The 72,089-nt window shown below is 40.5% G+C and overlaps 4 protein-coding genes across 11 annotated transcripts; 3 read left to right on the plus strand and 1 right to left on the minus strand.

The window, feature by feature from the left end:
* The first annotated feature begins 4,583 nt into the window (after positions 1-4,583).
* Positions 4,584-21,002, plus strand: LOC144716519 (calcium-dependent protein kinase 2-like). 2 transcript variants are annotated; one of them, XM_078591650.1, is made up of 9 exons: positions 4,584-4,713; positions 4,799-5,497; positions 7,682-7,825; positions 7,903-8,055; positions 8,150-8,265; positions 18,824-18,991; positions 19,235-19,362; positions 20,509-20,608; positions 20,734-21,002. In XM_078591650.1, the coding sequence occupies exons 2-9, from the start codon at positions 4,825-4,827 to the stop codon at positions 20,803-20,805; spliced, it is 1,554 nt and encodes a 517-aa protein (XP_078447776.1). In that variant the 5' UTR covers positions 4,584-4,713; positions 4,799-4,824; the 3' UTR covers positions 20,806-21,002. The 2 variants fall into 2 exon arrangements, 1 of the variants encoding a protein (XP_078447776.1); XR_013584909.1 differs by lacking the exons at positions 20,509-20,608; positions 20,734-21,002 and having other exon boundaries at positions 18,824-19,084.
* A 5,508-nt stretch (positions 21,003-26,510) lies between these two features.
* LOC144716520 (3-hydroxyacyl-CoA dehydrogenase family protein) lies at positions 26,511-32,059 on the minus strand. Its single transcript, XM_078591652.1, has 5 exons — positions 31,848-32,059; positions 30,064-30,285; positions 29,166-29,278; positions 27,783-28,120; positions 26,511-26,714 (listed from the first exon to the last, which is right to left on the minus strand). The coding sequence occupies exons 1-5, from the start codon at positions 32,031-32,033 to the stop codon at positions 26,668-26,670; spliced, it is 906 nt and encodes a 301-aa protein (XP_078447778.1). The 5' UTR covers positions 32,034-32,059; the 3' UTR covers positions 26,511-26,667.
* A 4,381-nt stretch (positions 32,060-36,440) lies between these two features.
* STN1 (Nucleic acid-binding, OB-fold-like protein) lies at positions 36,441-44,679 on the plus strand. Of its 7 annotated transcripts, none has more exons than XR_013584912.1 (6): positions 36,441-37,876; positions 38,517-38,565; positions 40,112-40,656; positions 41,761-43,607; positions 43,757-44,186; positions 44,243-44,679. XR_013584912.1 is itself a non-coding variant. In XM_078591653.1 (3 exons), exon 3 carries the CDS (start codon positions 40,125-40,127, stop codon positions 40,620-40,622), a length of 498 nt encoding a protein of 165 aa, XP_078447779.1. In that variant the 5' UTR covers positions 36,441-37,876; positions 38,517-38,565; positions 40,112-40,124; the 3' UTR covers positions 40,623-43,749. The 7 variants fall into 7 exon arrangements, 1 of the variants encoding a protein (XP_078447779.1); XR_013584913.1 differs by having other exon boundaries at positions 43,480-43,607; XR_013584910.1 differs by having other exon boundaries at positions 40,112-43,607.
* Positions 44,680-56,734: 12,055 nt separating this feature from the next.
* EMB3113 (Ribosomal protein S5 family protein) lies at positions 56,735-59,905 on the plus strand. The gene is made up of 2 exons (XM_078591654.1): positions 56,735-57,500; positions 59,535-59,905. The coding sequence occupies exons 1-2, from the start codon at positions 56,854-56,856 to the stop codon at positions 59,782-59,784; spliced, it is 897 nt and encodes a 298-aa protein (XP_078447780.1). The 5' UTR covers positions 56,735-56,853; the 3' UTR covers positions 59,785-59,905.
* The last annotated feature ends 12,184 nt before the right edge of the window (positions 59,906-72,089 follow it).

Genomic DNA, 72,089 nt, shown 5'->3' on the forward strand with positions numbered 1-72,089 from the left:
TATTTTTATGTATTTTTGGGAATTTTTATGACAACATCTTCAGAAAGAAAACAATTTGGAAAGATATGATTTTTCTAAGTCGAATATATATTTATTTGTATTTTTTGGGATTTTATTTTATATGAATTTTAGAATATATTTAGGGTTTTTTATTTTTCCTGGCGCAGGATGATGTGGACCAATCATAAAAAAGGAGATATTTTTTTGGCAATAAATGCGTTTTAAGGCCTGAGAAAGAGATGATTAAAGTATTATTATTTTTCTCTCCTTGAAATAGTCAATAGTGACAATCATGCGACATGGCAGCACCACAGTGTGCCACGCGGGGCACATGTGTACACGTGGCGTATACATGTCACATTTCGATTGGTTTAGAAGAGGAAATCGCTAAGGTGGTGCGCACTAACGTGGCGCCGCATCAACTGCGACAAAAGCTATTAAAATAATATATTTCAATAATGTAATATCATTATTCCTTTCTTGTCTTTTTCCAAGGGCGACACATGGCCTGATGAGAGCCGTCGATCGTGGATGATGAGGAATCTCAATCAATCATTGCATTTAATGCCCAAAAGAGACAAACCCTAACCGAATAACATGACGACGCTAACAAAGATGAGAAGAGAGAATTATTTGAAGTAAGTCGACAGCTAGAAATCATCCAATTTCAAGGCTTGATATCCGAAGATCCAAAACTCAGATAGAGCTGAATAAAGGCAGCTTCGTCCTTTTGTCCTCTATCCATCCATACGATTGGATCTATAAATTGAGCCCGCGATCTTTGTAAAAAAACATCTTTAAGCTCACTTCATCCTAGTGAGGTTGATTGAAAGAAAGTGAAGTTCTGAAGGTCCATCAAGTGTTCCTTGGTGTCTTCAGTGCTTGGGAAGGTTCAATAGAGAAGTGGGGAGGTTTATCTATAGCAGGAAGACATCGCATCTTGATGGAATATAGGTATCTAAGGTTAGCCTTTCGCCTTACATTGAATTATTTCTAACACACTTAGTTAGTTTATCTATCTTCACCGTCTATCACCCTCATCCATTACCATCCTCAATTCACTCTGTCATTGTCCCCTATCCATCCTCATCTTAACCTTCATTTCATGTGCTACCTACATCGTGACAATATAGTCACACATCTCTCTCCTTCCTATTTAAACAAACACATATCACAATGTCTCTCATTTCTACTGTCGTTCTACCTCATTCCAGCTATGGAGAAGAGAGTGGAGAAAGGGGGGGCTCTCAAATCTGGCTGGCCTGGGTGCTTGAAATGGATGGCCATTCCTTAGTTATATTTTACTTAAGTTTTTCTAAAAAAATCCTACAAAGTAAAGTATATCCACCAATGCCCTTATGACCATATGTGTGTGATCTTCTGGGCCATGTATTAATTTAGTCAATAAATTTAGTGGCCCAATAACAATTATTGGCTAACCTTATTATTTAACTATATCAACATATATATTAATTAAATAGGGATGGATTTTAACCCAATCGATTGGTTAAGTTTCCAGCCCGTGGGTGCCAAGCTACACCATGTGCTTTAGAAGATATGGAGTAGTATTTGAACTCTCTCATGGAACCTTACCGCCATCGATTACCGTATATATATAATTCATCATACACGCGAGACTCTCGAATGACTTAGGGTATGGTTTATCATAAAACCCTAATCCGTCATTCAATTATTACTGATTCCTAATGGAGATCATTGGAGAACTCCTCCAATATCCTCACTACCCTAGCCAGGGATTTGTTGGATCATCTTCTTTGAGTCAATCTGCTCTTATACCGAGGGCGGAGGATCCCATCTTGGCCACTTAATCATCTCCGTGAGCTTCTTAGTACATATGAGCTTTGACTTGTTTGAATCCCATAATTAGAGGCTCGTAAGTAGTAGTCAAAATGCATTCGTCCATTCACGTGATGTCCTTGATGCCTTAGTTAGTGGATCACTTATACAACCATGACATGAATCAACTTGATTGACGTAGTTACAATATCATTCAGGGATTCATACAGATCAATTCCATAAAACTCTTTCTCCAAAGAGCATCCACTATATGTCCTTAGTGGCACCACACTAATAGCCATATGATCAGCTATACTTATCATACAAGTAGGGTCAGTTAGTGCTATTATATCTGGATAATTTGATAATTTGATGTCCATCTCCTCTATCCATCGAATAGGAATATTTATAATACATGTTTAAAGACTAGTGATATCTATATTGTGATCTCATCATAATTCACTACGTCATTGCACGTATTCATGGACTTTATTATAAACATCACACTAGAATAATAATGAAAGTAATATTTTATTCAATGAACTTAAATAAACGTGGTGGTGTGATTGTCGTGAAGGCCACAAAATATCCATCATATACATCACTAGCAGACTTAAATTGCTACTTGGAGGCATCACATTTCTTACCCACACCCTCCTTCAATTTGGCTCTATAACCCCAATAGTCCTCCAATCCATCTACATGGGCATCAGTTACATGCAAATCCCTACCGTGGTGTTTCTGTAAGTTGGTTTAAGTCCCCAAAGTAGGTGACAGTCTTGTTCAGAAGCTTGCATGCTAATTGTGTAGGGTGTGTATGCATACATGGACTCGAGATAGGACGTCTAGTTTGTTGTGTGGACACAACATGCCTCATGGATGGTGATATGCTGCCCTTGATGTTTGAAGCCAATGCCCACATGGTGCTCATGATCGTCGATGCACATGCGTGGTGGAACAAGGCAGACCATGCGCACAGGTCATAGGTGTAATGCATTGGTTGTTGAGTACGCCTACATGTGGGTAGTGCCAGCTTGTTGATCCCTGTGTCACACTTCGCAGATACTCCGCGCGTGGGGGGGACCATATCCCACTAGGAGACTAAGACATGGAGCACAGTGCATCGAGATGCTTGTGCAGTGCAGGGTGCGCCCCTATGGGTATTGTTACAATGTGCATAGGACAAGGCTGGGGGCGCCATTGTGGACCAAAGGAGTAGAGGTGCCAACGTAAATGTTTTATGTGCATGGAGCACCAAGGCTGGGCACTGAGCACAAGGATACCGCGGGTGGACGTTGGGGCGTGTGGTACGACCGATTGATGGATGCATCAAGGGCCATATCACATGCGTGAGGCTTAGGGGTTAGTTTGTAGAGGCAGTGCATGTACGCGCATATGTGAGGCCAATAGCCTCAAGGCATTAGAGCACCACTACCCAACAGCGTGAGCTGCGTCTCATCTCTTTGTATTGGCCTTATGCCCCACGTAATGGCTATCGCCTCTGATGTAATTTTTCTCATGATAATAAAACTTCCTAATATTTTTCTGTTCTTAACATTCATGCAATCTTAAGCGCTCCGAAGAGACTTCTGCTGCACAAGTGAAGGCTGCTCAATGTTCCTACCCAAGCGTTGTTCCCGACACGCATTTAATTTGATAATTGTTTGACAATTGGGTTTAGTTCAAGTTTTGAGCCATTGTGTAAACCTTTTGTCAACCTCCAACATAACTTCAATCTTGAGTAGTGACATGAATTTCTTGAAAATACTCTTTCTTCTGATCAGTTAGGCTCCTTGGAATCCAATCTGGAATTTTTTTAGGGCATAAAATTTACCTTCATCTCATGTACAAATACCTCCCATACGTCCACTCATGAACTCCACATCCGATAAGAGTTAGCACCAGTACAGAGAGGCATCCCTGAAGAGGTACCATATGGCCACTTCAACCCTCTCCTATTTTGTTGTATGCAGTCAGGTGTAGTAATTATTGAAGTCATGGAGGAAGTTTCTGCCCACATGCACAATATTTGCCGTAAAAGACAGAGTTCCAACACATCTATTACAACTGCAAACTTGGTGAAAAGTCACTCTTACAAATAAAAATCATGATTAGCTATCTCATCAACAATAAATTGTGGGGTATCCATCCTGTTGCAAATCATAATCTTCTACTCTGCTCATGAAATGTTCAAACAAGATCTGAGTTGAATGCTATTAAAATCCATCTGACTGAATTAATGACTAAAAAAATATATCTATCATGTGTAGCTACCTCACCTAATGCTCAAACAAGAATCATGATTAGCTACCTCATCAACATGAATATGCATCTTGGTCACCATGAATATTCTGCTCATTTCATCTAATGTTCACACTATATCTCAATAGAATGCTATTAAAATACATCTATGATGGGTAGCTACCTCATCTAATGCTCAAATAAGAATCAGGATTAGCTACCTCATCAACAGTATCCATCTGGGTCACCATAAATATTCAGCTCATTTCATTTCATCTTGAAACTAGATCTCAGTAGAATGCAACTAACATACATTTGACTGAATGAATAAACATATCATGGGTAGCTGCCTCATCTAATGCTCAAATAAGAATCATTATTAGCTACCTCATCAACAATCTCCATCTGGGACACCATAAATATTTTGCTCATTTCATTTAGTCTTCAAGCTAGATCTCAGTAGAATGCAACTAACATACATCGGACTGAATCAATAAATAAATGAATAAATCTATCATGGGTGGGTCCAAGAACTGCTTTTTCTCCCACTCTCAACCCATAATATACACCAAATCCATAGCCATGGCCGCACTCCGAAGAAAGGGTCAAGAAGCTAAAGATTGGAACGAAGAATGGGGTCGCTGCCCAGCTGAGGAACCGAAGAATCAAGCCAGAGTAAGGAATTTTTCATGGGTTTTTCCGCCAATTTCTTTCTTCGAATCCTTGAATCTCGTTGAATCTCGACGACGATCGATGGCAGGAGGAAAAACCCAGATCGGAGCAGAGATGGGTCACTGCATGAGCAAGATCCAAGACCGAGAATTCGACGGGTTGCCCCCCCCGCCACCAAATCCGCCGCCCCCGGCTCAAAAACCCCAAGAACCGACCCAGAAACCGCAAGAACAGCACGAAATCAAGGATCAAAGGAAACCCCCCTCGGAACCCACCTCGGAAACGATCCTGGGGAAGCCGTTCGAGGACGTGAAGAGCAAATTCACCATGGGAAGAGTGCTGGGGAGGGGCCAATTCGGGGTGACTTTTCTCTGCACCTGCAATTCCAGCGGCGAAAAACTGGCCTGCAAGTCGATCTCGAAGAGGAAATTGAGCAGCAGGAGCGATCGAGAGGACGTGAAGAGGGAGATTCAGATCATGCAGCACTTGAGCGGGCAGGAGAACATCGTGGAATTCAGGGGGGCGTACGAGGATCGGAGCTGTGTTCATGTGGTGATGGAATTGTGCGCGGGGGGGGAGTTGTTCGACAGGATAATCGCCAAGGGGAGTTATTCGGAGAGGGCCGCGGCGGGGATTTGCAGGGCGATCGTGAAGGTGGTGAACATTTGCCATTTCATGGGGGTGATGCATCGAGATTTGAAGCCGGAGAATTTCTTGCTGTCCACCCGGGAGGAGAACGCCGTGCTCAAGGCCACGGATTTTGGATTGTCCGTATTCATCGAGGAAGGTCTCTCTCTCTCTCTCTCTCTCTCTCTCTCTCTCTCTCTCTCTCTCTCTTTATTACCATCTCTCTCTCTTGCTCTAGCTCTCTCTAACCCACTCTCTGTAGCTCTCTCTCTAACCCACTCTCTTTAGCCCTCTCTAACCCACTCTCTCTCTCTGGGTCTCTCTCTAACCCACTCTCTCTCTGGCTCTTTTCTAGCCTACTCTCTCTCTATCTCTCTCTCTAGCTCTCTCTCTAACCCTCTCTCTCTCTCTGGCTCTCCCTCTAACCCACTCTCTCTAGCTCTCTCTCTAACCCACTCTCTCTCTCTGGGTCTCTCTCTAACCCACTCTCTCTCTAGCTCTGTCTCTCTCTATTTACCGCAATGTCTGTTTACATGGATGAAAGACCGTCTTTTTCTCTATCTACCCACCTCTCAGGAGCTCTCTCTGTCTACCGCAATGTCCGTTTACATCGAAGAAAGACCATAATTTTCTCTCTCTATCTACCACAATGTTCGTTTACATCGAAGAAAGACCATAGTTTTCTCTCTCTCTATCTCCCACAATATCCGTTTACATTGAAGAAAGACCATAGTTTTCTCTCTTTCTCTATCTACTACAGTATCCGTTTACATCGAAGAAAGGCCATTTTTTTCTCTCTCTAACTCTCTCCCTCTATCTATCTCTTTCTTTCTCTCTTTATCTACCGCAATGTCCGTTTGTATCGAAGCACCAGCCTTTTTCTCTCTCTCTCCACCTATCTTTCTTTTTGTCTATCTCTATCAACCACAATATACATTTGCATCGAAGAAGATCCGTCCTTTCCTCTCTCTCTAACTCTCTCTGAATATCCATCTCTTTATTTCTCCCCCTTGCTCTCTCTGTACATCCTTCTGTTTATCTCTCTCTCTTTTCATCCATCTGTTTATCTCTCTCTACCCCTCTCTCTCTCTCTTTTCATCCATCTGTTTATCTCTCTCTACTACTCTCTCTCTCTCTTTACATCCATTAGTTTATCTCTCTCAACCCCTTTCTCCCTCTCTAGCGCTCTCTTTACATCCATCTGTTTATCTCCCTCAATCTCCTTCGCCCTCTCTAGCTCTCTCTTTACATCCATCTGTTTATCTCTCTCAACCCCCTTCTCCCTCTCTAGCTCTCTCTTTACATCCATCTCTGTCTCTCATTCTCTCTCTTGTTACACTTCAGTCTCTCTCTTCCTTTCTCTATCTATCTATATATGTATCTACTTGTCTATCTACCTCGTGGTCTGTCTTTCTGCGTTTCTCTATCTCATTCTTTCTCTCTGTCTTTCTGATTCTTTCATCCACCATCCTTTTTTCTCCATTCTATATCTTACCTCCTCTCCATCTCACTCATCCATCCTCTTTTCTCTCTCTCTTCCAATTTTTTCATCCTGCATCCTCGTTTTTTCCGTTCTACCTCTTTCCGCATCTCCACCTCTCTCATCCAGCCTTTTTTCCTCTTTCCTCTCTCTCTCTCTCTTTTTCTCTTTCTGTACTTTATCTCTCTCCTAATTGTTTTATCCACCTTTCTTTTTCTCCCATTCTCTCTCTACCATAATCTCCTCCTCTCCATGTTTCTCATCCACCCACCTTCCTCTCTCTCTTTAACTCTATGTAGCTCTCTCCCTAAATTGCTTCATCCACACATCCATCTCTCCCTCTGTATTTCTCTGTTTCTCATTTCCCTCATCTCCTACTCACTTCCCCCTCTCAATCTCTGTTTCCCTATCAGCTGATTATACTCATTTTCTCTCTTCCACTCTCTCTCTCACCCAATTTTCTGTTCCTCTCTCACTCTATATCTTTTCTGGTTATTTCTCTCTTTGTCTCCCTCACCATATAATTCTCTGTTTCTCTTTACCTCTCTATTTCGCTCAATATTTTTCACTGTATTTACTCTTTTTTCCTCTCCCACTCTCTCTCTCACCTCCATTTTATATTCCGCTCTCACTATATATCTGTTCTGCTTATTTCTCTCTTTGTCCCCCTCAACCTATTTTTCTCTGTTTCTCTCTCCCTCTTTCTGTTTCTCCCCCCTCCATCATTTCACCCCATTTTTACTGTTTCCTCTATCTCTCCCTGCTTCCTCTCTCTATCTCTCTCTCCTCCCTCTCCCCTTTCTTGATCCATCCATCCATCCATCTCTCTCTCTTCGGGAATTGACTTTCATTGATCCATTTCAGGAATGGTTTACAGGGATATAGTGGGCAGTGCCTACTATGTGGCACCTGAGGTTCTCATGCGCTCTTATGGCAAGGAAGTCGACATCTGGAGTGCTGGCATCATCCTCTACATACTTCTGTCCGGCGTGCCCCCCTTCTGGGGAGGTAAATTCCTACCGTTATCTCACAAACATGTCGTGCATCCATTGGCTACTCTTGACCCTTCATGGCTGCTTCAACAGAGACGGAGAAGAAGATTTTTGACTCAATCATGAGAGATGACATCAACTTTGATTCTGATCCCTGGCCGTCGATCTCGACTGGCGCCAAAGATCTGATCAGGAAGATGCTGGAGAGAGATCCTGTGAAGAGGCTCACGGCGGCCCAAGTTCTTGGTTGTGGCTCTTTTACTTACGTTTTTGGCTTTTTTCGAGGGATTTGAGAAAGAATTATTGATTCATTTATAATGTTTTTTTTTTGTCGGGTTAGAGCATCCATGGATCAGGGAGGATGGAGAGGCACCAGATAAGCCGATTGGTGTTGCTGTGTTGACGAGGATGAAGCAGTTCAGGGCCATGAACAAGCTCAAGAAGCTGGCTCTCAAGGTGAGCTCCCTCCTTAAATGTATGAAAAGGGTTCTGAGGTCATGGAGAACTGGGGTTATTTGATTTTTCTTTAGAAAATGATATGAATAGTTTGACTTTAGGGTAACAAATTTTCTTCAAGAATTAGAGATGTGTGTAAGAAGTTGAAAAAAGGGCTTGTTTTTTGGGTTCCAGATAAGGCCGATTTTGATAACAGATCAGTGCTTGTGTTTATGTTAAATCTTGCGCTTGCGTATTTTGTTAAATGTTACTCCTTTTGAACTGGTGTTGACTTGTGTCATTGAGAAGAACTTAGGTTTCATGCTTGAGTTAGCCCTTAATCTAATGCTTCCTTTTTTGCACTCAAGAGTGGGTTAGTTTGATGCTAGAGTTGACACTGAATCTTGTGCTTTCTGTTACAACACTAGTCGATCTAACAATAAAGAAATGTAATTCTCACAAAAACTCCGCAAGTAGAGGTAACGATCTTGTAGACCCAGTGGGACAAACAATATATGATCCCAATGTCTTGAGATAGGAAAGTGATACGACCCTACCTCGGACCTACCAGAGGAGCAAACGCTGTCGGTCAACCAACAGTTAGTTGGTCAACGGAGCTGGCTATAAATAAGCCCACAAAGGTAAAGAAAGGTCATTAGAAGTAACCGATTCTTGAAATCGTAGGGTTATAAATACCCCCTTGTAAGGTCATTAGAAGGACTTTTGGATGAAAGATCAACTTGTGGTTTCTTGGCACGAGTAGCTGTATCAGGCTTAAGTGAGGGCAAGAAGTCCTGATTCGGAGGTTCTTGAGAGTTTGTTCACCTATCGTTCGCTCTTCTTCTCTCTTACCTCTTCCATCTTTCCTATTCTCCTCTCTACCACTCGTCCCATTTCTTGATTTTGTTATATCTCCATGGGGATAGTAACAAAGGCATAGGAGAATTTCATTCTAGAAGTGTGAGGCTTGGAGAGCGGGATCTGCCCGATCCAGAGGGAAGGAATCGTTGCGTTCATTTTTTTTTTGAAAATTGATTCCCTAGTTCTTTCCCTTTTCTTCTACCATTTCTCTTGTTCTTGGATTACTGCCACATTTTGCTCTTTTCTTGAATTCTGTTACTGAATGGGACTTCTTGGATTACTATTCTTGAATTCTTGATCTCTCATTCGCTCGACTTTCTGATCTAGAGGGAGGGGGCGTAATACTGGTATCAGAACCGCGATCTTGAAATTTCAACTTGATGGATCATGATCCAAGAGTTGATCAAGGTACACTGGATTTCCAATGATGCACTGCTAATGTCTTAGAACACATGATGGAGCAAATTGCTTCAATCAACCTGCGTCTGGAGGAGTTTGAGCAATCAGTATCTACCAGCGAAGGGGGAAATCGCCATCACCAAGTTCAACTGGCGCCACCAATTATAAATCAAAAGTCAGATCTGAATTTTCAGTTAAAACGTGGATATCTACCTCTCTTCCATGGGGACAATTCCAATGGATGGCTTGCGTGTGCTGACCGCTTTTTCTACCTTCATCCAATGGATGACAAGGACAAATTGCATTTAGTCTCACTGCATTTAGATAATTCAGCTCAAAATTGGTTCATCTACACGGAGAAAGAAGTAGGGTTCCGTGACTGGGAAAATTTCAAGCTACTATTTGCAAATCGTTATGGCATTTCTTTTGACAAGCTTTATCAGGAATTATTTGATGTACGACAAACTAGTTCAGTGCTTGAATACAGGGATGACTTTGAACAGATCTTGGCTCAGCTTCCCAAGAAAGCACGCCTATCTGCATCGATTGAGGCCTGAAATCCATACTGAGGTACGAAAACTCAGACCCTTTGGACTACAAGAAATGATGGATCTATCAGTCCATGTTGAAATTGACTTGGGAGTGTTATATACTGCGTGGCAAAACTCTCCTGTTTATCACCAACCTTCCCCTTACTCAGGTTCTACCAACAGGCAAGTTCAACCAAATTATCAACCTACTCATCACAGGACCTATATACCTCCCAGACACAGTCACACCACTACTCCAACTCAAAACCCACCACCTATGGCAAATCCTCCCAATCAGGGCCGGCCCCAGAGAAAAAGGAACTTACGACTTACAGAGGCTGAATTCCAGCAGAGGAAGGAAAGAGGGCGTTGTTTCCGCTGCAATGAGAAATTCTTGCTAGGTCATGATATGACCTCGGCCAAGATTCCAGATCCGAGATGGATCATTTCGAGTGCGATGCGATTCACGAACCGTAGAGCATCCAAGAACTCCGTGAAATCCAGATACAAGAGCAATAAGAAGGATCTATACAATGTATCTTCAATTCCATGAAGAATTATGCAAGAGTTTGGGAAACGGGAAGGGAAAGGGAACCAGGACACGATGAGGCAGATTGCTCTCGTCGCCCGCCGAGGAGGAGGATCTCCCGCTCAAGTGTTATAGGAGAGTCAACTGATTTCCTGATTTGACTTTCTTCCTCGTTATTTATAGACGAGTCACCCGCCTATGGGTCTTCTTGGGAGTCAACCGACGTGGCTACTCTGACTCTCCTTTTCTTTCTTCTCTTTTCCAATTATGTACGCGGGAGACTCGTATGAGGTCACCGATGCAAGAAGGATTTAAATCTAATATTGGTTGTGGATAGAACTGAACCAGCCGAGGAATCTGAAGACGAAGCTGTCCCTATGCAGACTGATGACTCTCCAATCACTGGTAAATCAGCCTTCTCTGCCCTACTATCCGCGTTTATCTTCCAAGGGCTGTCTCCCAACCACACAATCAAATTGTGGGGACATGTTTCTTGATACCCAGTGAGGATACTAGTCGACGGTGGAGCCTCACACAGCTTCATTATACCAGAAATTATATCAGCAGCGTCACTCCAAATTGTGGCAGGAGCTTGATTCGATGTATTACTGGCTAATGGGACCATGCAGTCATGATGTAACACGACGGCTGCTGGGATCGAATGGCTCGTGTTACACACAGGGAGGGCAAGGGCAATTATGTCATGTAGTGGAAATGACTAATGTGGATGTAATGCAAGTGATGATGCAACAATGAAATCAATGAGAAGTATAAGTCCGACGTCGACGAACACCAACGACCACTAGGCTCTGGTAAGTGTGACCTGGGAATGCCACTTGGCTCCCAATGACCCGGACGACAGGTCAAGGGCGGATGGTGCGAGTACTACTATTGCCACTCGTGCGAGCACCGTTCGAAGCACCAACCAAGGTCGTACCAATAGAAACCTATTCCCGTTGACGTTTTCCTATGTATCACTAACCTAACCCCGGCGGTGGAGACACGCTCGGGAGGCACTGAAAGAAATAATTGAACGCGTAAAAGGGAAGAAGTGTGGGCGTACCCAATTCGTGACGTCTGGCCTGATGTTTGTATCAGCGATAACGAGGCCGGCTGCGACCTGGCCAGCAATTGGGTGATGACAAGCAACGATGGGGGCACTGACGAACAACTACAGTGACGGGAGCAGCAACGGAGGTGACGTGCATGGTGGCGGCGTCAATGAGTGCGGCGGCGGCGGTCTCCGGCAAACTCAAGGGGTTTTTTCTCTCTCCTAACTTCACAGTGGCATTTTCGTAAATATGGAAAAACTCAATAGAACAATAAAAAAATCAGGATAAATCCTTAAAAAATCACATTTTCATATTTTTTTTCTCTCCTCTTCCTATGGGCGGGCCCCACCTTTTATAGGGGCAAATATGGGCCTCCCCCCCTTAGAAATAAAGGGGAGAAGGCCCAATTAATAGTAATTAGGGCACCCTATTAGGAGAGAGAAACCCACTAACACACCCACACATGGGCTCACACACGCACAAACGTGTAGGTTTATACAGCGGTCTAAACAAGTGCGAACAAACAGAAAACAGACACATACGCGGCCAACATATAAGGCCTACTGAAGAAGGAAAATAAGGATAGATAATGTCAAACCTTTGTAGCCCGTTGACTAGGCCAGATACTCCGAAGGCTTGGTCTTGCGCATGAGCCCTCGCACGACGAAGTCGTTCACCGGGGTCTTCAAAGCTGGATGGTCCCCCATCAAGTCATCAGTAGGGATGTGTCTGGATGTGCCAATTTATATGCAGGGTATAGACTTTATTCAAGATCTTTATCCTTTACCAATGGGAGCCATCGATGTAGTATTGGGAGCGCAGTGGCTATGAATACTTGAATGGTTTTTAAGTAACTACAACTTGAGAACTCTGAAAATTCTATGGCTAGGAGTTGTTCACCAACTGAGAACGGATCCATATTTCTTATCGGCCTCCACACTTCTTCCAAGTGCACAGGATATCATCAACAGCAAGAGGCAATGCCGAGCATTCTATGCGGCATGTGATCCGAGGCAGCCCACGGTATTCACTATTCTAAAATCTTCATATATTGATACTTTCAGTATTCATTATTCCTCTGTGTTTGAATCTGTTTTACAATTACCACCGAAGAGAGATATAGATCGCAGAGTACGCCTAAAGCCTGGAATATCACCTATTAATTTGAGCCCATATTGTTATTCGTCTCTTCTAAAAAATGAGCTAGAAAGACTTACTCAGGATATGGTCTCTACCTACATTATCCAACCCTCTACAAGTCCATATTCTAGTCCCACTCTCTTAGTCAGGAAAAAGGATGGTGGGTGGCGAATCTGCATTCATTACAGAGCCCTTAACAAGGTCACTATCCCAAACAGATATCCCATACCCATTGTTGATGAATTATTTGAAGAATTACAAGGAGCTACAGTGTTTACAAAGTTAGACCTCAAGTTAGGATATTATCAGATAAATATGCATGAAGAAGACATTCATAAGACAGCCTTCAAGACACACCAGGGACACTTCGAATTTCTAGTGATGCCGTTTGGCCTAAGTAATGCTCCTGCTACTTTCAAAGCCCTTATGAATTCCATTTTTGGACAACATCTACGCGAATTTGTGTCGGTATTTTTTGATGATATTCTGAGTTATAGCAGAGATATTACTGATCATGATATACACCTTCATCAAGTCCTCCAAATCTTACAACTCAACAGCTTAAGAGTCAATCCAAAGAAATGCTTGTTTGCTCAGAATTGCATAGAGTTTCTTGCCCATCGAACATCTGCTCAAGGCTTAGATACCGACCCAAGCAAAATCAACACAATTACTTCATGGCCTACTCCTAAAGCTTTGAAGCAACTCAGATCCTTTCTAGGACTGACAAATTACTACAGGCATTTTATTGCGCAGTATGCTTCCAAGTCTCAGCCATTAACTTCTCTACTTAAGAAAAGTTCTTTTACTTGGACAGAAGCCGCTGACAAAGCATTCAGTGACATGAAGGACGCGCTTTCCACCACTCCAATACTGAAATTGCCTGATTTTGAGAAACCGTTTGTCGCCGAAACCGATGCATCCAGGTTTGGGTTAGGAGCTGTGCTTATCTAGGATTCTCACCAAATTTCATATTACGGTAAAGCACTCAACAGCAATTCTAAACTCAAATCAACATATGAATGGGAGTTAATGGCAGTGGTATTATCTGTCCACAAGTGGAAGCATTATCTTTAATTTCAGAAATTCCTCATACATACAGATCAATTCAGTTTAAAGTTTCTAACTGAACAGAAAGAGGTGCCACAACATTATCACAAACAGGTATCCAAATTATTGGGTTTCAATTTCGAAATCAGATTCAAGGCCGGCAGGCATAACACGGTGGCAGACTCATTATCACGATCTATGACAGATGAACAACCACATTGTCACAGCGTTACAGTAACACATTGGTTAGATAAAATAACATTGGACAAGGAAATCGACCAAGATCCAAAGCTTTCCGTTATCGAAACGGAACTTCTCTCTCAGTCTTCTACCACGCCCACTACACCATACAAAACAACATGTTACTTTACAAGGGTAAACTGGTGCTCCCGGCCACTTCATCCCTTATTCCGTTGGTCTTAAAACTCACAAAATAACTGCACAGCAATTATATTGGCAAGGTATGAAGAAGAAGATCAGAGAGTATGTTGCTACTTGTCAAAATTGTCAATGCCACAAGGCATCCACACTTTCTCCGGCAGGGTTATTACAGCCACTCCCTATACCAAATCAACTATGGGAAGATATATCCATGGATTTTATAGAAGGATTACCAAAATCTGGACGTTATAATTCTATCTTGGCAGTGTTAAGTAAATACTGCCACTCTATCAGGGTTAAACACCCATTCACAGCCCCTAAATTGCTAACATTTTTACAAAAGAAATTGTCAGATTACACGGCATCTCTCGTTCAATTGTCTCAGACAGAGGCAGTACTTTCACCAGTCACTTTTGGAGGGAGTTGCACAAATTACAGGATACATCATTAAAATTCAGCTCATTGTACCACCCTGAAACGAACGGTCAGACAGAAGTCATGAATAGAAGTTTGGAATGCTATTTACGTTGTTTTGCCTCTGAAAATCCAAAAAAATGGGCACAGTGGTTATCGTGGGCAGAGTATAGTTATAACACTTCTTTTTATTCATCCACTAAGACGACACCATTCAAAGCTGTCTATGGTCGAGATCCTCCCCCTATCATCCATTATGGTTCTCCTCCGCGCACCTTAGACTCGTTGGATTCCTTACTTACGGAATGGGATCTTATTTTGTCCAAGTTGCAACACCACCTCACCAAGGCTCAATCCATTATGAAAAAGAAAGCTGATCAACATCGTCATGACATTGAATTCCAGGAAGGGGATAAGGTGTTTGTGAAAACAAGGCCATATCGGATGAAATCTTTGGCCAGACGATGGCCAGAAAAATTAGCTCCCAAATACTTTTGTCCCTACACACACCATTATCAAAAAAATTGGGCCTATAGCATATAAATTGGACCTCCCTGAAACAGAAATACTCACCCAGTCTTTCATATGTCAAATCCACGCAAAGTTGTGGGTAATGATATTAATATTTTACCTGTCCCTACTAATATTTCGGATGATTGGGAATTGCAGGTCTCTCCTGAAGCTGTGCTTAAGAGACGCTTCAATAGGAAAGGGATGCAACTACTAGACATAGTCGTTCTGTTCTGTTCGTTTTAAATGAACAAAAAAATCGCACAAAAGAACCGCACAGGGCCTTGTTCTTTGTTCTGTTCTTTTTTTTTCCAAAAACGAACAAAATTCGCACATTCGCTCAAAACTAGAACAAAATTCGCACAAAGCGAACAAAAGAACCACACACGGGTCTGTGCGATGTTCTGTTCTAATTTGTTTTTGTTATGTTCAGAAAACCGGACAGAACGAACAATTCGCACAAAAGAACAGAATGACCATGTCTAGCAACTTCTCATCAAATGGAAGAACTTGCCCAACTTAGAGGGAACCTGGGAAGATGCTGAAGTCATCACTCGCCAATTTCCTGAGTTCCAAATTGGGGAAGATTTGGACTTAGAGGGATAGAGTAATGATATGACCCTACCTCGGACCTACCAGAGGAGCAAACGCCGTCGGTCAACCAACAGTTAGTTCGTCAACGGAGCTGGCTATAAACAAGCGCACAAGGGTAAAGAAAGGCGTTGGAGAATTTCAGTCTAGAAGTGAGAGCGGGATCTGCCCAATCCTGAGGGAGGGAATCGTCGCGTCTGATTTCCTAGTTCTTTCCCTTTTCTTCTACCATTTCTCTTGTTCCTGGATTACTGCCACATTTCGCTCTTTTCTTGCGTTCTGTTACTGAACGGGACTTCTTGGATTACCATTCTTGAATTCTTGATTTCTCATTCGCTCGACTGTCTTATCTAGAGGGAGGGGCGTAACAGAAAGAAAGCTAGGAACAACAGAGAACGGTAGAGTTACGCTTCCAGTTGAAGTGTGGAAGGTTACCGGCTGGATCAGAAGATGCCCTCTGCTCCGAGGAGAATCTCCTGCTCAAGACTTCAGCAACTGATTTTTGCCCCTTGGATAATCGTTCCCCTCCTTATTTATAGTTGTCTTAATCTGCACCTTGCGATGCACAATTCCCTCCTTAATTCAAATTGTCCCACGTGTGGATAAATCCGCAAGTGTGGAGTTATAAACTCTTCTCCTTCGTCTGGTAGGTTCTAAGGAGATGTTTATCACTTGCTCATTTAGGCTAATTGACTCGTTTGATCTTGTAGTCAACTTTTTCCATTCACTCATTCGGAGAGTAGGGTTTCATTGTCACTTGAGACCTTGAGGCTTGTGCTTGCACATTATGGTAGTCAAATTGACGTTTTCATCTCTGATTGACCATTTGACCTCTATTTTTTAGTTGACCCATTTAAGCAAGTTGACTCTTTTGCCCTCGGTGTCGACCCTTCCCATCGACTCATTTGAAGAAGAGGGGTTTTTGGCACTTGAGACCTTAAGTCCTGTGCTTACACATTTTGAGCTCAGGTTGACCTCCATTTCACTTATTTTGGGCTCCGAGTTGGTCTTCGTTTTATTGGGTTTGAGCCATCTAAGTTTAATTGTTGAGTTGTACAGATCTCCTCAAGATCCGATCAAGAAAATTCCGGAAATATGATAGAGAGATCGATCCTTGGCAAGATGAATCTTCGAAATCTTGAATCGATGCACAGAAGAATTCCACAAAAGCACAATGAGAAGGGGGGGGGGGGGGAATTTGATAGAGAGTAGATATGAAAAATTTGCAAACTCTGCTGGATTGGCAGAGTTCTATTGGAGAGTTGCCAGATTAGCTCCTCCCGCATGGCTTCTTAGAGTATCTCTGCCACTCGTCCGGCTCCCCCAATTCCTGTAAAGAATATGTATTCCTTTTTTAGAGGTTTTCCTCAATCTGTAGGGTTGTGGGCTCTCCCATTTGTATGGCTTCGCAATCTCCCTTTCTTAGAGGTTTTCCTCCGAAATCTCCCTTTTGTAGCTGGAATCGATTCGATCCTTCTCCGGCTTCCTATCAGGGAGATTGATTCAACTACTACCGTCTATCTTCTTACAAGCTCCATTCCGGTTGTGGATTTCGGTGTGAACTATTGCAAGATCTATCAATTGGCATATTCATAATAAATCCTGTTCAGGATCGTTACATAGTATCAGGATAATTTGGTCATTCAGTCCTTAATCCTCTCTGGCACTGTGACGTAGCACTTGAGCTTCATGCACTAAGTTAAAAATGTCACTCCCTACTTTATTTGGAGGTTTAATGTAAAGTTGTAATAGTTTATGTGTTTATTAAAGGTGGATAGAATTGTGAATGAAAGTGAGCTGTTCTACTTCTGTTCTAGGATTTCTTGCCTTGCTCCCAGAGTTAGCTGTTTTAACGTTGTATTGGGCTGTTCAAATAAAGCCTGGTGGAATCCTTTCTTTATAATAAGGAATCCGAAAGACTGAGGAGGCAGTTGGGCATTTTTCAAGATGGGGAGAGGCAGCTGCTGGCGGGAACCCGCAGATCCTCCCTGTTGTGGTTATGATACTGTCAATCTGACTCAATCTCTTCTGGGTATGAAAGGGAGTCAATCCGGCTTGATCTCTTCTGTCTATAAAAGAGTCGATTCAATTCGATCTCTCTTCCCATTATCTACCATATCTTTTCCTCTGATTATCATTTGAGATTGTCTCTTGATACAAACCAACGTGGTTCATATTGTGAACGGGGATTGGGGAGGGAAAGCTGGCAGAGTGGACGCCCCCAAAGGAACAAGACCAGAGTGGGTGCATGTCATAGGTGGACTTTGGTGACATGAAATAACGTCTCCAGTCACAGTCTAAAAATGTGCCCTCCAACAAGGTGGGGAATATCTCTAAAGGGACATATGAGAAAGAGATAAAAAACAAGAATGCCCCCAAAGGAACAAGACCAGAGTGGGTGCATGTCATAGGTGGACGTTGGTGACATGAAATAACGTCTCCAGTCAGTCTAAAAATGTGCCCTCCAACAAGGTGGGGAATATCTCTAAAGGGACATATGAGAAAGAGATAAAAAACAAGAATGCTCTTTGTGGGCTTAATATATGATAGTAATCGTATCATCTCTGGTCGTGTAAGCTCTCATCAAACTGAAGGTACTGCTCTTGTTGGCATTTTTGAAAGATAACTATTTTCAATTTTAATCTTGGATATTGGTTCTAGAATCAGGATCGTAATATCATTAAAATATTGGGCTTTGCACATTTTAGATAAATATCTTTTTTAAGCTCTGGATGAACCTTGGTCTTCAAAGTGACCTATCTGAAAATATAATTCTTCAAGTTCCTGAATGAAATCTCAGACTTGCCATTTAAGATAAAAGCCTCTCTTTAGCCAAGGCTGACTTCTGTGGTTGAGATCCAAACTTGAATCAATCCTGAATCATGGTTTTTATTTGGGGCATACGTAACTACAACTTTATGTTGCTGGGTTGACTTTTATTTTGAAGCGGACCCATCTCAAAAGATGTTTTTTATTGTGTTTGAGCTGACTTTGAATATTGTTTTTCCGAATTGGAAGAAAAGTCTCTTTTTGATTTTCCCATTCTATTGACTGAGTCAACTGATGGTGATAATCGCTTCTCCAATTCAAAAAAATTGACGGATTAGGTGCTAATTGTCCAGGTCATCGCCGAAAATCTATCGGAGGAGGAGATTAAGGGGCTGAAGCTGATGTTCCAGAACATGGATACAGACAAAAGCGGAACTATCACTTATGAAGAACTTAAGACTGGTCTGGCCCGTCTCGGGTCTAGGCTTTCGGAGCCCGAAGTTAAACAGCTCATGGATGCAGTAAGTCAGCAATTTTCTGTCTCTAACTTTTTCTATCTCTAAGTTCTTGGGTCGAAGCTTTCCAAAGCCAAAGTCAAGCAGCTTAAGGATGCTGTAAGTCAGAGGCTTTCTCTCTCTTGCTCCTTTTCTCTTTCCAAGTTAGAGAAAGAAAACATATCAGTCTCTTTATGTCACTTTTTTTCTCTCTTCTCTTTTTTTCTCTCTAAAATTGGGAATGCCATTTCTGACCTTCGTTTGTGCCAGGCTGACGTGGACGGCAGTGGAGCCATCGATTATATAGAGTTCATCACTGCCACCATGCACAGACACAGGCTTGAGAAAGAAGAGCACCTTTACACGGCATTTAGATATTTTGACAAGGATAATAGCGGGTAACCTTGCTTAGACACCATTAATTATCTCCCTTTCACTTTTGCTTTTTATTCTCTGGGTATTACAATCATTTCTTTCCTTAGTTCTTTCTATCTCATTCTCAACCGATTTCTATCTCTCTCTTCCAAATCAGTTTACATCTCTCTCGCTACCATTATGTACCCCTTTCTTTTTGAAGCTCTCCATTTCTCTGGCTTTCCATGTTTCTCTCTCTTTACTATTGTATCTGTTTAGCTCTCTCTTTCTCGTACTCTCTCTCTGTCTTTCTCTCTGTCTCTCTCTTTCCATATCTGGCCATCTATTTCTCTCTGGACCACTCTCTGCCTATCTCTCTCTGCAGCTCTCTCTATATCTATTTCCATTTCTCTACCACTCTCTCTGCCTATCTCTCCTTGACCCCTTATCTTTCCATCTCTACCTCCTTCTGCCTCTATCTCTCTAGCTATTTGTATCCATTTCCCTTTCCTTCCTTTTCCCTCCTTTCTGCCTATCTTTCTAGCTCTTTCTCTCTCCATCCTTTCCCTAATCTCACTCTAGCTCTCCTCACATCCATCGTTCTCTCTCTCTGTAGCTCTCCTCACATCCATCATTTTCTCTTAATCTCACTCTAGCTCTCCTCAAAAACACCACTCTCTCTCTCTCTCCCTGTAGCTCTCCTCACATCCATAATTTTCTCTCGCTCTGTAGCTCTCCTCAAAAGCATCATTCTCCCTCTCTCTCTCTCTCTCTCTCTCTCTCTCTCTCTCTCTCTCTCTCTCTCTCTCTCTCTCTGTAGCTCTCCTCACATCCATCATTCTCTCTCTCTCTGTAGCTCTCCTCACATCCATCATTCTCTCTTTCTCTCTGTAGCTTTCCTCACATCCATCATTCTCTCTTTCTCGCTGTAGCTCTCTTCACATCCATCATTCTCTCTTTCTCTCTGCAGCTCTCCTCACATCTATCATTCTCTCTCTCTATCTCTCTCTCTCTCTCTCTCTCTCTCTCTCTCTCTCTCTCTCTCTCTCTCTCTTTCTCTCTCTCTCTCTCTCTCTCTCTCTCTCTCTCTCTCTCTCGCTCTCGCTCTCTCTCGCTCTCTCTCTCTCTCTCTCTCTCTCTCTCTCTCTCTCTCCGTATGTCTTTCTGTCTCACTATTTTGCCCATACCAGATATATCACTAAGGATGAGCTGAAGCATGCCATGGAGGAGCACGGAATGGGCGACGTTAACAGCATTAGAGAGATAATTTCTGAAGTTGACGCAGACAATGTGAGAAAGTTCCGATTTTTCCTCGGGAATGGCTCTCATTTTGATTTATATTTGATATTTTATTCAGTTCTCTCCTTCTCTTATCAATGTAATGGATATTGGATTGTCTTCTTGAGTGATTTCAGGACGGAAGAATCAATTATGAAGAGTTTTGTGCCATGATGAGGAGCGGGATGCAACCGCATGTGCATGATTAAGGGACTAAGAAGTACCATTTGAGGGAGGTGTTATGTGCCATTTTAGAAGTTGGCTTGTTCCTGAAATATTTCAATGTAAGGATGTAACTTTCCATCTATTCGTGTATCTATCTTTATGTGTGTGTATCATCTTACACAAGTGCCATGTATCTTTCCAATGCAATCTGAGTATCTATATACTGAGATTTTTTTAATAATCTAATCAAATATATTTGATTTTTTTATTAAAAATTTCTGGGTTCCTTTAAGATATTTAATTTACTCAGAAATTTTGACATGTTTGGTGATACTTATTTATCATGTGCTATATCCTTTTTCCAAACTTTTCTGCATGCTCACCAATCCCAAATTGCTTGCATCGCAGCATGCTTAACCATGGAGTTCACTTCTCCTGGTATCCACTTTGGCAAGCCAAGCGGATCATTCACCTATCCATCTACTTATATACATTCATTCATCATTCCATGTATCTATCTATCCATCTTCCTAAACACATATTCACACTTCAGTCTGTTGACCCATCATTCTACCTAGATACATATTCATCATGAACTCCATATATGTCATCATCAGTAAACCGTGGCAATGTAATCAAAGGTTTTTATTTGTTTTATTTGTTTTAGTATGTTGAAACAAATCATGATCGGAGTGATCAAATAAATCAAATTACAATTCACTTTATTTCAATAATGCAATATATGTTTTCTAATATTTTTAATCAGAATTCAACTATTTATTGTGACTTATTCTCTTTGTCACAACCCTTTGTATTATACACATTCTCATAAGTTTAACTGAATAATACATTAACTTGAATACCATGGAACCCATTCCCTAATTAAAGATGTGATAAAAAATTATTACAGGAGGCAAACAATATATGTTTACAAATCAAAGCACAAGAAATGATAGGTCTGGAATGGATGAATGGTTTACTTTTTTTGCCTCTTTTTTATTGTTCTTTATCGATTTGTATTCAATTCTGTTCCCAAACTTAATGTGTTTGTCTTTCGCTCTAATTTTATTTAATTTCAAAAATTGGGGAAATCGGACAAGATGACTAAAAGAATAAGATGTAGGCAGTAATGAAGAGAGAAAATAAGACAACAGTTCTGAAAAACAACTTTTGTAATGCAACCTTTAATTGAGCTAAAGAAAAGGTTCCTTTGATCGAACCCTAATAGAACTAAAATCTAATAATCCAACTACCTAAGAGGATGTGTCAAAAAATAATGTAGAATTTCAAAAGATGATGTAATGGAAACTCTTAATACCCAAGTTGAGTTGTATTTTTGGACTACAGAAAGCAAACATTTTGAACTTTTGGACAATAGCTCTAAACCTTTCTTTACCAAACACTGTCATTGGATTCCCATTCAGTCTTCTTATCAGATATTTTTATTTATTATGTTTTGGTCAATTTGCTTTCTGCTAAGCCTAATGAGTAAAAATAGTAAATAAGTGAAGAGGTCTCAAGCATTTATATGCAAATTGCAGAATGAAATCACAGATTCATAATCAGATAGCATAAGGTATGGATAGTTAGATGAGAGAGAAAGAACTACCCTCAAATTTAAGGCCAACATTCCATCTGGATTCAGACATTCTGAAATTGATGTTGAATCATTCTCAGCCATTGAATTTTGTTATTCTCATTAATTCATGTGTCAGATCTCTAATGAATAACATCTTCCTGTAATTTTCTAAAGATTCGGCCATTTTTCACATATTTTGAATCATGATTGTCATGTACCCTTTGCCAAAAAAGCCCTCAGATTCTGTAAAATATATATTTTGCAATCAATATTTATTCACATTAAGGAAAACATGCCACATGTCCTTCTTAATTGATGTTTTGACAGGGATTTCATTGGAATTTTATTTCTGATTTTTTATGTGCTGACAGGTGTTCTTCTTTCACATCACATTGATTGTAGTTCTAATTAAGTATTTTTTATTGGATCTCACCTCCCAATGCAGTAAAAAAAGAAAATATCAGCCAGTGAATTTTGCATTAAGCCATCACAATTTTTTGTGCCTTAACAGCACATTTTCACAAATGTCAATGATTGCTCCCTGTCAGATAAATTGGAGGGCAACATGGAAGTGTAAAAATAAACCCAAGAAATTCTTAAAACTCATTAATCCAAAATTACATGTTAATTCACGTAATCCAAGAAAATATGGTCTGACTTCAAAATTAATGTCTTTCTGAATTGGACGTCAGAAAATTCTAAAATGAATCTATCTGACTTCAAAAAATATATTGTTTCAAATATAATGTCAAAAAGTTTTATAAAAATAAAAAACTCCAAAAAAGTAAAGTTCCTCATTTTCTTCTGGTAATACTCACATTAAATATGTTTAGTACAAAGACACGTTCAAAATTTATAATATGAATCTAATTATTAACATGTTAAGAAGAAGTTCTAGGAGTTACTAGATATGTTACTCTAAATATGGAAACAATTCACCCAGTCCACTAAAAATACATTTTCACCTTTTAGCAAACTTGAAAATCATGTGGGTGTTAAGAAATAGATAGATAGAATAGATATCATCATCAAGTTTTTCTATTCAACAAACATGAAGACATTCATAAAATGCATAACACATATAAATATAAAATAGACTATGAATTTAATGTATGTATAGTAATTATTGTATAAATAAAACCCTTTTTCATATTTAGAAAATTCATGAATGATGGAGTTGGATTTAAAAGATGAGGCCTAAACTGCAGATAAATCCAAGCAACCCATTCTGAAAACCATTTGATATTCTAGCTGTTTGTGCACAATTGTATTGTGGGACAGAGTTGATTATATAAGTTTAAGTTTCATTCGTCAACTTATTATGGAACTGGGACAATTATTTTATAGATGAGTCTATGAATTGGAATTGAAATAACATCAATTAATTAAAATGCCTAAAAGACAAGTAATTCGAGACTTCAAAACTTTATTAGGCTTCTTTTGTAATCAAATGATGAACAAATGAGTGCCGTGATTTTGAAATACAGATATCAACTTATTTTTTTATAAAATTGAACTTGCGTAAAATACATATGCTTGTGACAAAGATGATAAGTCAAAATAAATAGTAAAAACATTATTACGAATGTATTAAAAACCAACTATTACATCATTAAAATAATTCAAAATGTACTTTGATTTTTTTATCAATATGATCTTGATTTGTTTCATCGTGTTAAAATAATGCATAGCTTATTTTTTTTGAAATCAAGGAATATATGTGTAAGACTATTACTGGTACGCAGGAGGATATCCCCATACAGTATTTCAGTTATTGATAAAGTAGTAGAATTTGCATTTTAATAAGGTATGCTTTATTTTGATAGATCTCTCAAATGTGTTTGTAACTCTGAATAATTGCTTAGTAAAAATTTTCTTGTTAGAGGTAATACTTACACATTGAGTTACAACTCTTTGTTGTTTATTGTGATTTGTTATATTGAGGCTATTTTTGTCTTTATCAATGAAGCCTTTGTCCTTATCGTGTATTGAAGTCAAATGCTTTACTTTCCTGAACCCAAATAAAAAAGTGAATTTATCATTTCGTCAAGTTCTTAAATTATTATTTTATAACTAACTGTTTTGTTTAAATCCGGTTTTTCTTTTAGATTCTGTCCCTGGTATTTTTTGGAAATTCTGTTTCTGGTAATTGAACACCATTTAAATTGCATTTGTCATGCATTTTTACACTCTAATCTTTCAAATCCTTTTACACTCATCTGAATAATGACATACATCCAATGTTTTTTAACTATTATTTATGACGGCAGTAAAGTGAATTTCTTATGAATCAATTTAGTGACTAATATCGAATCCCTTATTAATTGAGCAGATATAAAGCTATTCCAAGTTTTTGATATTACTAAATGTTCATTTTACATTTTTTTCTTGTTTTTTTCTCTCTTATGTCTTCCAACTCCAAATCAGACATTTCAAATTCTGAGTTCCTACCCACCCAAGCCCTAAATAAGAGGCGCATTCATTTCTTTGGATCAAAAGATAAAAAGAAAAGTTATGTCTTTTTGGTCCTAAATAGTGGTGAATGCACATTTGCTTGAAAATTTTCCCAAGTAACTGTTTTATCTCTTTGAGGACGCATGGATCCTTTGATTAGATCTGGACAAAAGGCTGACTGATCGAACCAAACAAATACAGTTCATTGTTAGAGTTTATTATTGATCAGATAAATGGATCCTTTTAACTGTAAAGGTGTATTCATCCTGCAGTGTATTGATTTTCTGATCCATCATTCAACTATTTGATGATACAATTTTAGCATTGTAAAACCAATAAATTCTGAAGACCTCATTATGAACTCAGCAAAATATATTGATTTTATCTACCTAAATGCATATTCATCCATCTGTATGTTTCATTACTAACCATCCATTATCATAACAATAAGAAATTTGTTATCTTTTCAAACAACAAAAATTAAATATACATCAAATATTTTCTGAACCATTCATTGCCACCCATTCGTCAAAAATATGTTCGCGAAACTTATATTAAATATCCTATAAAAATATATATTCTGAAGGTAACCTAAACTTCAAACACCCCCCCCCCCTTTCAGATGGTATGAACTTGATTTTTCAAGTTTATTATAGACATCTTTCAATATTACGAAGTGCGTGTCCACCCACCAATCCCACTATCCACTTGTGCCCCTATTCGTAAATGCCAATATCCCTTGACTATTATGGAGGGCACTCATCATTTGGTATATATTCCAGTCATCTATTATCTCTCAGAAAAATAAAAGAAATTAAAAAATATTGAGTTTTATACATTTATATATAAGAGTTGTCAAGGTCAAACAGGCCTTCCTAAAGTTGCCATCATCCTTTGACTATTATAGACGACACTCATCATTTACCATACATTAAAGTCATCCCTAGAACCTTATCTATATATTTATTTTCACATAAAATCAAAATTAAAAATAGAAATTTCTATACATTTATCTCTCTACTCATCTCTTTCATTTACCAGAAGGGTTTATCGGTTCTGGTCCGGTCCGATCCCCGTCTTAGCAAGGACCTAAACCTTCCCAAAAGTTCAAACCAGTTCCGGTTTTGTCGTGTCCGGTCCCAGACCAGTCATAATCCAGTCATGTTGATTAGTGAAAGTCAAATAAGAAAAATTAAACTAAAAAATTGGCGTGGACTTATCATAAAGGGGAAAATGTGTTCAAAGAAATCTATAAAGTCCATCTTGGGAGCTGAAAATAATAATGGAGGAAAAGAAGAAGCAAAAAGGATTAAAATAAGAAGGAAAAGAAACATAATAAGAATTATAGAAAAGAAACATAATAAGAATTATAGAAAAGAAACATAATAAGAATTATTAAAAAAAAAAACGAAGAGAAAGAGGAAGATGAACAAGGACACAAAGAAGAAAAATAAAAAGAAAAAGAGAGAAGAAAAGTAGAGTAAAATAAGAAGAAGAATAATAGAAAGAAGAAGAAAATAAGACAAACAGAAAAAAACGAAGAAAAAGATAATAAGAAATGAAGATGAAAAGAAGAAGAAAAGAAAAAGAGAAGAAGAACAGAAGATAAAAAGAGGAAGAAAAGAAAAAGACAAAAAGAACATATGCTGAAAAGACGAGCAAAAGAAAAAGTGGAGAATAAGAAAATAAAGGAAGAAAATAAAGGGGGAGTGCGCGACCAACAAAAAAAATAATTATTATTTCTTATAATCCGATCCCATTCTGATTTGACCGTCGGACCGAATCCAGCCAGACCAGCCAGTCCACCATAACTGGAGAACCAACGGTCCCTGTTTGGTCCGGTCCGACCCGTCCCCGTCTAAAATGCCAAACCCTACTTACCAGTCTGTAACCTTTTTCGGACCATCAAATCCAAGTAATCTGAAATCATATAAAAGAAAAAGTCAAAAAATTAGCAAAAAAAGTATGCAAACTGTCAAAGATAATGGGCTGCTCCAAGACAGGATTTCACAGGCCTCTAATCGGACCTTCACAGGCCCCTCCTAATGGGCTCCTAATCAGGCCTTCACAGGCCTCTAATCGGGCTCCTACTCAGGTTCTTAATCGAGCCCACTCAGAGCTCCAATCGGGCCCGATTCCCAAGGCTAATGGCTATTTAAACTAGCCGTTAGAGCCTCCAGCCGAGAGCCGTTGGAGTGGCTAACGGCTCCTTCCTATAGTGCAGGGACGCGGACGGGACGGGGAGTGGATGGTTCGGGACGAAATTCGTCCCGTCCTACATCCATGGTAGATAGAGTATGGACAAAGGACGGGACGGTTTTTCGTCCGCGGTCAAAAAAACCGTCCCGTCCAATAATCCCGAGACGAAAATTCGTCCCGTCCAGTCCTCCCGGACGAGTTTTCGTCCCAAAATTTGTCCCTGACAAAAAATACATTACATATTTATAATATGTTAGAATATGTTATAAATTGTCCTCGCGAGGCCACGTGTCAACATCTCAACCGTCGGATGTGAATCCGAAGGTTTCCCGTCCAGATTCGTCCGTCCGTCGTCCGGGGACCTCCGGACGGACGATTTTTTCGTCCCAGAGGACGAAAACCGTCATGTCTGGCGTTCCCCAGGACGAATTTTCGTCCCAGAATTCGTCCTTGCCCCCGGACGGGACGATTTTTTTGTCCGGGGACGAAAAAACCATCCCGTCCGCGTCCCAGCACTATACTCCTTCCTATCCTCCATAAAATCTCCTGTTTTGTTGTATTTTTTTATCTTTTTTCTCTCTTGAATGAAAGCTCTCTTCTTGTTCAATCTGCCATCCCATGCTTCATTCTCGTTACTGATGTTGAGCTCAAGGGAATCAGGCAAATTCGTCACAAACGCATATATTTCCCTATAAACAACAAGTGTACAAACTCGTCGCCTCGTAAAAATCAGATTATTTAACCTAGACATTAAACATACATTTTATAATCTAGGTAAGGGCCTGGTACCATGGTTATCATAGACATAAACACCCCTTCCCTTCTTCTTGCCAAGCGAGCCGGCATCTACGTGCTGGACGAGGAGGGGGCATGGTTTGTACTTGGGATCTCCGAGACCATCATGTAGAACATTCATGATTGATAGGCATACATCTAGGCCGATAAAATCTGCCAGCTGGAGGGGCCCCATTGGCTGGTTGGTTCCCAGCTTCATCCCCGTATCGATATCCTCTCGAGTTGCAACTCCGGTGTATAGAGCATGAAATGCCTCATTGATCATTGGCATGAGAATTCGGTTCACGATGAAGCCCGGGAAATCTTTAGAGCAAACAACAACCTTCCCAAACCTGAATATTTTTACCCGGTGAAGGAACTAAGTTTCAGATTTCTAGAAACTAATGGAACAAAATTCAGAATAAGAATATGTTTTCTTTTTTGTTGTTTATTTGGGTGCAAAACATTTTAGCAACACAAGAGAATAGAATTTTTTAAGAAAGGAATTTATGAATCAATATTGGACAGTATCCAAGAATATTTAATTGACTTGGCAAGAAAATTAATTCTATAGGAAGCCAAAAAATTCAGAGTTAGAAGATATTTTCTTTTTTGATGTCTATTGGGGAATAGAACATTGAACGAAATACAGTTATGGTTCAGTATTGACACATAATTGTGAATATTTAATTGACTTGAGAAGAAAATAAGTTCCATTATGAACCAATAAAAAAGCAAAATAAGATGACGTTATCTATTTTGTTATTTATTTGGGTACAAAATATTTGAGCAACGGAAGAGAATATTGTTGTAGACGATAAAATGGATAGAACTTTGTTAGAAAAGAAGGGATACATGCCCTTATATAGGGCTGAGAGAGAGAGAGTATTAAAGATTTATCAATGTGGGATTAAGAGAGGGAACCCTTAGTGGGCCAAGGTCTAGTGGACCTAATTTCCCAACAAATATAATTCTGTAAGAAATAAATTCATGGTTCAATGTTGTCACAGAATTATGAAAATTAAATTGACTCGGCACAGAAAATAATTTCCGTTTGAAACTAACAAACAATTTCCGAATTAGAAGATTTTTTTCTTATTCATTTGGGTGAAAAATGGTTTAGGAACAGCAGAGAATAAAATTTTGAGGGAAAGAAATTTATCGTCCAATATTGGCACAAAATTATGTTACATTGAACTGACTCAGGAAGAAACTCGTTTCCATATAATTAATTCCACCAACAGAGGAGAAAAAATCGAAAATATTATTGGCAACACATGTTAAATAGATATTTATGGGACTACAAATATCTGGTGATTCCCCCCATAAATACTTTGGAATCATCTGGAAATAAAAAAAATTACTCTTTTCTAACATAGTATATTATCAGTTATTTACCTCTCAGCAAGCACCTTAACAGTTGCAAAGACCTCATCTGACGTCTCCGATCCTCTGATAACCTCAACCAACTTCATGATTGGAGGTGGGTTCATAAAATGCATGCCAATAACCTAAAAAAAATTTATAATTGAGGAATAAAGTTTCTCAACGATACCAGCAGCTAAAGCTTAGCTAAGCAAATCCCAAAACAGTTTGAAGTCTTTCGCAATTATTAGAAACTACTACAAAATTGACAAAAATCATTCGTACTCTTACATGCAAATAAAATTTAAGATAACTGAGACTTGTTCTTATGTTGGAAGTATTCTATAGATATTAACATAATATGATCCATTAATTATATCTACTTTGAGGAAAAAAAAGTAATATGACAACCATGGAAAATCCCAGATGATTTTTTTTTCAAAAAACCCATGTGAATCATCATGATAACCATCATCAAACAGAGTTTCCCAGAAAAAATTGTTGAATGTACTAGATAGGCTCAAAGATCTTCAAACAGCGCTCCTGGTTTTGGTGGAATACAATAATAAAATAAATAAATATTGTCTAGAAAATTTGATGCCAACTGAGGTGGCAATTACTAGTTGCAGACGATAACCTAAATCATCATCATGAGCGTCCATTATTTGAGCAACGGTGACAATTTTGTCATTGTCATTATCATCATGGTCGCAGAAAAATAATGATGAAGATAATAATTTGTTCAGTATCTCTCGTCATCTGAGATGATGTTTTGGAACAGTCAAACCTGGTACGGAAGAGAGATAATCCTCACCATTGAACAAGTTCGACTGTTTTCAAACAGTCAAACCTGACAACAGAGGGAGAGTAGAAGATAAAATTCATAAAAAATAAATAAAAGATAAAATTCAAATTAACGTGATAGGGACACCTGAGAAGGTCGCCGAGTTTGGGAAGCCAAGTGGGTAATTGAAATTGAACTTGTGTTGGACGCAAGAATACAAGATAATTTGGTGATCTTGTCAAGTTCTGAGAATAATTTGCACTTAGCTTCTTCAGACTCAACAATGGCTTCAATTACTACATCTGCATTTTGAAGATCCTCCAACTTCAAAGTAAATCTCAGATGGTTTAGAGCTTCCAAAGCTCCTGACTGAAAAAAAAAGGCGATGCCATTGAAATCAAGGAAATTATAACATACTTCAAGATAGAAATTTCACGCACAAAAATATTTTAAAATGCAATGCCGTATAAATAAAATAAACATATAAATGAACTGAGTGCATGTAGACATATTAATTCAGAATTGGTTACATTTTCTAGGGAACTAAAACGGACCGAAAACATCTTATCTCTCACTGACTTGGGGAACTCACTGTGGATCATCCCGCCCCTAAATAAAAGCACATATTATCAAAGATCCTAAAAGCACAAGCGCAATTAACTCTAAATGAAATGAATTTCAAGGTTTATTTCCCGACAGTCATCCTATTCCGGCATCGATTTAAAAACACATTTCTGGAGCACTGACTTGGGATAACTCGACCTGTGGATCATCCCTCCCCTAAATGAACGCATAAATTATCAAAGATCATGAAAGCACAAGAGCAACAACTACAAATCCACACAATTTCAAGGATTATTTCCTGTCAGTCCTATTTCCATCTCAAGGAGTGACAATTATTTAGGAACACAATTCAAAGCAGTGCAATATCATATACATCATAAAATCAAGAGAAATTTACCATATATCATATACAATTTCAAGGATTATTTCCTGTCAGTCATCCTATTTCCATCTCAAGGAGTGACAATTATTTAGGAACACAATTCAAAGCAGTGCAATATCATATACATCATAAAATCAAGAGAAATTTACCATATATCATATACAATTTCAAGGATTATTTCCTGTCAGTCATCCTATTTCCATCTCAAGGAGTGACAATTATTTAGGAACACAATTCAAAGCAGTGCAATATCATATACATCATAAAATCAAGAGAAATTTCCCACGTCCGGATTACTGATTTGAAGAATTCGCCCTTCGGAACATCCGGCTACCAAACGAATCAAAAATCATCAAGCATCGTGCAAAAAAAGAGCAGTTACTAAAAATAAAATCAATTTCAGGGAGTATTTCCTGTCGGTCATTCTATCTCCGCATCAAAGAGTTACAACGATTTAAAAACACAATTCAAAGGAGCGCGGGATCTTAAAAATCGTAAAATCAAGAGAAATTTACCGCGTCCGGATTACTGATTTGAAGAATTCGCCCTTCGGAACATCCGGCTACCAAACGAAGCAAAAATATCAAATATCGTGCAAAAAAAAGAGCAATTACTAAAAATGCATTCAATTTCAAGGATTATTTCCTGTCAATCATCATATTTCCAAATCAAGGAGTTCAAAGCAGCGCAGGATCATAAAAATCGTAAAATCAAGAGAAATTTACCACGTCCGGATTACTGATTTGAAGAATTCGCCCTTCGGAACATCCGGCTATCAAACGAAGCAAAAATCATCAAGCATCGTGCAAAAAAAGAGCAGTTACTAAAAATAAAATCAATTTCAAGGCGTATTTCCTGTCAATCATCATATTTCCAAATCAAGGAGTTGCAACGATTTAAAAACACAATCCAAAACAGCGAAGGATCATAAAAAAAACATAAAATCATAAATTCAAAATAAATTTTCCACGTCCGGAGCACTAACCTGGGGAATTTGGCCTTTGGAAACAAGCCTGCGCAGGGAATCGGAGATGGCGTTGCCGGCCCGATCTAGGGCCGATTGATCGGTATCTTGCAGCGACACGTCGATTCCGGCCATGGCAGCCAGCTGCGCGATCCCCGATCCCATCTGCCCCGCCCCAATAACTCCCACCATCTTCACCTTCTCCATCGCCGATACTTCACAATTTCAAAATTTTCAACTGTCAGCGCTCTCAACTATTTATAGAAGGCTACCGCAGGTTGAACAACTCGTCATCGTCATCCATTCACGTTTGTTCCATCATCATCCATTCGTGATTATGTCCTCAGCATCCATACGTGTTTATGTCATCGTTATCCATTCACATTTACGTCCTCGTCGTCCACTCACGTTTATGCCCTCGTCATCCATTCGTGTTTATGTCCTCGTCGTCTAATCACGTTTTCGTCATCGTCATCCATTCACCTTTACACCACTGCCATCTATTCACGTTATCGTCATCGTCCTCAATTCACGTTTATTCCATCATCATCCATTCGTGTTTATGTCCTCGTCAACCATACATGTTTATGTCATCGTCATCCATTCACATTTACGTCCTCATCATTCACTCACGTTTACGCCCTCGTCATCCATTCATGTTTATGTCCTCGTCATCTATTCACGTTCGCGTCATCGTCACTCATACACCTTTACATCATCGTCATCTATTCATGTAATTGTCATCGTCATCCATTCACATTTACGCCCTCGTCGTCCATTCACGTTTATGTCATCGGCATCCATACATGTTGATGCCATCATCATCCATTCACATTTACGTCATGTCATCCACTCATGTTTGCGCCCTCGTCATCCTTTCGTGTTTATGTCCTCGTCATCTATTCACGTTTGCGTCATCGTCACTCATTCACCTTTACATCATCATCATCTATTCGCGCAATCATCATCGTCATCCATTCACGTTTACGCCCTCGTCATCCATTCACGTTTACGTCATCGTCATCCATACATGTTGATGTCATTGTCATCCATTCACATTTACATTCTCATCATCCACTCACATTTACGTCTTCATCATCCATTCACGTTTACGTCATCGTCATCCATTCACGTTTGCTTGAACATCCGCTCCCCGCAGAATGTTGAAGCAATACAACCATAGATTTCCAAGTTGTGATTCAAAATATCCAAGAAAATACCATAGATTTCCAATAATAGCAATACTGTTCAAGCAATAATCATGAACGAGGACAAATCAAAGACAATGTGCACGAAGAACGGGGATAGAGATGGGAATCGGTGGAGGATTCAACTATATCTGATAGACAAAGTGAATCACTCTCATCTTCCTGCGAAAGGGAGGACCTCCCGCTCAGCCAGTCAGTTGTAACCGTCTTTTTCCGTTCCGTGAGTCGTACCTCTTTTTCTTTATTAACAAGGCGGAGTTCCCGCCTATTCTTCTTCTTGTGTGTCGTCTTACGTGGCATGTGTGAGATTATGACTTTTCTTATTCTTCCTTTTCTCCAGGTAAGTACGAGTGAGACTCGTATCAATCACCCATTATTTAGATGATGCCAAATACTTAGATATAATAAAATATCTTTAAATGTCATTTGTATATCCCTGTGATTAGGGATTGTCCAACTGATATCCAGTATCGGACAACTGACATCCGATATCCGGAAAAAAACCACAACAGTGTCTGATATTGGATATTGGATATAGGTCGATATCCGTCCTTTAAGTCTAGACGGATACCGGAGGAGTAAGGATGAAACGGTTATCGGATACCGGATATTGGATTTCGTTATCCGGATATCAGTACCGTTATCCGGTATCGACAGAAAAAATTAATATTTATCATCACATTCAAAGATTTATGTACATATTTAGTTGTATATATTAAACAAGCCACTTAATATATAAAAAGCTCTCCATTACCCTCTTTGCCCACGTTGATCCTTTCTAACCGCTGAACAATGAAGGTGTAATTATATTTTTAAACGACCTTTCTTAGTTGGATCAAAATCCAATATCCACGTCCAATATCCGGTATCGTCATCCTCCCCGAGATACGGAGGCCGATGACGACATCGAGACAAATACCGATATCAATACTGTACCAACCGATATCGGATATCCGAATATCCGGATATCGGGAAAAAATGGATACCGAAAATTTGATTTTTGGTATCTAGTACAGCATCCGTCCCGATACCGTAACCTGACACCAGTATCGGGACAGGCAATCCCTACATGTGATGGGTCAGATGGAGATGATGTTATCAATGTCACATACTCATGCGATGGGACAAACCTAACTGAACCCACTGAGACAACATCACTGACGTGACATACCTGACAAACCTGACCGTGGTTTGGACTCGATCATTCCGGTCATAAAAATCAATTGCAAACAATATCATCATCTGATCAAGTGTATAAGATTGTCATCTTCAACAATTCGATCCAGAAATTTGATCAGTTTGGCATGAATTAACTTTGATTGGCTGAATCTCTAGATCAAAATTTGAACAATCTTATTTGATTGGAACCTGTGCTTACATCACAATGGGCTTATTGGACGAAAGATAGATGACGCTTTCTGACAGATGGAACAAGACTGAATGTCGTTCCGTTCAGTCATATGTCCAGAGTACTTACTTTCGTCTGAGTTGTCATCCGTCCATATCTTTTCATTGTCGCAAGTCCATCATCAGTCCCATTACATCATTCATCTGTGAAACGACAGACTGATGGATGACAAAATAGACTAAATATGTGAAGAGAGTGTGGGGAGAGATAGTGTATGAAAAAGAGATGTGAGAGAGAAAGTGAGTGAGCCAAAGAGAGTGAGAAAGAGTGTCAAATAGAGAAAGTGAGGAAGAATGGGAGAGAAAGCAAGCAAGAAAATGATAGAGAGAGATCAAGAGAGAGAGTGAGAGGGCAAAGCAAGAGCAAGAACAAGTGAAAAGAGAACACACAAGACAGATAGCGAACAAGAGAGAGGGAGAGAGATAGAGAGAGAGAGAGCAAGGGCGAGAGACAGAGCAAGAAGGTGCACACAAGACAGAGAGAGAACAAGAGGGAGAGATGGAGGGAGAGGGAGAGAGAGCAAGAGTGAGAGACAGAGCAAGAAGGGCGCACATAAGACAGTGAGAGAATGAGAGAGAGATATATATAGAGAGAGAGAACGAGAGAGAGATATATATATATATAGAGAGAGAACGAGCGAGAAGAGAGAGCTCAAGACAGAGAGAATGAGAGAGAGAGAGCAATAACGAGAGAAAGAGAGATTAAGTGCGTGTGAGACAGAGAGAGGCCAATAGAGAGAGAGAAAAAAGAGAGGAGATAATTATCATCTCCATCTTCGTCCTTGTCCCCGTTTATGAGGGTTATCATCTCCATTGTCAATGATAATTATCATCTCTATCAATGATGGTCAGCATCCCTGTTGTCCATGGTCTTCACATTAATTGTCCCTCTCATTAATGGTTGTTGTCCCCCTCATCATAAATTATTGTCCCTGTTGTCTGATCACGGGTGGTTGCCATCCCCTGCTGTCTATGATCATCATCTTCATCATTGGCGGTGGTTTTTCAGTTATTGTTGGTCATTGTCCCACTGCCATTTGTTTTCATCCCCATCATTATCTTCATTGTTCACAATATAGTATGTTATCCTCCCTGTCATTGTCACTCATCTTCCCCATCGCTGATCGTCATCTCCATCATTGGCATCGTCATTGGTCATCATCCTTGTCATCCATGGCCATCTTCCTCGCTGTCAATGGTTGTCATTCACATCATTATTGTTCGCTGTCACAACTCGGTCACTATCATCGAAAGTCATCCCCTGCCATATTTGATTGTCATCTATGTCCTTAGTGGTCATTCATAGACATGGTTGTTCTGTTCTGTTCGTTTGAAACAAACAAAAAAAATTCGCATAGGGCCTTGTTCTTCGTTCTGTTCTTTTTTTTTTCAAACGAACAAAATTCACACATTCGCACAAATTTGCACATTCGCAGAAAACTAGAACAAAATTCGCACAAAGCAAACAAAAGAATCGCACACGGGTATGTGCGATGTTCTGTTCAATTCGTTTTTGTTCTGTTGGGAAAACCGAACAGAACGACCACGTCTAGTCATCAACGATTATCGTCCCTGTCATCCATGCTAGTTGGTCCCGTCGACAGCAGTCATCGTCTGGATTGTCGATGGTCGTCATCCCCATTGTCCATGCTAATCATCTCCATAAGTGCTGGGCGTCAAATGTATCGTTGATGATAATCATACCCATCATCTATGGTCATCATCCACGTCATCGACAGTTATCATCTCATCATCAACTCTTGTCTAACTGTCGTAGTCAGGATCATTGACAGTCCTCATCCCCGTCAGTTGTTGTCCTCTTCGTCCACAATTGTCCTCGACAAATGTCATTCCCGTCTTCTTCGTCTATGAAGATACTTTATATTTTATTTTTATTTATATTGTTTCATACTACCATCATGCCAAACTTCATCAGATGTCGGTCCATCTGTGACGGATGACTGATGACTGAATTCAATTTGTTCATCATTCACAGGGGACGATGATGGATGATGGAAGTGGAGGACGATGATGATCCGTCATCCGTCCAACAAACTTTATTATTATTATTTTTAATTTTTTTTTATTTTTTTATCCGTCCAACAAACTTACTTCGCAGGGCAGGTTCCGTCTCGTTCCGTCATATTCGCGTCATCCAGACGGCTTCATTGTACCTTAAGGGCATATTTTCAAAACTTGGCTTTTGTGGTTATTTTGGACTTCACAAAAGAGTTCGGGGTATTTCTCTCTTTTTTCTCCCGGGCTCTCTTTCGCTCTCTCGCGCGCTCTTTCTCTCTCTAGCGCGCGCGATCTTTTCGCTCACTAACGTGCGCGATCTTTCGCTCTCTCGCGCGTTCTCTTTCTCTCTCTAGCGCTCTTTCTATTTCGTTCCCTCGCGCGCTCTTTCTCTCTCTAGCGCGCTCTCTCTCTCTCTCTCTTTCTGTCTGTAGTCCGTAGCTATCTCTCGCTCTTTCTCGCTCTTTCTCTCGCTTTCGCGCTCTCTCTCTGTCTCTCTCTCTCTTTCTCGCGCTATCTGTCCCTATCTCTCTCTTTCGCGCTCTCTCTCTTTCTTGCGCTCTCTCTCTGTCTCATTCTTTCCCTCTCTTTCTTGCGCGCTCTCGCTCTCTCTCTTCCATTTTCGCGCTCTCTCTGTCTCTGTCTCTCTCTCTTTCTCGCGCGCTCTCTCTCTCTCTCTCTCTTTTCCCGCTCTCTATCTTTCTCTCTCTTTCTCGCGCGCTCTCTGTCTCTGTCTCTCTCTCTTTCTCGCGCGCTCTCTGTCTCTGTCTCTCTCTCTTTCTCGCGCGCTCTCTGTCTCTGTCTCTCTCTCTTTCTCGCGCGCTCTCTGTCTCTGTCTCTCTCTCTTTCTCGCGCGCTCTCTGTCTCTCTCTCTCTCTCTTTCTCGCGCTCTCTCTGTCTCTCTCTTTTTCGCGCTCTCTCTCTTTCTCTCTCTTTCTCGCGCTCTCTCTGTCTCTCTCTTTTTCGCGCTCTCTCTCTTTCTCTCTCTTTCTCGCGCTCTCTCCGTCTCTCTCTTTCTCTCTTTTTCCAGCGTCTCTCTCTCTCTCTCTCTCTCTCTCTCTCTCTCTCTTTCCCGCGCTCTCTCTGTGTTTCTGTGTCTCTCTGTCTCTCTTTTTCGCGTTCTCTCTCTCTCTCTTTCTCGCTCTCTCTATCTCTCTCTTTCTTTCTCTCTCTCTCTCTCTCTCTTTCCCGCGCTCTCTCTGTCTCTCTCTGTCTCTCTCTATCTCTTTCTTTCTCGGTCTCTCTATCTTTCTCTCTCTATCTCTCTCTTTCTCGCTCTCTCTATCTCTCTCTCTATCTCTCTCTCTCTCTCTCTCTCTCTCTCTCTCTCTCTCTCTCTCTCTCTCTTTCTGTGCGATACGGCGACTTCGAGAGTCTGCGACGAAGCTCCACGGCGTGGTATGTTATTGATTATTAATGGTATGTGATAGCTAATTAGTGGTATTCGATAGATTCTAAATGGTCTGTGATAGATTCCTAATGGTACGTGAGAGGTTCTTAATGGTATCTGATAGATTTTTGATGGTATGAGATCGATTCTTAATGGTACGTGATAGATTCTTACTAGCATGTGATCGATTTTTAATTGTGTGAAATAGATCTTTAATTGTAGGAGATAGATTCTTACTGGTATTTGATAGAATATTAACGGTATGAGATAGATTCTTAATTGTATGATTGAATTTAATAGGATGAAATAGAATTTTGACGGTATAAAATAGATTCTTAATGGAATTTAATAGATTCTTAATTTCATAAGATAGATTCTTAATGCTACGTGATCTCCCAGCCTAATATGCATATGATCTTATTCTGTGCCTGGATTATATTGACAGATAATTTTTTGGTCAAAATTATGTCGCTGATTCTTAATGGAATTTTTCGCAAATTCGCGCATTGATAATCTTGATGTGATAGTATCATGTCCGCAAACTTACATCTATGCTTATCTTCCTTGCCCTTAAATTATCACCCTGTCTTAATCATTTTACCCTTTCTAATTCATCTGTTACAATAATCTTATCACTGCTGAATTTATGGAATATTTTTTAATTTGAAGGCATCGAAATGTTATCAAGCTTCTACCCAACTGGTATGCTCTAAAATCGGTATGCATATCTCTGCTGAATTCATAAGATCAATCCTCATCATCTTTTGTTTCTTTTAAAAAATAAATCCTTGTTATCTTTTGCTTTTTTGCATTATCCATGTAACATATAAGATTGATCATGAGAATGGTTTTATAATGACGTGAACCTCCTTAAAGATCGGATCAAGAAGCACCGAAATAAGAGGAAAAAATGACAACTCACTCGTGCACCAAGAAATTCAGTAGAATTGTGAAGAGAGTCTATGCTTGGTGATGAATTTCAAGAATTGTGGAGAGAATTGAAGGATAACACGGACGCTGCCGGATCAGTGGCTGCCCCTCTGCTGGATCTTGGGGGTGTTCATATCACCTAATTCTTGTTCTATCTTAGCATCTAGGCACATAATGTTATTTCCTTTTGCTCAGACTCAATCCAATTGTTTTGATTAATCTATAAGATCGATCATAAACATTCCATGCACAATTGATATAACATTGAGTTATTTCTTTCCGCACAGAATCAGTGCACCGACAAAAATATCCATCGCATGCATCATTTAAGATTTGATCAAGATAGCTTAATCATTGTTCTAGCTTAGCATGCAGGTGCAAAAGTTCATTCTCTTCACTCAGAATCAATATGACGGCTTAGATTGCTCCATAAAATCAGCCATAGTTACATTGAATATTAATCCTGAAAAAAAGAAGCATAATCCTTGTTCTATCTAACAATGCAGACTCATAAAGTTCCTTCATTTTCATTCAGAAACAATGCCTTGGTGGGCCGAAACAAGAACACGGGCTAAGATTTCTCCTTGAAATCAACCATTACAGCATTTACTATTAATCATAAAAAATAATCTCGATCCTTGTTCTCTATGAGGGTTGACTTGGTCAACTCTCTGGAGTCTCTAGAAGCTTTTTTTCATCTAGAAGATTCAGGATCCAGAGTATTCTGATACGATCCTGCTGGTTCGTATCAGGGAGATGACGAGAACAGAGGGAGAAGACGCAGGGATGGTCGTCGGCGTGCCGGGATGGACTACGGTAGGATCAGGGCAGGCCGAATGGACGTCGCCTACGAGAGGGGTCTGGTGGAATGGACGTCATCGGAGGGAGCCAGACACATCTTTGTGATACTTCTTGGCTACCCTCCTCAAGGGAGTGCTGCTCTATTTAAAGGGATTACAAAAGGTCCAAATGACCTAAATACCCCTATTGGGCTAAATGACGAAAGAGACCTAGATACGTCGGGGTCTACATTTTTTAGAAGCTTCTAGAAGAATCTAAAGAGTTGACCAAGTCAACCCTCACAAATACCAATCATGAAACAACACCCGAGTGAACCAAATAAAGATTACAGGCTAAGATTTCTCCATAGAATCAACCATCACAATATTCTGTATTAATCATGGAAAAGAATCTCTACCCTAGTTCTATATTAATGATAATCATGAAACTCCTTGTTGAGGATCCTCTCAAGGATCCTATCATAATCCTGGAAAACAATCTCTACCCTTGTTCTTTTTTTTTGAAAAACATGAAATTCCTTCTTTTTAATGTAGAAACATCGCCTTGATGGAAGCCCATGCAAAGCTGCTAGCCACGGAGCTTCTCGGCCTGACCGTAGACCCCTTCTCTGCGTCCTTCTCCACCTCAGCAGGCCACCACGTGTCGAATGCCGAGATCATCGGCATGATTGTTACCCGTGAGAGGAGGAATGACTACCTCCGGTTCCACGTGGATGATGGCACTGGCTGTGTGCCTTGTGTGCTGTGGCTGAACCAGCGCCACCTTATCCACTCGTCATCTCACCTTGATTTGCTCGCAGGCTCTACGCAGGTACACGTGGAAAAGACCCAATTGGGTTCTCTAGTATGTGTACGTGGCCGCGTCTCCGTGTTTCGAGGGGCAGTGGAGCTCGTTGTCAGCAGGGTGGCGGTTGAGAGGGACCCACATGCTGAGGTGTTGCACTGGTTGCAGTGCATCAGCTTGGCCCGCCGATGTTATGGTCGGTGCCCATTACTGGAGACTGTCAAGAGGAAAAAACAGAAGATTAGTGGAGAAGATGATTGAAGGTCGGCTTGAGTGGATTTTGTAAGATTTTAAGGTATGATTTTGAGCTGCATTGCCAATTTTGCCTCTGAAAATTTGGAAGATTACTTTTTTTTTCTATTTAGGGTGTTGTTTTGGAAGGCAAAATGTTGTTTTTGAGAACTTGGTGTGATCTGGCAAACAGTTTTGGGATTTGAAGAGAGAAAAATAAAGTTTCATTTATTTTCTGAAAGATTAGGAGATATGTGAACTTGAAGGTCAAAGTTTCATAGGGAGTTCTGGACAATTTTTTTTTTCAAATTTGATCTGCCGATTATTGAATTTTTCAGAAACCCACATGCTGAGGTGTTGCATGGTTGCAGTGTGATAGGATCCTTGGGGTAATTTCGTGATGTTAGCCCACAGGGGCATTTTAGTCATTTGCTATTATGTATTTCCCTTTAAATAGGGATGCCCTCCCTTTAGGAGGGCATCCAAGAAGATAGAAGTAAGAAGTTCTTGTCTCTCCTCTCCTCGTCTCGGTCTGGTCTCCTTCTCTCCCTCTACGATCCCCTGCCCTTGTGATCGTCTCTACCTCACCGTGTCTTCAGGCGGCTCGTCCGATCCCTACCCCCTCAGCTCGGCCTTCCCCCGACCTTTCCCGTTTCACCTCTCTACCCCAGGATTCTATATCTCCTTGGCCTCTACCGTCCTCCCGATACAAACCTAGATCGGGGTTCGTATCACAGTGCATCCGCTTGGCCCACCGATGTTATGGTCGGTGCCCATTACTGGAGACTGTCAAGAAGAAAAAACGGAAGATTAGTGGAGAAGATGATTGAAGGTCAGCTCGAGTGGATTTTGTAAGATTTCAAGGTATGATTTTGAGCTTCATTGTCAATTTGCCTCTGAAAATTTGGGAGATGACTTTTTTTCTATTTAGGGTCTTGTTTTGGAAGGCAAAATGTTGTTTTTGAGAACTAGGTGTGATCTGGCAAACAGTTTTGGGATTTGAAGAGAAAAAAATATAGTTTGATTTATTTTCTGAAAGATTACAAGATGTGTGAACTTGAAGGTCAAAGTTACAGAGGGAGTTCTGGGCAATTTTTTTTTCAAACTTGATCTGCCGATTATTGAATTTTTCAGAAACCCACATCCTGAGGTGTTGCACTGGTTGCAGTGCATCAGCTTGGCCCGCTGATGTTATGGTCGGTTGATAAGCGCCCTTTGTGTACATACATGTCAAGGAAAAGGAAGGCCAATAATACCGCACGTGTGGAGTGAACCGCACATGGTGAATTCAAAAATAAAGGGGGGGAAATAAGCAGCTCTGAAGGTGGCGGGAAGCTGGTATAAATAGAGAAGAAAGGCTAGCCAGAGGGGCCACATTTTGGAATCGACTTCAAGAAACGCTTCTGGAGATTCTCCTGCGTCGGGCCGCCGATCCGGCCGTCCCAGATCGTCACCCCTACTGATCTTTGTTCAGAGATAATAGTCTTTCCCTTAATCCTTTCTCTACTCCTTCTCCTGTAAGGATTTGGTTATTCGATGATCGATCGTTGGGATCCTATTGAAAGCTAAGTGCATTTTCGTTGAATTGGAGTTCCATCTCAGTTAATGCACCTTATTTCAGTAATCTACAGAAGATTACCCTATTCGATTGTTAGGTTGCTTGGGATCCTAACATCGGTGTCCATTACTGGAGAATGTCAAGAGGAAAAAGCAGAAGATTAGTGGAGAAGATGGTTGAAGGTCAGCTTGAGTTGATTCTATAAGATTTTAAGGTATGATTTTGAGCTGCATTGTCAATTTTGCCTCTGAAAATTTGACAGATGACTTTTTATTTATTTAGGGTCTTGTTTTGGAAGGCAATATATTGTTTTTGAGAACTTAGTATGATCTGGCAAACAGTTTCGGGATTTGAAGAGAAAAAATAAAGATTCATTTATTTTCTGAAAGATTACGAGATATGTGAATGTCAAAGTTACAGTGGGAGTTCTGGACAATTTTTTTTTCAAACTTGATCTGCCGATTATTGAATTTTGGTGATATATCACCGATCAAAATAGCAAGGGTATAAGTAGAGAGAGAGATGATTTTTTCAGACATCTATTCAGTCATTGACTTGTGGCATGATGCTATGCTTACGTTTGATGATATTTGAAGAATTTCAGAGTCAACTTATCACAACCATTTTTAGCAATGTAATTTCACTGCTTTGAATTATTTTTGCAGAAGAGTAATAGGGTGAAAAATGGATTGAAAAGAACATGGTGATTAAATTTGATATCATTTTGCCAGAAGAAGAATCCCGTTGCTCAGTATCCTTAAGGAACTGACCTTGAAACCCAGTTCCTCACTGCATAGCCCGCCCATTGGAGAAAGGACGAGATGAATCCAAGCATAAGGCAGAACTATAATACTGAGCGGAGGACAGAAGCTCATCCCTTGTTGTAGTAGCGCATAGGATCTGACCTAACCATGGTTTCTTTATGATCTTTTATAATCATGGATTTTGTTATTATGCCTTTTTTTCCACCAGAGTTATGTTACTGTAATGGTCCAATGCTAGATTTATGAATTGATGATTGATTAAAATTTTAACCAGATCAATCTTGATTAGTCTATTGATCAAGTATGGGCCTGACCTGATAAATAATTATGATCAACCATGATCGTGATCACTATTGATCCAATTGCTAAATCGCAGTACATCAACCATGATCGTGATTACTACTAATAGATGTACTGTGATGGAGCAATCGGATCAATAGTGATCAACCCGGCCAATTGAAAGACTGTGTAGGTTCTCCCTAGAACCCATCATGCGATTAAGAGGAGAATGCACTGTTTCTGCACGTGTTACTGACTAATCTTTTGTGGATTCAAATATTTGAAGGTTCAGAGAGGGAACTATCAATAACCTGGAGGGACTTTTCTAGTTTTTCAAGACGGAGCTATTGATTCAGGGTGGAGGAGAGAGGTCCTCTTGAATCTCGCAACCGGAGAGAGAGTTGATTCCTTCTGGTCTTCTTCAGTCACTCATTGCACCTCTTGCGATCTATCTCTACTTTTAATTCTACCTTGGATCCAGTTCTTGGAAGATATAACTATTTATTGAAATTTCTTGAACCAGTTAAATCTGATCTATCATTCTATCTTGATTTGCTTGTCAGGATCATAACATATTGGTATCACAGCCTATTATTTCTTTTGATATGGAAAATATGATATCTGAAGCAGAAATTGGAGCCCCGGAGAAAAAGGTTGAGTTCGATAAAAAAGAGTGACTAATGCAAGTCATCAGTGCGAATGGGAAGAACAAGGCAGTTATACCTGATCCATCTGCTGCCACTGAAGCCATGCCTGACCCGATTCAACAGCAACATGATAGAACATCTGATCTGGATTGAATTTTTAAAGGAGGAGATCTCCTGATTTTTTACACTTATAGACCTGAATCTTGGTTAAAATATGCGGAAAGTTTTGTCATTGATACGATACGCCATCGTATCTACGAAAGCAGGCCCAGGCACATGCTGACGGCCCACTAGCAACGACTACTTCACCTGGATGACAGAGAGCAGGAAGAGGCTTCTGACTCTGGTAAGTGCTTCTGCATTTTCCCATCGAAGGCCAATCGCTGACCTTCCTGGTTGCAGACGACCAACCCTGTTTGAGGCGGCCACTGGAACGAGTCCAGGCGTGTCTACTCCGCTTGCTCCGGGCGTGTCAACTCTGCCACATCTCCCCTTCTACCACCCTATCTTCTTCTATCCTTCCTATTTTGGCCTGCTGGCCTATGGACTTTACAGTGTTTGAGTATCATCGAGACTAGTTGAATTACCGTATCGGATCATTGAGTAACAAGATCGTAACAAGTGGTATCAGAGCAATTCTCTCGCGACCATGGATGATCGAGTTTCATTTATCGAGCAACAGCTCGCTTGGGTTCTCCAATTGTTGGAGCATGCTCACGGAGACCCCCGGCCGACACAGGATGAAGGTTATGCAGATCTCTCATCGTAGGCTCCCCCTCAGCCACGAGAACAGCCGTCGATGATTCCACCGCCAACTTCGGATCCGCTGCCACCACTGATGGCCGATCCATTGGCCGTGAGCGTTGAGCATGAGCTCGACTCTCTCTTGGCCAACCCTAATGGGCCGCGCAGGGAAGATTCCAATGGGCTCATTGAGCTGCCAAATACAGAACAATGGACCGCGGGTCCTCATATGCTTGAGGCGAGCGGGCCCGCCTCAAGCAGATGGGACCATTTACAAGCAAAAAGAATTAGCCGAGCCCCTTTCCAAGTGGCCCATCTAGTCCTCCGTTCGAAGGACTAATTACTGACTAGAGACACTCCCGTGAGCCCCCACAGTATACTCAGAAGACGAGGATGGGAGGCCTCTCGACAGATGATATGTCCCCTGATAAGCCAAAAATAGGGGTAAAAACTTTGCAATTTTCAGCCCTTGTCGTTGTGGATTTTGGCTTATGCAATAAAATTTATAAGAACTCCACTTAAGACGTATAGTGATAAGTACGAGTGTCGTCCAAGGGAAGCTAGTAAGGAATTCGATTTGGTGATTGTATTGGTCGTTTCACTCTAATTAAACTGAATTTGATCTTCAATGAGGATCAAGTCACCCTAATTAGATGAGAATTTAGAAAGGGGTGTAGAAGAGTTGAGATGAATAGAAGAAATGTCGAGCTCTATATTGGCTTCTTTGATCCTAATAAAAGGATCCAAGAGGTCAATTAGAGAGGTTAAAAGGGAATTTTTAATTTGAGTTTGGTTTGTTTTTGCAACTTTGATAATTCAGAACTGAAATGGGGGTAATTTAATCTCCTAAGAATTAAAACTAATTTTTTTAGAGTTTTTCTTTGGAATGCAGTTGAATGCTTAGTTGAATCCCTCAAATTCTCCTCTCAATCCTAATCAGGGCCTAGTACATGCCGCTCAAGCCAAGCGATTTAGAATTTCAGATCAAAACCAAGAAGAAGAAACAAGAAATTGAACTAATCTCATTCAAAATGCACAAATCCAAATACAATCAAGGAAAAAGTACCAGATAACTTGATCCAGGGTGAAACTCCTCTCTGTCTTGCAGCTGTGATAGAGAACCATCAAGAATAAGCTCCCCCTCTCAAAATTTAGCTTTTATACTTAGGTTATATGGTAAAAATCACCATTTTACTCCCGTTTAGTACTTAATATTTATCTATCAATGTAGGCTGGATCTGAATAATCCAACCATACAAATATAAAGAGGGGATCAAGACGAACAAATCCATAAAAAAATCATCTCAATCGGACTTCAAGATCATAAGTTATTAATAAATCAATTTTAAACCAATTTAATCCATTGGATTTAAAATTGATTTATTTATTAATTTCGTTTTTAAACACGCAATGACGTGTCGCTCTCTCATTGGCTGGCGCATTTTGAATCCTCCTTTTTGCAGAAAAGTCCTTAAAAAGCTTGGAATTGCTTTTGGACGCCGCCCAAAAGTAATTGGGTATGTGCCCCTGGCGCACTCTCTCTCCTCTGATTTCTCCTAAAAACATTAAAAATATATATTAAAAATTGCAATAAAACCCTGTAAAATTTTTAAATTGGATCTTTACGCCTGCAGTGGCGACCGAGAGCTGTTTTCAGGGTCTTTTTGCAACGAAAGTTCGCAAAAAGACCCTTGAAAGTTTGAAAATAATAGAAATACTTTTTTTTCTATTATAAATATACTTTTTTTCCTTGAAATAAATACATTTCTTCTTCAAATAAATCTCATAAAAATCCTAAAAATTCGTAAAAAATTCTAAAAAATTCTAGAAAATTCACTGATTCATTCCCATGCTGATAAATGTCGAAATAAAATATTAAATATGCCATTTTCATTATAAAATAATTATTTCAAGCTTCAATAAATCCTTTAAAATTCATAGAATTAACAGAAAATTAGGGAAAAATCAGAAATCACTTGAAAACACTATTTTCATGTGAATATATGATAACAACCCCATTTTAAGCTGTTTAAATACATAAAATTGTGCTAATAACATGAAATAAAGACAGAAATTAGGGTGTTATCATCCCCCTCTCGCACGGCCAAGTTTGTCCGCATGGAAGATAGCAAAGAACTTCGTTTTGCCAATGGGAGTTGGGAACACCGTCGGCTCATCGAAGACAAACCCCCAAGATCTCGTTGGAGGTCCACATCGCCACAAACTCGCCTAGCGCTGCAAGAACACGGTGCAGGGCTGGGGGACGACGGTTTGAGATTACCCTTGCACCGCTTCCATCATGGAACCTCTCAAGAACCACCGTAAGATGATGCATGACAACTAAGGGAGACGGGAATGACGACGAGGGATGGATGACGTAGGACGACCAGGGGGAAGACAACTCAGGTGACGGGATTGACAATGACGGTGGAGGATAATGGACGGGATTGGGTAGAGGAAATAAACAGGCACAAAGTTCACACGATTGAGTTTGAAAACCTAAAACCGATGAAATGTTGGTGGTGCAGCCCCGTTCCTCGTCAAGGGCGGGAGTACTGTCTTCAACTACCGCGACGATGCCAAAGCACCAAATCCAATACTCGAATTCACATCACGGGGAAAACTCACGATAGAGAGAATTTTTGGAAGTTCCAAATCAAATCAAATCTGTCGGCGGTGGAGAACTCTCGCGGAACACTTTGACACCAAAGAGTGCAGGCGTACCTCGGCACTGTAGTGCGTGAAGAGGTTGCGGGGAATTCTGGTCGTGATGAGACTGGGCGATTATGGGCGTTGAATGGCCCACTAGACGAGAGGGTTTGGGCGTTCCAGGCGTTGAACAGCCCTGGCAAGGAGCGTGACGGACGAGTGCGGACACAGACAGGGCTAGCGTGCACGGGCACCGGTGTGGTTAGCGCGCCTTGGGCGGCCTTAGGCGGGTGGCCTTGGGCGGCCTTGGTCGGACAGCCTTGGGCAGCCCTGGGCAGGCGGCCTTGGGCTGTCTTGGGCGGGCAGCATTGGGCGGCCCAGGGCGAGTGACCTTGGGCGGGCGGCCTTGGGCGACCCTGGGTGGCCCTGGGCGGCGGCCTTGGGCTGTCCTGGGCGGGCAGCCTTGGGCAGCCCTGGGCGGTGGCCTAGGGCTGTCCTTGGCAGGCAGCCTTGGGCAGCCCTAGGCGGGGGCCTTGGGCGGCCCTGGACGGCTTCCTTGGGCTGTCCTAGGCGGGCGACCCTGGGCAACCCTAGGTGGATGAGGTAGAAGGTTGGGAAGGAGAAAGGAGGAGAAGGAAAAGAAGGAAGAAGGGAAGAAGGACGGGAGAGAGAGAGAGAGAGACGGTAGCCAGCGGTGGCGGCGGCGATCGAAAGGAGAAGGGGATAGGGGAGGCTAGGGCAAGTCCTCCAAGAAGAGTCTAATAAAAACTCAATTCTTGAATTATGACTTGTCTAACTGTTTTTTGAAACATTGGCCTATACATATAGGCCTTGGAGGAAAGAGAAAATACAGTTAAAAGAAATAAAATAAAGACGAGCGATGTGAAGAACAACGTGGTTTTGCGTCACGTCAGGGCCAGTTCTGGATCTGCCTTTGGCGATGTGTCAAGACGTGTGAAGGGGCATGCGTGGTTGGAGACGTGCCTGATGCTGGTGTGTTGACTTGATCCGGTGACGATGGCGGCATGTCTTCAGCGGTCGTGTTGACTTCAGATGACGGTGGTGACGCGTCCGGTGTCGAGGCGTTGACATCGTCGCCACCAGGAGCCCACCTAAGTCTGAGAGACTCGTCTCTACCGCGGTGTCCACGATCAGAGCGTCGCCTACCAGCCGTCATGACCGGCCGGCACACGTGGGAGACTTCAGGTTGGATTGTGACTAATACGAAGATTATGAAAGATGAAGGCTTGTTTGAAGAGGACACTACCATGAAAATAGACCACGTCGGTCTCCTCGTTGTCACCGGTTCGGTGAGATACCAGCCTTCACGGGAGGGGACCCGGAGCATTGGTTGCGTCACGTGCAATTAGTTTCTGAGCATACCCAACTAGTGACGCCGAGTGACTGCAAGTCGTATTGTCATACATGGAAGGCTATGCGTCTGCATGGTTCTGCTTTAAGGATGACCGAGCGGGGTTCGCCAACTGGGATGGCTTCAAGAGGCAACTATCACATTGCTTCGGCCTACAACCTCGTGAGGCGTACCACCAGTTATTCATTCTACAACAAACAGGCTCCATGGATGAAGTGGTTTCCACCTTTGTCGATCTGGTGGGCTATTTACTGGAGCTATTAGAAGAGACATCCATGCATGCACTGTACTTGGCTCTGCAACCATCACTTCAAGTGGAAATCGACCGAAGAGAGCCTCGCTCCATAGAAGCCCTGATAGGCTGTGCTTTCAAGGCTGAAAGGCTCCTCAGCCGACTGAAATAGACAACCTCCAAGCAAAGTAGCGGCACCCAAAGACCTAGGGGGAAATCATCGAGAAGCTTCACCGTGCCATCTCCACTGGGGATTATGACAGGGGGTTGCTGCCTCTGCGGGCTACACGCCAGTTCCACCTGACGACGGATGAGTTCGCTAGCACGAGAGCACAAGGGTTGTGCTTCCAATGCAATGACAAATTCACTCCAGGTCATGTGTGCCGTAAGACGCTCAATGTCTCGATCGTTATGAATACATAAGACTCAACAGGTATTCAATCGGACGATGACACTGAGGCAGGGGGCGTGGCTAGTCCCCTAGGTGATAGCCCCAGCAAACTACGAACGCTCACTCTGCAAGCCATCACCAACATGTCATCGCCACACTCCTTGCAATTTATGGGCAGTATCCAAGGTAGAGAGGTCATCATACTCAGCGATTTGGTAGCATCTAACAACTTCATCGACGACACTTTGGCACATACATTGAGTTTGAGAAGGTGGCAAACTATTCCGTACTGCATTCGCTACAGAAACAGCAGATGGATTGAGGGCTGAGAGTTGTGTTCGGACATTCCACTACATATTCAAGGTTATTCAGCAACGGTCTCTTTCTATCCGGTACGAGCTCTCTGCCTTGATGTCATCTTGGGCTTTTCATGGCTCCGCACACTTGGATGGACGTCGACACAATGGGACATACTGCTGTTACGATTACAAGTGGACGACGTACGGCACACACTACGGGGTGACCTAGGAGAGACCCAACTCGGAGCAGCAACGAAGCCAACATGTACACAGTGCGACCAAACTATATGTATGGGATTTTGCAAATTGTCCATGACTTTGTCGGTGGATTTTCAAGAGGTAGGGGAGGTGGCGTGAGACAGTGTCGCGGCATTATTTCAGACGTAATTTCCATCTGTCTTTCAGACACCTAAGGCACTACCGCCGCATCGCTCATGCGATCACCAGATCACGTTGATCCCAGGAACTAGGCCAGTCCATTGCTCATCGTACCAGTACTCCCACTTATAGAAGAATGAGCTAGAAAGACTGGTGGAGGAACAACTGGTTGCCGGCATCATTCAACCGTCACACAGCCCCTACTCCAGCCCAACTCTGCTCGTGAAGAAAAAGATGGGCAGATGGTGGTTCTGCATTGACTATCGGGCACTCAACAATGTCACCGTGCCCAACTGCTTCCTTATCCCGGTGGTGGACAAGCTTCTAGAAGAACTCGATGGCACGGTGATCTTTTCAAAGCTTGACCTCAAGTCAGGATATCATCAAATCCATATGAAGACAGAAGACATCGAGAAGACCGCCTTTTGCACTCACCGAGGACATTACAAGTACTTAGTGATGCCATTTGGGCTGTGCAACGCCCTCGCCACATTCCAAACCCTAATGAATGAGATCTTCCAACCCTTCCTCTGCAAGTTTGTGTTGGTTTTCTTCGACGATATTTTAATCTACAGTCGCACCACAAAGGAGCACGAGGTACACCTTAGAGCGGTCATGCAAGTACTGGCGGAGCATAAGCTAAGCATCAATGCAAAAAAGTGCTCTTTTGCACAATCGCGACTCGGATAGTGACTCCCAAAAATGTCTCATGAATCTTGTATCACGGTCGATGATGATGTCCAATTGAAGACCCTAGTACTTCGCCACATGGGACATGAAGAGCCGAGCCACGCCATTTGGGTGCACCTCCAACATGGTGGGGACGAAGGTACCATATTTGGAATAATGGTCCATGACCATCAAGATAGCTTCGTGCCCACCCACGCGCAGAAGGCAGATGATGAAATCCATCGAGATGGACTCCCACGGTCTACCTGCCCTTGGAAGAGATTCCAGTGTTGCTGTAGCTTTAGCGTTCTTAGTTTTATCTTGTTGACACACTAGGCATGAATGGACATAAGCTTCCACATCTCGTTCCATTCCTAGCCAGTGATAGCTGTTGGATAGGAGTGCAAGTGTATGTGTTTGTCCTGGGTGTCCGACATGGGGTGTGTCGTGTGCTTCGTAAAGAAGTTTGTAGTGCAACCCACTTGCCCACAGCAAATATGGCCAGTTTCCACTGGCATAGATTATATCTTCCTCAATCCAGAATCTTCTCGTCTCGCCTGTAGTAATGCGCTTCATAAGGCGAACAACTTTTGGATCATCTTACAGCACCAACTTGATATCATCTAGGATGCTTCCCTAGACTATTGAAAGTGCGGCCACAAAAATCTCTAGTTCTTTGGGGCTTAGGGCATCAACAACTTGATTGGCATACCCTGATTTGTACTTCAAGTCGAAGTCGAACTCCGCCAAGAAATCTTGCCATCTTGCTTGCTTCGGGGTGAGCTTCTTTTGGGACTCAAAGCAACTAGTGGCCACATTGTCCGTGTAGACCACAAACTTACCTCCAAGGAGATAATGGCGACATACTCTTAGGCAATGTACCACGACAATCATCTCCTTCTCGTGTACCAAGTACCTTCTTTTTGCATCTTTAAGCTTCTGGCTCTCATAAGCCAGGCTTGGCAAGGTACTACCAAAGATTCATAGAAGGTTATGCTTCCAAAGCTTGGCCTCTAACCCAACTACTCAAAAAAGGAAGCTTCCAATGGGGAGAAGCAGCACAACTTGCCTTTGAAGAGTTGAAGCAGGCCCTATTGTCGACACCAGTGCTGGCTCTCCCGGACTTCACACAACCTTTCACTGTTGACACAGATGCATCAGGCATGAGAGTGGGTGTGGTACTGCTGCAAGATCCTGCCCAACACCATCCGAGGCCGCTCGACGTACAAGAGAGAACTAATAGCGGTGCTCTTGGCAGTCAAGAAGTGGAGGCACCACCTCATGTTCCACGCATTTGTCATACGCACGGATCAATGAAGCCTCAAGCACCTACTCGAGCAGAGAGAAATCTAAGGTGAATAGCATCATCTCCTTTCAAAACTGATGGGTTATCATTTTTCCATTCAGTACAAGGGGGGCAGCTTGAATCAGGTGGGCGATGCTTTAACCCCCCAATTAGCATCTACGAACAAGTCAGCACACGCTTTGTCGCTCTCTCCGTGGGGCGATGTAGAAGACCTACAACAGGAGGTGGCCCGAGACGCTACCCTACAGAAAATCATCAAAAAGCTTCAACAGAATCCCAACAGTCAAGGCAAATACAAACTGATGCACGTCACACTCCTACATGACGGCCGTCTAGTGCTACCTGCAGCTCTCCAAGAATTGGGCACGTCATGTCCGAACTACACGATGGCGTCATCGGAGGCCACTAGGGTTTCCTTATGACATACAAGCGTGTGACACCCCATTTTTATTGCGGGGTATGAAAAGAGACATCAAAATGTATGTTAACAGCTGTTCACAATGTCAACGATTTAAAGCGTCATCACTATCTCTGGTTGGACTCCTCCAACCTTTGCCCATTCCGCAGCAGATCTGGGAGGACATATCAATGGACTTTGTCGAGGGCCTTCCCAAATCGAGGGGTGTGGACTGCATCCTGGTTGTGGTCGACTGTCTCAGTAAGTATGCCATTTCATTGGACTTTGTCACCAATTCTCTGTTCTGGACGTGGCCACTAAGTTCACTATTGAAATTATAAGGCTACACGACATTCCGCGTACCATAGTATCAGACCGAGGCAGCATCTTCTTGAGTCACTTTTGGACCGAACTGCATAATTTACAAGGCACCAAGTTGCAGCACAGCTCAACATACCACCCGGAGACTGATGGTCAGACTGAAGTAGTCAATCGATCCCTTGAGACTTATCTACACTGTTTTGCAGGAGATTAAAATGGAGCTCGTGGCTGCATTGGGCAGAGCTTAGCTATAATACCTCGTATCATGCTGCCATCAAAATGTCGCATTTTAAAGTAGTGTACGGACGTGAGCCACCTACCCTTCTACTTTACCAGAACCGAGTTTCAAAATGTGACCCAAGGGTAGTGCTCAATAGACCGGTACATCAGTGCCCTTAATGCCACCCAGGGGGTTACTGATGTATTTTTTTCATCCTACATAACATCTGACATCTTCTTAGGACATGTTTTTGTTATGAGATGAATTTCATCTCATTCTTGTTCTACCATTTTAATTTATTATTAATTATAGGATGAAGACGATGGTGGTGGGGATGAGTCTTGGAAATTAGATGATACAGCTATCATATGCTCATTATCATATCCTGAAGTGTTGTCATGGTCATCATCAGCAAGGATAGATGGTGATGATAATGAAGATACCTATATATTCATTGATGGTTGGATGAAGAGGATAATGATTGATGAATATTGGAAATGAGATGATAATGAAGATAAAAAATGCCATCATATAGTCATATTCATCATTATCATCCTTTACTTTAATTGTCATTGTCATTCAGGGTTGGTCAAATGACTGTGATGATGCCTTGATCATTACTGATTGTCTATGAAATGCTACACTATACTCATCATCATCATTATCACCCCCAAGTGTACTGTTGCTTATTATCATACAAGCTTGGACAAATGACAACAATGACGCCTAGATAGTCACTGATGATTGATGCAGATGATGCTGAAGACATCTTGGAAACTTGATTTTGACATCATACACATAATTATCATCACCATCCCCAAATTTCATAATTCTCACCATCATCCATTTTGGGCTTGAATGAATGGTGATGATAATTCTTCACCAATAGATGAATGATGAACAAGATGAAGATGAAAGCTCATCATCATCATCATCTACTTAGGATTTTAAAAGTCAAAACACTGATATTGATAACAATTATAAATTGCATTATTATATCAGTGTGTAGATTAAGCAAAATTGAAAGATCCTTATAAATCATGGCTTTGATAATTGAGTCAACCCTAAAATAGTGTACACTGATAAAGGGTGAAAGTTTGTCCTTATATGTTATCAATTAATATCATCTAACGTTATAAATATTGATGTTACTTTAAAGACAAGATAATGTAATAATACTCTCAAACCATATGGGAGATATTAGAGGTGTGAAAAATATATCTTTAATTTTCGGAATGACAGTTTTCAGTTGACAATGGACAGGATAAAAAAATCGCATTTAGATGAGCTTAAAGGAGGGGAGGAACTAGAATGGGAAGTGTCATTTCAGTAACACATAATCAATAGCATTCACTCTAGTGGATTGATTTGATTAGATGGATGTTCATTTTGATTATTATTGTTTGAGAGAAATAATGTGGGTTACTGGCTATCAAATCATGATAATGTTGGGTTATGTGGGTTCATTGATTGTCACAGAAGTCAAATTATGATAATGTTGGGCTAAAATTGATTCACACAATAGAAATCACAGAAGGTGAATTGGATTAAACTATAAAATGAAAGATGATAAAGTCAAATTATGTGGAACGTATTGCACTATCACTTTGTTCCATAGAAGATTACCTTCAAGCTTTTCATGCGTTCAAACCCTATAAGTATCCACACGATCCCTAGGATGATGGATCTCCTCTTGAATTTCTTCAATCATCTGTGAATACAAAGTTAATATTCTCACCATCCAGTTACAATTGAGGGTAAAATACATGGGGGCACATAGATCTGACTTGTAGTGGCAGGTAATTGGTATCTCTATCTAGTTATACATAATTTGGATATCTTCATAAAATCCCTTATAGATAAAAGTAGATCTACCAACGTGTAGAAATCTTATGTGTGTTACCCTTTAGGTTCATGTATCAGTCTAGTTTATAAATCTAATGGCCCAGTTAAACAATTTGTCAACTGGATTAATTAACTATATCAGCATGTGCATTAATTAAACAATGTTCAATATAATACAATTTATATGTTCGGTTTCTCTTGCCCTAGATGCCAAGCTACTCCTGTTATGCCAATGGTGAATGCTCACATCTTGACCTTTGTGCAAGTCTTGATATGCCTGAAGAAAGACTAAATTGGTTGGGGGCTCATATGCTATAGTCAAAACATAACCATCGATTTATAACTTGTCTTTACTATTTCAAGTCTAAGAATCGCTTACACGACCATAACATGAATCAACCCAATTGTAATTTAAATATAATATCATTCTGGGATTCTTATGGATCAATTCAGTGAACTTTTTCCCCAAAGAGCATCCATCCTCCCTCCTTGGTATTTTTGCACTAAAAGCCATAAGATCAACCATACTTATCATATAAGGGTAAGATATTCATATTCTTTCTATATCTTTCTATGTCTTTTCCTAAAGAGCACCCATCACCCATCCTTAGTGTCTCATATGCTAATGGCCACAAGATCAACCATAATTATCATATAATGATCAAATAGTATTATTCTTTTTGAATCATTCGATGTCTGTCTTGAACATCCTTTGAATAGGAATATTTAGAGAATAACGTTCATTGTATTATGACCTCATAATAATATAATTAGTCGTTGCACATTCACCTAGTCATTAAAATTAACTTACTCATCACATAACTGTGATGGTATTCTGTTTATCACTATTCATGCCTTAAACATGAAACCTAATCAATCTATTTCATTATACAATAAAAAACAGATTAAGTAGTCAAAAATAAATATTAAATTTGTGATCTATAAAAATAAATCAATATATAATACCATTAAAATACAATTTCTCCAAGTTGCAACATTTCTTAACTGCCTTAAAAGTAATGATGTACACTTTTTGATTCAATTTATAATGATTTAAGAATTATTTTTGTATAATATTGATAGCTGGTTAATCCCTATGGCGTTAGTGTCCTATAAGTGTTAAAATGATGAAATAGTTTTATTTTAAGAAAAATAATATTGGAGAAATTCGTAGAGATTAATTGCATTATTATGTAATAAAAATTATATGGATATATAAAATACATTTATTAGTATTTTGATCAAATACTGCCAGCTCAATTTTCATGGATTGAAAAGTAATATATGAGAAACATGGATAAATATATTATACATAATAGTGATTAGACCACTTCATCTAATCTAATTCACACTAGACCACTCGTGAAAAGATAGATAGACATAAAGACAGAGAGTAAAAGAACGAGAATTTGACTCTACAGTTTAGTAGTAAACTATTGTTAAAAAAACAGTTAAGTAGTAAACTGTAATTCCCAAACACGAGCACCAAATGTTAAATATATGAACAAACCATGTAAAACACTTTTGAGTTTGAGGGTCTTTGCAAAGGATATAGCAGACTCAATTTTCAGGCCAGCCCATATTATCTAATCTACAATAGATCACTCCAGGCAGGATAACTAAACACATAGAGGAATAAAGAAAGAGAGTTTGATTCCCAAGTTCAGTTCCAAGAACATTCCAAGCTCAATTTCCAATAAAGTCCAGCCCAGGCCATTTAATCTAATCCATAATAGACCACTCCAGGCAGGATAGAAAGATAGAAAGATGGAGAAAGAAAGAAAGAGAGAAAGAAAGAGAGAGTTGGGTGGATAGACTTAGTAAGGAGGAGCATTCTCTCTTCTCCCAGAGCTCCAAACCTTCAACCATTATTGAAAAATGAGCTTATCCCAGTTTAATTCTTCCCCATAATTCCCAAACTCAAGAACCAAAACTGAAAACATAGAAAACAAACCTGTAAATGATTAAGATTTTGTGGGTCTTTTCCAAGAACATTCCAACCTCAATTTCCAAGCCAGCCCAGCCCAGCCCATCTAATCTAATCCATAAAGACCACTCCAGGCAGGATAGATAGATAGATAGATAGAGAAAGAAAGAAAGAGAGAAAGAGAGAGAGAGCTGGGTGGATAGACTTAGCAAGGAGGAGCCATCTCTCCTCTTCTTCTCCGAGAGCTCCCAAACCCACCTCCCATGGCGACCGCCGCCCTCGCCTCCTTCTCCTCTCTCTCTCTCCACCCTTCTCCCCTCTCCCCCCCTTCTTCTTGCTCCTCCCTCCGAACCCACCTCTCTCTCCCCCGCCGCCTTCCCCTCCGCCTCTCCCTCGCCTCCTCCAAAGACCTCGACACCTCCTTCTTCGACGAGCTCAACCCCTCCGACCCACAAGACCTCCCCTTTGAGCCCCCCTCCATCCCCGAAGGCTACTCCCCTCCCGTACCCTTCTACGAGCTCCCCCCCGAGAGCGAAGACGACATCGCTGCCGCCTTTGAAGAGCTCTACGGCCCCGCCTACAGCGGCCTCACCGTCGCCGGCAACGATATCTACGTTATGGACGGCAAGGCCAAGAAATCGGGGGGATTTGGGGGGCAGAGGAAGAAGGAGAAGTCCAAGGATGGGTTCGAAGAGAGGGTCGTGCAAGTCAGGAGAGTGACTAAGGTGGTCAAGGGAGGGAAGCAGCTTCAATTCAGGGCTATTGTTGTTGTGGGGAACAAGCAGGGGCAGGTGGGTGTTGGCGTGGGAAAGGCTAAGGAAGTTGTCGCTGCTGTGGAGAAGTCTTCTGTCAATGCCAGGAGAAATATTGTGTCTGTTCCCATGACCAAGTACTCCACTTTTCCGCACAGGTTGGTGGGTCTGATGGGGGGTTTTGATTTGTTGTTGGGATTTGTCTTGGGTCGTTGAGATGTCTTGGAAATGGGTTTTTTTTTTTTTTTTTTAATTTTGGGTCTAGCACGGGGATGTTGTAGTTTTTATTATGGTTACGGTTTCCGGGTTTTTGGGGAAGAAGGAAATAATGAGATCGTGGATTTATCCTGGTTTTTTATGATTTATTTTGGACTTTTTGAAAAGTGGAGGCAAAGTTACTTGGGGGGTTTTGATTTGTTTTTGGGATTTGTCTTGGGTCGTTGGGATTGCGGTTTCGTGATTTTTGGTTTGCAGTTTCCGGGTTTTTGGGAAGAACGAAGATTTGTTTTTGGTTTTTGTAAATGGGTTTTTTCTTTTTGATTTGCTTGGGAATCATGTTGAATTTTGGGTCTAGCACCAGGATGTTGCAGTCTTTATTATGGTTACAGTTTTCGGGTTTTTGGGAAGAAAGAAGATGGCACGATTTGCTTTTTGGTTTTTGTAAATGGGTTTTTTATCTTTTTTATTTTTTTGGGAATCGTGTTGAATTTTGGGTCTAGCACCAGAATGTTGCAGTCTTTATTGTGGTTATGGTTTCCCGGTTTTTGGGAAGAAAGAAGATGGCAAGATTTGCATTTTGGTTTTTGTAAATGGGGTTTTTCTCTTTTTTTTTTGATTTTTTTTGGGAATCATGTTGAATTATGGGTCTAGCACCAGGATGTTGCAATCTTTATTGTGGTTACAGTTTTTTGGGAAGAAAGAAGATGGCAAGATTTGCTTTTTGGAAAGTAGAGACTGTTGTTTTGGGGGGGGGGTTGATTTGGTTTTGGGATTGGTCTAAATGTGTTTTTTTTTTTTTGATTTTGTTTGGGAATCATGTTGAATTTTTGGTCTAGCACCAGGATGTTCAGTCTTTATTATGGTTACAGTTTCCGGGTTTTTGGGAAGAAAGAAGATAGCAAGATTTGCTTTTGAGTTTTAGAGTTTTAAATAGTTAGAGAATAGTAGATACAAAGCTATTTTGGGGGTTCTGATTGATTTTAGGATTTATCTTGATTCGTTGGGATGGATCCTTATTGTCTGGTAAATGGGTTTTTTATGATTTTGTTTGAGAATCATGCTGAATTTCGGGTCTAACATAGGTATGCAGGATACTTTATGGTTAAAATTTCCACATTTCATGAAAGAAAGAAAATAACAAGACTTAATTTTAAAGAATAGTGATAAAGCTATTTTGGAGGTTTTTGTTCATATTAGGCTTTATCTTGTTTTGTGCGATTGGATCCTTATTGTCTTGTAAATATGTTTTCTTTATGGTTTTCTCTGTGAATCGTTATTCATTTGCGACGGGGTTCTGTATTTTTGGTTCTGCTTGTTTTTTATGCTATTTTACTGATTTCATAGTCCGCCAGCCTTCCTTTCTTCTGTGAATTATTTCCGTATCTTAATTTGATGAATTTAACGAAATTCATGTGAGTTTGTATATTAATTTCTTGGGATTTTATTTGAATTTCCTTTATATTCTTCCTCCAACGAAATAATGGCACTTGTTAGGAATGGAATAATGCCTTATTTGTCGCTTAAATCATTTTTTCTCTTCCTTCATTGGAATTTACCAGCTCAGATTTTGGAAATAGAATAGTTATAACAATAAATCATAACCATTATACACGACAACTCCGCATGTTTCTCTCTTCGGATGACTGACCCAAAATTTTACATTTTTAAATTTGGTGGAAAAATCAAGTCCGGGTTGCCCAATCTCACAGACTTTATAAAGTGCATCCCTTTTGTGCAAAAATATAATGTTGATTTCCTGGTCTTAAATTTGAATAGTTTGCCTGGGATGTGATTCTTCTCATTATGCATCAAAAATCTAATCCCACAAGAAATAAAATCCCCAATGCTGAAGAACAGCCATTCCCAATTTCTGATCCAAATCTATTTTTCTGTTTTTCTAAGATTCTCCTCTAATATCAAAAGAGTTTATATCTTTTCCGAAAAATTGAGGCAATCAATCTATCTGGTGGTAGGTCTGACGGTGACTACGGGGCGGCAAGAGTGATGCTCAGGCCAGCGTCGCCTGGTACGGGAGTCATTGCCGGCGGGGCGGTGAGGATTGTTCTTGAGATGGCTGGTGTTGAGAATGCCCTTGGGAAGCAGCTCGGTAGCAACAATGCTCTCAACAATGCCCGGGCTACGGTCACTGCCATTCAGAAGATGAGACAGTTTAGGGAAGTGGCTCAAGAACGCGGAATCCCCATGGAGGAGCTCTGGAAGTGATTCTGATTTCTTCTTTTTTTTCGCTTTTCTGCCCCTTCTTTTCAATGAATTCTTATTTAATGTTGGGTACTCTCATACAATCTCCAACCTTGTTTAGAGGTGTTTCTGTCATTTTCACCCACTTGGGGCATTCTTGTCATTTCCCTTCCCTGCAATTTTCCTTCAAAAAAGGCAGCTCATAAGAACTTGAAGTGATGTTCTATTCCACTGCTCATTGCCCTTTGTCTATGATAGGATTCCGATCAGGATCTTAATGTACTCTGTTGTTTTCCTATTGAGATTTATCTCAGTAAAGATTGATAAACACAGTTCGTGAGTCGGATAGTTGGTTTTTGTGTTGTAATTGATAGTCCATATTCATCTTCTTTTTGACATTTGAACGATGTTTTTCTTCCTGAGTACAGTATCAAGCATGGTGTGCAATAATTCTTATTAATTAATTCAATGATACTAACGGAGGATGGGCTTGATTTGCAGGGTGTTTTTTAATGTTTCCAGATATTAATGTTGAACTGTTTTACTTATTTATTTATATTTGCACAACTTAATCAAGACGAGAGTCCTGAGTCATTATTTAAGCTTCTTAATTGGTTGACAAGCAGGAACTCAGTTTTTTTCTAAATTCCTTTTTGCTGATTAGAACACTTTTTCCCATTAGCCAGGTTAGATTTTATTTCTTGCTGATTGTAAAAAATATGATAATAATTCTCCTTGGTTGAATGTGAGAATCAGCTTTAGACTGTAACAGGCTGGCTTTAGGGAATGGCACTTTGGGAAAGTGAGGGGAAAGGTGATGATTGTTGACAGACTGAAGCGTGATGGGAAGTTCATCACACCTTCCATTACGTCATGCTTCCCTGGATTTTACAAAAGTCTGTCACATCTTCATCACCCGTAACCAAATTCACCGTCCCGTCTGCCTCCCGTCCCCAGACATCATCCCCATCACGGTGACAAAAGGACATCTCCTCTCTTGATCTTCATCTCTCTCTCTCTCTCTCTCTCATTGTCCCACCCTCTCTTGAGCTTCCTCTCTCTCTCTCTTGTTGTCTCACTCCCTCCCCTCTCTTAATCTTCCTCTCTCTCTCTCTCTCATTGTCCCACCCTCTCTTGAGCTTCCTCTCTCTCTCTCTTGTTGTCTCACTCCCTCCCCTCTCTTAATCTTCCTCTCTCTCTCTCTCTCATTGTCCCACCCTCTCTTGAGCTTCCTCTCTCTCTCTCTTGTTGTCTCACTCCCTCCCCTCTCTTAATCTTCCTCTCTCTCTCTCTCTCTCATTCTCCAGTTCTCCCTCCCTCTGTTGATCTTCCTCTCTCTCTCATTCTCCAGTTCTCCCTCCATCTATTGATCTTCCTCTCTCTCTCATTCTCCAGTTCTCCCTCCATCTATTGATCTTCCTCTCTCTCTCTCTCTATATTGTTTTCCCACTCTACCACCTTTTCTCAATCTTCCTCTTGCACTTTCTCGTTTTCCCATTCTCCCTCTTTGTCGATCTTCCTCTCTCTCTCTCTCTATTGTTCTCCCACTCTCCCTCCCTCTCGATCTTCCTCTCTCTCTCTCTCTCTTGTGCTGCTTCTTTCTCTTTCTGTCTCTCTCTTGGTATTCATACTCATTAAACTGTATTTCTAAATATTTATTAATTTTGAACTTTTAATATTAACCATCATTTCTCTGCTTTCATTATAAATGTAGATAAATTTTACTTTCCCTTTAATTTCCCTTGAACTCCTTTTAAAGTTTAATATCTTGTAGGCTCTTGTACCTAAGTACTTTCTATATGTTTGGTATTATCTTATATATAATATTATCTTTTAAATTATAGAATAAAATAATCAGGCATTAATTTTATTTTCCCTCTACTTTTAACATAATGTATTTTAAATTATTTTGAACAAATTAAAAATTTAATTTTTCCTACAATATTTCTCCTTTTATTCTAAACAGGAAAAAAATATTATTCCCCTTTATTTCCTTTTTCATGCTTAATTTAAATCACCTTCATTATCTATGACGGCCGTCCCCTAACATCGCTTGCTTGAGACCAAGCCACCCATCGGTAGGTTTTTTTGTCATGTCATCTGTCACTGTTACGGGGCTGAAAAATGTCTTCTTTCACTGTCATGTCATCCTTCACGGATCTCTCACCATGACAAATGACATGATGGATGACGTTTGCCATTCCCTAGCTGCCTTGTAACTATAACAATGATGAGCCTAATTTTTATCCCATAATTGGTCATATTATTACGCTTTTTTACATCATCCAATAGTGGGTGACATTTTATGTTTTGTTTTTTTAATGATTACATTCATTTTTCATTCGCCAAGTTTAATGCTGGTTTTGTTTTAAAAAAAGCTCTAAGATTGAAAACGAGATTACATAGCTTAGTAAGATTTTAAGGATTATGGTTGATGGAAATATATTTGACCGAAAAGCCAATCACACATTCCATGTCTTGTTCCGTGTTCATTAATTAAATATATTCATTATAATGCATATGTGATGCTTATAATGAAGTCCATGAATATATGATCAGACTTAGTGAATTATGATGAGATCGTAACATGGAGATCACTAGTTTTTAAACATGTATTCTAATTGTTCCTTTTCGAAGGATACGCGAGAAGGACATTGAAGTATCCAGATAGAATAACACTATCTAGCCTCACTCATTTGATGAGTATGAGCGTTCCCTTAGACATTAGTGTGGAGACATTAAGGATAGATAGTGGGTGCCATTTGGAGGAAAGAGTTCACTGAATTGATCTGTACGAATCCTTGATAGGTATTATACCGAACTGTCAATCAAGTTGATTCACATCATGATTGTGTAAGTGGTCCTTAGACCTGAGACACCAAAGACGTCTTGTGGACGGACGGTTGTACTTTGACTATGGCCAACAAGTCTCTAATCATGGGATTCTAAACGACCTTAGTTCGGGTGCATCAATAAGTTCACGAAGACGATTGAGTGGTGAAGATGGGATCGTCTACCCTTGTATAAGAGGTGACAGCCCAAGGAAGACAATGCAATGAAGTCCTTGGCCAAGGTAGTGAAATATCAGAGAAGAGTTCTCCAATGATTTTTCAACGCATCAGTACTAACTTGAATGACCGACTAGGGTTTGATAGTTGACCCTACCTTAAGTCATCCTAGGAGCGTCAAGTGGATGAGGGATTATACGTACATGGTAACCGATGGCGAACAAGTTACTAGAGTGAGTCGATACACAGTCCTTTTTATCTTCTAGAGCACGAGTTGTAGCTTGGCACCCCATGTGTTGGAGACTCGACCTATCGATTGGGTTAAATCAATCCGAATTCAATTAATCTACATGATGATATAGTTAATTAATTTTTAAGGCCAATAAATATTATTGGGACGTTGGAGTCGTTAACTAAATTGATACATGGGCCTAAAGGGTCACACACAAATTATCTTTTGGACCTCTGAATATATACTTAAGTTTTGGAGATTTTATGAAAAATACGTACTTAGTATATAGGGGAAGGCCTTGAATGAAATTCACCCAGGCCAAAATTGTTCAGGGGCTTTTCCCTTCTTCTCCTTTATCCCCATGACTCCTCTCCACTCCAGATGTGATCTGGATGACGTAATGACAACGACGTAGGTTGAACGGGTCTTCTCAATGAGATCTGACTTGCCACCCGTGTGGATACATCTGAAGCTGCACAATTGAGCTGCTCAATTCGTCTCGCTCCGAGATCCATGAAATCACGATTGTGAGCTGTGCAAAGGTACTTTTTAAAAATGATTTTATTGATGCCGTTCGATTTTGCAAAACTTTCCGCTGCGGATCGTTTCGATTTCTTCATCCAGATCAAGGCTTCTAGAGCCCAACAATAGTTTCTCAGATTATTTAGGTAAAAAAGGATTAGTTAGATACAACAATGATAGAGGAAGCTTAATTTTATTATATTTTTTTTGGAAAAATACACTTTTGAGTTTTACTGAGTTATTAAAAAAAAAAAATGATATTTCCTAGTGATTAGGTTTAATAGTTATAACTGAAGATGGGTTTATACTATTTTCATTATTTTCTTAACAGGCCAGCTTTGGACTTAATTAAGGTTGGAGAAGGAAGAAGTCAATTTGTTGTCTAATACTTTTTCTAGAATAAGTACATACATTTGATAATATTTGACATGGGGTTGATAATTTTATTCCTATCTTAGTTTATTATGGTGCTAATTTGCTTTGGTTTGAACTGTTTTTCTAGTAGATATCTCAGAGATTAATATCAAAGAATCTACAGTGTCATATTCTCAGTTTTATAATTGGGTGGATTGGTAAGGTTTGACCAAGAGAGGATGAGCTTAACTTTTATTTCTTTTATTTGTCTTGAGTAACAACACGTTATGCATCATCGTCTGATATTTTTTAGTGTTTTTATTTCTAGTTTATTTTAAATATCAATAACAAAAATTCCCCTTGGTTTAGTTGGATGATTAAAATGAAATATTGATATGACCTTTTTATTTAGTTTCTTGGAGGGTTCTTACTATAATTAGAAAAATTATCGAAGGCTAGGTTAATTTTTATCTTATATTTGCTGCATCCCTAGGCCATTGATTAGTCTTTTGTAAAATTGGACTCAGTATATATATATGAATTTTTGTAGAGTAGTTATTGAATTGATTCTTGCAATGTCAAAAGCCTGATGAAACTTTGCCAGAAAAAAAACTAGCGGAATTTGATGAGGCTGCAAGTAGAAAAATTTAGCTTGAATTCAATTTTTTTTAAGAACATGTGGGGATTAAGAATACAATTAATCACTAATAAATTAGTGCTCCAAATTTAGGGTTTGAAAAACATTATTCCACTACTTGAGAGCTTAGATCATGGTGCCCATCTTATCCTCATCAATTGGAGTTCTTTAGATGAAAAAGTATCCTGTCTTCAAAGCCTTGATTAAGAAAAAGACAACTTAAGAGAAATCAATTGAGGTCACTTTTTGGTTGAGCACCTGGACTCTTTATGTCTGAGCCACCAAGCTAGTGGCCTGCTTCGAAATGCCAATAGTCTGCTTGGTTTGGCCGCCCCTTAGGAACCCAAATGCTTGATAATTACATGTTTGCTTAGCTTGGGGTTCTACTGGTAGTCTTGCTGAGATGATAGTTTAGTGTCCAACTTGTATGCCCAAAAATGACAAGAATTATGTATTTTTCTGGGTTTCTCAGACTTATGCTTACACTTTATAAGTCTCCCTTAATATCTGTGTGTAAGGCCGCAAAGTAGGTAGCATTTGCGCCCAAAGGCCTGTGTGCTTACTATGGGGATATGTCTGTGTATTTGGACTCAGAATAGGGGATCAAGTCCTCAAGTGTGAACACCACACACATTATGGGTGGTGACCCTAATATTTAAAACCAATGATCGTTAGTTGGTCGTGCTCGTCAGCGCCCAAGCATGGTGGATCAGGATAGGCCATGTGCACATGCCATGGGCATTGTGCACGCAGGTCACCAAGGATGCCTGCATGTGCGTGGGGTTGTGCAGGTTAAGTGGTAGAGGAGCAAGCATTGCATGCGAGAACTTCACATGCCCTTAGATGCGATTGCTATGTGTCCCATGTGCACGTGCCGCATAGAGTGTGTGCGTGCACGGGGCGAGAGACATTCTGGCAAGAACTAAGCATTGGGGCACAAAGCGACGAGATGGCTGCGGGGTGGTGGCGCCCCTATGGGTAGTGCTACAGTGTGGGATGCCAAGTCTTGGGGTGCTGAGCATAGCAGCACTGATGCAGAGAGTGTTAATCTGTCAGTGTGGATGCTGGTGGCGCGTGGAGCACAAATGGTAGGATGGATTGGCCATGTTGTAGTGGCAGTGCTAGCAGGTGTGCACATGGGGCTGCGGGCCAGAAGGCGTAAGAGCGCCACCTCCCAAGTGCGTGCTATGCCTCATCTTGTCATTTCCGTATCATATCTGGTTTTCTCCTCTGTAATGAGTACAGCTAGGGGATTAGACCTACCTTCTCTTCTTAACATCCAATCAATCTAAAGCTATTACAAGTGACTTCTACTTCACAAGCCAAGTCTGCTTAGTGATTTGTCTGTAACACCATGCTATATACTACGTATGCCTCAGTAAGGGGCTGAATCCACGGGATGCACTGGTTGATTTCTCTCTTAAATGTTAAAGAAATCACATAATAGTAAATGATTTCAAGACTAATTAATTTCTCTACGTTTTGATTCCTTTATGTTTTCATTTAGGATATTTTTGTGTTTATATTTATTCATTAAAACCAGAAAATGAGGTGAATTGGAATTAAGACTCTATTTCTAATCATTTTACTTGATTAATTGATGATGGACCCTAACATATGCCATTAAACCAAATTGAATAGTATTTTCATTAATTTCACAAAATTTCTGGAATAATTTGAGCAATTACAGCTGAAAATTCTAATTTAAAACTTATAATACATTCATTAACATCTACTGAAAGGAATTACAGCTAATCAAATGATTCACACATGAAACTGAAAACAAAATTCAAGAAATTTCAAGTTCAACACTGAAAATTAGGTGAATTCAAATTCGAACTAAATTTCAGTCAAAGTCGATTGTGTGCGCATGAAAGAACCTAGATGGATTTGCTGCGATTATCAGAACATCTTCCAACTGCATAATTTTGCAGCATTGGTGAAGTAAATCCTGCTTAAAATAACTCATATTTGGAGGGAGAAATGCAAAGAATTGGCAGTCCAAACTCCAATTTGTGCTAGAAATCCAATCCATGGGCTTTAACTGCCGCTGTGTGCTCCAGCTTGATGATGCATTGGATGAGCATCAAGAATGAGCTACCAAACATTGCCAACTTCTCCCTTGATATGCAGAAAAATGCAAAGAAATTTGGGGGGGAGTTTGTTATGAGCTGTCGATCCTTCGTACTCTGCATGTGTGTGTGTGGAACTCTGATTGGTCCGTGTGCCCTCTGTGTGTTTCTGCTTTGCATGACTTAGCTAAGTGAAAAAACATATTTACACCAGAGTGGGAGTTTACAGACGTGTGTGTACATGGTAGATGGCATACACCTTCGTGCCTAATGCTATGATTAGTTGATGAGATGGCTGCGTTATGATTGGTCAGTGCATCCTTTGTGTACATCCTCTTTGGACGTTACAGGTAACTGACTTAACATATAAGTGTGTAAAAAGAACTTTCTACATATGGGTTTTACTGATGAGCAATTGCTCCAGCCCTGATTGCATGCATTGCCTACACATACTCATGCACACATTAGTACACTTATGAGCAATTGCTCCAGCCCTGATTGCATGCATTGCCTACACATAACTCAATGGGCCTTGGTGGGAAGAAAGCTCAAGTTCTCCAAGACCTACCATTGGGAGATGGATGGGCAGAAGGAAGTAGTTAATCGTAGTTTAGAGAATTTGCTTCATTCCATCGTGGGGGATAACTTCACCATTTAAGATCGTGTGATTTCCCCTACCTAGTTCATCTTCAATTCATTTATGAATAGTACCACTATTTGAACATCGTTCAAGATCCTGTATGGCCAGGTACCTCATAGGCCCTTTGATCTCATTCCCCTATATCATCATATTAGGACTTCCAATGATGGCCTTGCATTCGTGTAGCATATTAAAAACATGCAACATGTGATTCATACTTGCATTGTCACACAAAACAAGAAGTACAAGGTCGTCGCTGATGTGGGTCATAGGTCAATTAACTACACTAAGGGAGATATAGTTAGGTTAGGTTGAGGCCCTAGAGATACTCTCTTAAATCGCTATGAAGCTTCTTACTAGTAGTGCCAGGCCTTCCCTAATGGTCCTTGTAGTCAGCAAGAATGCCTACGTTGTAGGTATCCCACCAAATTAGGGGATCAGTCCCACCTTCAAATTTAGCGATCAGGTCCAATACCATCATATGCAACTCATTGTTTAGTCACACAGCCCCTCGAGCCTTAGTAGTGATGCGAGTGAGGGAGACCATCTGTCTCCACCTGTTCTATCCCCTTTGAGGCATGATCCCATTGAGTTAGTGGAGGAGGTAATTAGTGTTACGAGGGAGCAGATAGACCAAAAGTTACTTGTGAATTTGCAGAGCCAACCATTGTTTGACAAAACATGGATCTTAGAGGAGGATCTCCACTGACTACAGCCAAAGCTCGTCCAGCCCCTAAAAGATATCATTGGCTCTAACTCGTTTGAGCCAAGTTCTTCCTGCTGTGGGAGGATTATGGAGGACCATCCAAAAGATCAAGCCTTGACTCATAACAACCGCGTCGCGGAGCCCAAGCAAACATGAAGAACTTGAACTCCAATATAAGGGTTGACGACAACATCCTAATCCCTTTTATTTTTGGTTCGTGTCATTTCAGTTGACCTTACAAAGGCTCCTTCCTTAATATATTGGCCTCCCATGTTTGTCTGTTCACAGTAATTTGTTTTTATTTTGTTCAGTCCTTATGGGAGAATCCTTGTTTGTATCTCTCCCCTAAGGTGGCCCATTAGCGCAACCACACCTCCCCACTATATAAGGGGATGGGGAATGAACGTAAGAACTTGGAAAGCCTTTGGAAAGAAAACAAAACCGTGTGGTTGGACCTTGGGATCTTTATTTTCCCTCCCCTTTAATAGTGGAGTTCTCGTTTTGTAGGTTACTTCTCAAGTAGAAGATCCTGATCCCTAAAAGCCATCACTAAATGAGTTGCCTATTGCCATCAGTCGGCATTGCTAGAGTTCGACCCATTGTCCACTTGAGGCACCTGCTGCCATCTACTTGCACCTCCGAATGTCGAGGCTACTGCCTTGATGCTATGGCTGCTCTTGCGTTGCACCACCGATTCTCAAACTACTACCAACCCGAGTCTTGTACTGCCACCACTTCACATTGCCATAGCTGTTCGTGCCTTCAAGCTCAGCTACGCCACTACTAATGATCACCCTGAGCATGTGCATTTGAGCTTTAGTCCGCTGCAGCATCGACCTAGATCTTTTTGTCTACCATGATGTTGTTGTGGTCTTCCTCCCTACATGTTGCCCAGCACCGCCAGCCTTGGCATACTTTGACCACGCCCCTCGACTTTATGTGATGTGGGTCGCGTGCGGGGCCTCGCGTAGGGTGACGTTCTCGTAGCATCTTGTCTGGTCTTCCGTCGTGCTCCACGTACTCAACATCGTCGTAGGGGCACCTCAGACGATCTGTGTGTCGCGCAACCCGGAGTGGGTCGCGGGCTCGAATGAGCATTTTTTTGGAGTCCGGTCCTTGAATGCTCCGCTGCTGAGCATTTTTTTTGTGTGTCATAGGATTAGCCATCAAAATTCAAGGTAGAGAATTTATTCTTTCGAGTCATGTCTGGATCGCTCTACGCAACGGTTGGGTCGCTCATGCACGGTGATTGTCCCCCGTCCTGTTCGTGTTTAAGATGATCATCCGGTCTTTGGGAACTTGTCCGTGCCACGACCCTTCATGTTGTTTGCATGCATTATCCACATGGATCAGTAGGTTTTCTATCGTACTTCTTGATAATTCTCAAACGAGCACATCATTTATTCCCGTTGTATCATGTAGTGTCACCTGCTTCCTAGTGGGGTTGGTGGTGGAATTTCTGAGAATATGGTGGACTTATAGTTGGCAGGGATGGTGCACTTGGGGGAGGTAGTGGTGGACTTGTAGGTGGTGTTGTTGGGGGTGGCATTGGTGTTAATGGTGGGCTTGGGGAAAAGGTTGTGGAACTATAGCTGGCGATGGGGAAGGCAGTGGTGGTGTTGATGGTGGGCTTAGGGGAGAAGGAGGTGGCGGTGACGATGATGGGGGTTTTGGTGGGTTTCTGGATTATCCTGGAGCTAGCGACCTCAGCACTATCGAAGGCTGGCCAGCTCTCAACATGAAGAGTAACAACTGGATTACAAATATTAGTGCATTTTCTGCTCGCCTTTCCAAAGCCATACTAGGCGACCACAACTTAATTGGACCAATAGTGTTATAAATACTTCATGCAGATTGCCCGGCTATTTATAGAATTGTTTAGAGTGATTCAACACAAGCTCCATATGTGGCTAGGGATATTTCGAGAACAGCTTGTTAGTAGGTTCAACACCAGGGAAAATGTGTTGGGTCAACGTAAGAATGATACAGCATAATAATTTCTACTTGTTGCCCAATTAGGACATAATTACTCAACAAGTTAGAGCGTAAAATGAAGATATTAAAGGGAATTGTGGCTGGAGTCCTCATTGTTGCGTACACTCTGAATGTTTAGACTACTGGTCAATGATGTATAGTAATAGTGATAACTTGGTATTGATAGGGTTGTTATACTGTAAATAATATAATTTAAGGTGATGATTCTCGTTCGCTCTTATCAACTACACATATAACTTCAGCCTTGCCACAAAATAAATCAAGCAAATCAATACGGTAGAGATCTCTCTCACTCTATGTCACCGTGTGTGTGAAAGCGTTTGTCCGCCCTTAACGATCAAGAAGAAGAAAGATTAATTAAAAAAAAGAGAAGGAAAAGGGAGGACAGGAGAGAGTGAGTGGAAACCATCACAAGATTAAGATTGTTATCTTGTATATCTCAAGAATGATTTAACAATGTTTGTATTTATATTATAAGATTCGTAGTTGTAACATGTAGTCAATCTGTCATAATCGTATCCATTATAACAGGTATAACGTCTACAATAAATATAGTCCTAGCCGTTGAAACCTATCTATATTTAAACCCATCTTTCTGAATCATAGCCATTATAACAGGTATAATGGCTATAATAGATCCAATCCTAGTCGGTGAATCCTATCTGTATTTAAACCTATCTATGTTGAATCCTGTCTATCTTGAAACTTATACTAAATCCTATTTATCTTATCTCTAGCGAGTATAGGGGTACATGTACAATTATTACTAGCTACTATTTATTAACTTTCCTATTGGAACACATCAGATCCGCAAGTTGCTGATTCCTCTTCACCCCCATCAAGCGCAACGGTCATTTGCAAGTGTTAAGCTTAGGTCGCTGGAGTAGAAATTTTCCTGTCTGGGGTAGGCTTGTCTGAGCGTCCGCTAGCTGATCGTCTTCCTCAGTGAACTTCACTGTAATTTTCTTGGAAGTAACCTGTGCACAAACAAAATGAAAAATCCATTTTGGTATGTTTGGTCTAGCATGAAAATTTGGATTTGCCGCTAGATAAGTTGAACCAATTTTGACACACCAGAGAATTGTAGTGTGATCATCAAAATGTTGATTTCTTTGAGAAATAATTGAACTTAAAGAATTTGTGAGACGCAGTCAGCAAGAGCTGTGTATTCTGCCTCTGCACTCGATCGTGCAACCGTCAGTTGTTTCCAATAACTTTAAGAAATAAGATTTTTACCTATGTATAAAAGGAATGCACTTTTCAGCTTCTATCTATTTTATTGCCCGCGTAATCTACATCACTTAATGCATTCAAAGCCAAACATGATTTCTTGTAAATAAGAAGACCTAGTAAAATTTTACCCTTTAAGTATCAAAGTAAGTGTTTAAGAAATTGCCAATCACCCAATGTTGCTGAGTGCATTTTTTTACAGACCTTATTGACTACAAATGCAATATCAGGATGTCTTCGTGTGAGATATTGGAGTGCACCAACTGTATGTCTAAATAATGTTCCATCTGTAAGTCGATCATTTGATGACGAATGGAAATTAATTAGTAATTTTTTATTTTGCCTACAATCAAATAAATTTGATATAATATAAAAACTTACTCATGTGTATGGAGTAAGTAAGGTCGTCTCCACGGAGACTGGACTTTAAGTATATATTCAATATATGATTTGTTCTTTATTAAGATATAATAATAGATACTAGAGATACAGAGAATAATTGAGGTATTAGATATTATATTTATGAATGGCAGTAACATAGTCCATGAAAATGTAGATAGGTATTTAATAAGAGTCACTAATTTAATAAGAGTAAAAACAAGAGGAATAAGCTGGATAGATATATTAAGATAGAATAAAAGTGTTAGAGTAGTATAAATATATATATTAATACTTGATAAAATGGCTAGAGAAGTATTTGTATATATTTAGAAGGTAGATAGGAAGAGTTTAAGTACATAATATAGTACACTAAGTAAGCGGTTAGATAAGTATATATAGCTATTATGAGGGAATAAAGGGTTAATAGTAATAATTAAGAAGTAATTATATTAATATGATGTCGTCTATACTTATAGAATACTACTTATATAGGTGAAATATTTAGTATACAATTACTAAATGTATTTTAGATGTTTTCATATTTTATATGTA

This window comes from Wolffia australiana, chromosome 2 (genome assembly GCF_029677425.1).
Source record: "Wolffia australiana isolate 7733 chromosome 2, ASM2967742v1".
Taxonomy (NCBI): Eukaryota; Viridiplantae; Streptophyta; class Magnoliopsida; order Alismatales; family Araceae; genus Wolffia; species Wolffia australiana.

Bases quoted from the DNA above. Each gene is read 5' to 3' on its own strand.
- LOC144716519 (XM_078591650.1), top strand. From the start codon at position 4,825: ATGGGTCACTGCATGAGCAAGATCCAAGACCGAGAATTCGACGGGTTG. The intron at 18,992-19,234 runs GTAAGTCAGCAA...CGTTTGTGCCAG, and splicing joins TTAAACAGCTCATGGATGCA to GCTGACGTGGACGGCAGTGG. The intron at 19,363-20,508 runs GTAACCTTGCTT...TGCCCATACCAG, and splicing joins TTTGACAAGGATAATAGCGG to ATATATCACTAAGGATGAGC.
- LOC144716520 (XM_078591652.1), bottom strand. From the start codon at position 32,033: ATGGAGAAGGTGAAGATGGTGGGAGTTATTGGGGCGGGGCAGATGGGA. The intron at 29,279-30,063 runs GTGTCCCTATCA...AATTTTTTTTAG, and splicing joins AAACTCGGCGACCTTCTCAG to GTTATTGGCATGCATTTTAT. The intron at 28,121-29,165 runs GTAAATAACTGA...AAAAATATTCAG, and splicing joins GTTAAGGTGCTTGCTGAGAG to GTTTGGGAAGGTTGTTGTTT.
- STN1 (XM_078591653.1), top strand. From the start codon at position 40,125: ATGGAAGCCCATGCAAAGCTGCTAGCCACGGAGCTTCTCGGCCTGACC.
- EMB3113 (XM_078591654.1), top strand. From the start codon at position 56,854: ATGGCGACCGCCGCCCTCGCCTCCTTCTCCTCTCTCTCTCTCCACCCT. The intron at 57,501-59,534 runs GTTGGTGGGTCT...ATCTGGTGGTAG, and splicing joins TACTCCACTTTTCCGCACAG to GTCTGACGGTGACTACGGGG.